Here is a 72089-nt window from a genome sequence, read left to right on the forward strand (position 1 = left end):
CGCCATGAGTGGATTTATTGTGTCTTAACTTGGCATCTTAACGACTTTGTGCTTTTAATATCATTACCCTGTAATTTATTCTTTTTCACGCACTCTCTCACACACACGCGCGCACGCGCACACACACACACACTGTCTCACCACAGTAGCCCAACACCCACGGTGCAGTCATAATCTTTTTAAGCAGAGAGCTTTACAGATCATCAGACTCCAGAGCTGTGACAGCTATTGATCCATAAACTCCTGCTTTAAGTCACACCATGCTTCTGCTGTATGACATCAAGGTGATATCGCTTATGCAGGCTTCATTTAGAAGCTAAAGTAACAATCCATCACTGAAGAATTCGCCCTGCCCTACATGCATGCACCAGGCAGGTTAATGTCTGTGTTAATCTGGTATTATCAATCCAGGAGGGAAAGATCCATCATCAAATACCTCAAAGTATCCAAGTCAAAAGATGGATTTTTTTTTTTTAGCTTAGTATTAGTGTTGTGTTCACATCTAATTTATCTAAACTGAGTGTCATCTTGACATGTTCCACTGTGAGTCATAATACTGTTGGATCCTAGTGCTCACTGACAGAAAAAAGGTCACATCTTCTATTTTTCCTGTAACAAAAATGTAGTCATTTATTTTTAAAAAATCCATCATTGTTTTGCCCCACGGATTCCAAAACGTTTCTGAGGAGCAGAGAGCAAAGCACCAGATCTACACAGATTATGACACCATAACGCTAAAGTTGCTGTCAAACGAGGTGCATTCAGGTGCCATCGGAAACTCAAGAATATGATGGCAGTTTACTTGTTGTATGGTTCAGGACAAGAGGTTATATAAAAAATAAAAAAACATATTACTATTTTAATAAGAGAAGCAGAATATGACCCCTTCAAATGAAAACAAAATGAAAAATGAAGACATTTCTTTCCCCTGCCTCCCTCCTTCTCACCCTAACTTTTTAGAAGCCCGTGTTACACATTAGCCTAGCCTGCTATTCATATGAGCCATTGGCTTAATGCAATCCCCTTAAAGCCTGTTGTATGGCCTCACTGACAGTGAAATATTTGTTTTGCAATCTGATATCTGCCACGAAAGTAAAGGTTTGATTAATGCTGCTGGCTTTCGAGCCCTGTAATTGGCTGCAACTGCGCTGGCAAACAATCACAAACTCTTTGTGAGCAAAGTGCTGGGAAACTAAAAGCAAAAAGCTTTTTTCATCTGCTCTCACCGCCGGTGACATTTGACAACAGACAACCATTCATTCAAACGGCCATTTGTCGCACATGTGGTTAATTGATTTGTTGAAGTGTCTGTGGCCTGGCCCTGTGATAAAAGTGTTCTCCAGGATCCAAAGAGCTGACTGTGCACATTTTATTATTTATTTATTCATATGCATGAAGTTAGTCATAAGACTGGGATTAGAACTGTTACTACTGAATGTTTGAAATCGAGCTAGAACTAATTGTGAATAACAAACGGGACCTACGAAGATACGTAAGAAACAGACGATCTCGTGGCAAATATCCACCTCTGACCATCAATCGCACTTAAATGTTAAATGTTTACATCGATTTTTGGGGCATTTTGTTTATGTGTAGTCTCTTGAAAACTTGTTAACAGGTTCACTGTGTTATGAATGTAACAACTGTGTTTAGTTATAACAGTATTTTGGCATTCCCATATTTTAATGTATCATTTTTCATCATCGTTGAAAAAGATGCCAAGGTTATTCTGTTGCACTGTACTGCTTTTTATATAAATTATATATATATACTGTATATAAAAACAAAAAATAGAATTTTAGGAAATTTGTTTATCTCAATTAATCATGATTAATCAACAGCTACCCCATGATGTTTTTTGCTAAAAGGTGAAGCTGGATAATCCCTCTAGGGTCACATGACCTTTTGCATGGGTTATTGAGGAGAGGTCAAGTAGGGAATTACTGACCCATATTTGAGTGAAGAAGGAAAAATTGTGACAAAGATCCCAATTTGTCCTCATTTAAAAACTTTGTATGCACCAAATCCAAAACGGTACAAGTAAAAATACTCTTGTGCTCGCGTGCAGTTGAAGAAGCGAAGATAAATCACATCCAACTGGATTTATGAGCTTCTATCTTGAGATCCGCAGGATTCTAATGGGATTTATGTGTTTTGTACAATTATGTTGTTTGTTCGTTGGTCTCTTGGGATGCTGCTTTTTTATTTTTAATCACAGACAAATATATCTTAGTTTCACAGCTTCTCCAACTCCTCAGCCCTGTGCATTTGTGGTCCTCGCCTGCACGCATACGCTCCACATGTGACCCGTGTACAATGTCCTCCATTGTTTGCGGCATCACTAATATAAGTCACATACATTCTCCTCACTTAAGTCTATAGAGTTAGGGTCACATACAGTGCGATCATTAATGCCATGTTTTTGCAGTGAACACAATGATTGAGAGGCACCGCGCCGCACGCATGAAGCCTGTGTCATATTTTAAATCATCAAAACACCAGCTGTTGCAGAGCCGTCTATAATCAATTCACATTGCAAAACCGTTCACATAAGCCTGTCAGAGTGTACTTGATCAACACACATGTACAGTCAGAGCGTCGACATATGTTGAAAATCACTGTGGGACGCCAACATGCATTTGCAGCTGAGGAGCTACAGTGGTTTTATCGAAGAGTGTTCGTTTGATATCATGAGATCATTTGAGTTGAGCTTGTGATTGTTTGATCTTTAAATATGTGCTATTATGATTAAGATTTCATCGCAGTTCTTTGGAGCTGTACAGCCACGAGGACCTCAGCCAGGACCTCACACATTCACTTTAGATTTCCCTCCTTTGATTACATGCTGGATCAGACCTGCCACTTCTAATCTACTGTCGACAATCACTGGTCCATTAAGCTAAAGCTTTGACTTCAGACATGGTTAAAGGGTCAGTGCCTGTACACCCTGGACAGTCCACCACTCCATGCCAGAGACAAACAACCATTCACACTAACAGTCATAGCAAAGGTCACTTTTGAGTAAACAGCCAACCTTAACTGGATGCTCGAGAAATAAACTCCAAACATACTGATAATGTACAATGTTTCCTTAGGGTCCTTAGGGTGTTCATTCGACTCAGTTGCCCGTTATCCCTCAGTTGACAAACTTTATCCAGCTTGCATCATTCCTGCATCGTCAATATGTCTCCTTATGTATTTAGTCTATAAATGTATGTCAATATATTTTACAATTGACTGTATGTAAAACTACAAATAAAAAAACACAAAAATAAAGAAAGAAAAGTAAAATTTTAATTTCTGAACAGAAAGTGAGTAGATTAGCAGTAGCATTTACACCATTGGTGAATTTCAATAAAACAATATAAAAATACACAAGTGTTTATGTATTTTCAGTAACAATCTCCAGGAACAAAACTTTCACACAACACTGGCTGAAGTGTGCAAAGCTGGTTGCAGTGAAAAGCCACTACAAAGTACTGGGTCACTGGATTGGCATATTTTCAAGTAGGGGTACTGTGCCTACAAAATACTTCCTGCAAATTCTACCAAAGAAGAGTTGGCTGGGAATGCCTGTACAACTGTAGATTTTTTTCTTTAATTTTACACTCCAGCAGTACAATGTAAAAAAAGGAAATTTCATCCTAAAATCTTTGATACCAAAATCACCAAACCCAGTCTCTCAAACACAAAAGTCAGGTCAGGTTTCTGTCACCATAGATTAACATCTGGGTAAATCCCATCCTCATTCCATGTAGCCCTGAGTTCCATAATGTCCTGGCCTTGACAAAACACTGAAACACCATTGAAAAACATCCTCCAGTAAAAAACACCAGTGCAGCGACTTCCCCCAACCTGCCCGACAGTCGTGGTCAGCGTGTGGCGCATTGTCAAAACACTCTCCGCATGTCAGCGCAGAGGTCAGGGCTAGGTGAAGAGGAACTGGCACTCTTCACCCGCTCTGGGCAGGGGAGGAAAGGGGGAGGTTTGTAACTGACAGAACCCACAGAGAGACAGTCCATCAGTCACAGAAGGACCAGCCCTGGCCACAGACAGACAGAGAGGAAGAGCAGCGCGGCCTCTGTGCTGCCAGCGAAGTATTACTGCACTATGGATGGAAAATCCAAAAGGTTACAGGGATATTTGCTCCGTCTTTTTCCTTGACCTCACACTAGTCTTTATAAATGATGGCGATGAATGAGAAGCCGCACGGTGCTTGAAATAGAAAGTTTATGAACTAGAAAAAAGTATAAAAAGTTCATGCAGGGTGTAGTGAGCTGCAGGAAATTAACTTTTTTTTTTGCCTAAATGGAGACATGTCAAATTATATACCAATTTAATTTGCTGAGCTATTGTAAGTATCATGGTTGACCTGTAGCTCATTTAAGAACATTTAGGAGCAATTTGTCAAGTCATTGGACTCAACTCTAGGCCTATTTTTGTACACCCCTTAATTTGGGTTTTTAACCATATACGTATGTGAAACAGATAATTTCACCTAATTCTAAATTAGCCTTAAAATTCTAAATTGTTTTTTTTTTCTTTTTTTTTGAAAATCTGTTCTCAGTCATCCAGGTCATCCTATCCAAAAATAGTTACATAAAGGGCAACTTGACGGAGTAGGTTTCTTGAAGACGTTTCACCGCTGAGATGAGAGGTGAAACTTCTTCAAGAAACCTACTCTGTCCAGTTGCCCTCGATGGAACTATTTTTGGATAATTCTGACAATGTATTTTTTTATTATTCCTAAGGAGTTCACTGTTCTTTAAATGTTCTACTTTCATTCGTATGTCATTACAGTGTAAAGCAGCCACAACTGTAAATCTTTCCACTTAAGTGATCATCTTGTAATTGACTACAGCAGTGGAGTAAGTGAACAAAGTTGCTTTTTCCACTAGAGAAAGAAGAAAACAGCTTCAGGTGACCAGTGTGAAACAAAAGACAGACCGGGTGGAAATAAGCTGTACAAGAGGTGTTTTTGTCCATATACAGGGTTTCAGTGTGTGTGTGTGTGTGTGTGTGTGGCCAAGTGTGGGTGTGTGCGACTCCAAATATGTGTGTGTGTGTGTGTGTATGTGTGTGTGTTGCCCAGTGATTTATGGGCCCTGTCTCCCTCTGCCAGCAGTTTGTCTCTTCTAGCATGGAGGATGAATGGCCCACTGTCAGCCCTGCCTCAACCTCTCCTACTGGCTCTCTCTCTCAAATTACCTTTCTTCTTCTCTGTCCCCCACTTCTCTTTATCTTATCTCCCCACATGCTCTTCTTCGGCATGCACCTTGTCATCCTCACTTCCTTTTGCCCTGACCCAGCCTATCTTCTTCTCACTTAACTGATTTGATCCTCATTTTCCTTGTTTTTTTTTTTTTTTTCAGCCCGCCTTTCCACTGATCTAGTGATCTTCATGTTCTCTGTGGATCTGGGATGTTCCTTAACCAAATCCTGACTATCTAATCTGATCGTAATAAAAGAAATGGTGCATCCATTTCAGCAAAGTAAAACGTATAACGAATTCACTGTCTCTGTGTGTGTGTATATATATATATACATATATATATAGTGTGTGTATATATATAGTGTATATATTGTGTTACTACAAATGGGCATTCAAACATAATAATATCAACATATATATCAAATATAATATATGAAACATATACATAATATATTTGTCAAGGTTATTGTTAACGCTGTAATGTTGATATTATTTATGTATATGTTTTATCTCCCTTTTTAAGTTACACAATATATACACATATATTGTATATATGATACATATTTATATATACAATACACATAGACAATGTATACATATATAATAAAAACCTTTGGGGAGATCATTGTTGTTGTTGTAATGTTGACATTGTTATGTTTGATTTCCACTTTTAAGTACCACAATGTCCTATTTAATATGGCAAGCATTTTCAGACATCAACATCAAATGTGCAAACAATATTTTTCCTAAATCACAACCTAGTGTGTCTATAACATGTGTTCATTAAATCCAATGAGGACAACTGTACGGCCAAAAAGTCCACTGTTACTTTTATTCCGGCCACTAAATCCTACAGAGAACTCAAATTACCCTCATATACTCCATGTCCCAGGGCAGCAAGACGTCAAAGATTTTGACATAAAATCAATGACAAAGTCAAGAGCAATGAAGGTCAGAAGATACTTCATCAGTTAGCAGACGACCTTAAGCAAAAACAAAAAAAAACAACAAAAAACAAAGGTGACCTCAGAACACAGAGCGAACACAGTGCGGAGGAACCACGATCACGAAGAGTGCGGCGTGTCTGCCATCAGCACTGAGTCAATGAGCCAATTAATAAACATCTGATCATCTTCACAGCGCTAATTCACTGCGCTCCCTGAGATCATTCAATCACTCTGATCATAGCACTGATAAACAGACGCAGCAGCATTTGAGCAGTAATTGCTTCCATGAAATTGCCCCCAATGGGGCGGTTGACAGTGCATCTCTATGTGACACAGGCTAAGTTCAGATTACTACGTTGTTTCCGACACTTCTGCTCTCGGGTTTATAACAACATGCATTTAGCAGGTAGCACTTTCATGCAAGTGTGATTAAAACATGTGATTTTGATATGACAGTCTCACTTGTGCCTCATGGCTACAAGTCAGATCTTGTTAGGGCAACGTTACCAATTAGACTGGAAAATCAATATATATATATATAATTAGTCTGTTGACGCCTGCAGAAGCCCTGAAATGTCAAATATGAGGAACGTCAACCAAAAGATTAAGTAAAAAATCTGCAGCCACACTCCCTAGACATAGAGATTATCTATGTTCTGTATAGGCTGACAGTCACATCTCAAATACATGTGTACACATATATGTATTTTACAATTGTCACAAAATGAATGTAACTCAAAGTACCTGGGGCTGTTTAGTTGCACACTACACTACAGTATACTCTCAGGAATTGAAGAAAGATATGCATGAACATCTTCTCTGACACTCGACTGCATTGTTTGTTTGTTTTTTTTGTTCAAAAAGCCATCTGCTGCCACCTAGTGAAGGGGTAATTTATCTTTCTGCCTGTCACAGTTACCCGAAAGAAGACAAATACTTAACATTTTTCAGCCCAATTAAGTGAATAATTGTCCACGACACACCTGATGACCTCTCACGCCACACTAATGTGCCACAACACACACACAGTGCGGCGTGACATTTTGTATATCTTTTCAGTCCTAAACACCATACCAGCAGGTGGCAGTGTGTAAAGAAAAACATCAGGTATAAACCATAAAAAACGGTAACCAATAGGATAAGAAAAAAAACAAAGTTGTTTGAATTCTTGTTTGTCACTGTTTCATTACACGTAAATGCAAAAAAAAAAACCTAGAGAAAAAAATGGTTGTAAATGAAATGTCTACATGAATCTTGAATTTACCACAGTGAGGATGTTGATGTTCTGTGAATAGACCCAGACTGATGAAGTTTTATGAGTTCCCTGTGGCTGTGTGGGTCTAATTCGTAAAAAGACGCTCTAGTTTAAGCTAACTTAGCTGAGAGTGCACTTTCGTCAATTACTTAATTTATGCGAGTACTGAGTTTGATTTCTCTTGGCCTGACTATTCTTTTTCTCTAAATCAGAGCCAGCTCAGGGAGCAAAGTTGGGTTCATGTTGTAAACAGCATAATTACACAGATTATAGAGAAAAGAAGGACAAATCATTCTTAAGTGAAAAAGGGAAAACTTAATGATGTGATGATTAACAGTGGTTGAAGAGGGCCTGGGAATTGGCGAAGGATGGGGAATATTCAGGTAGCGTGGAAAAGTTGAGCAATAATCGAATGGAAACGAGGGGAAAGAAGCCCAGTATTACACAAGGATCCTGAAGCTAATTCAAACTGTGTGGACTTTATAATGCCAGTCAGAGTGAAATTTAAGACCACAAATAATCAAAGTTTAAATAAATAAATTAGACCATGGTGCCAGGTCAATTTTGTAATAAATTGTGAATAAAATCCTCATTCTTCTATTGGTATTTCAGAAAACAACTGATTTTAGACATTTCAATATAAATGATCTCCGGAATCCTGATCAAAAGATAAAGTAGGTATTTTGTTTAAGATATTTCTTGGGGCTACATCTAACAAATATTTGGGAAATTGTGTATCATATATGATAGAAAGGCACAAAGTCACCCTTATATAAATTTGTAGTATGTATTATGTATCTCCTACAATTACTATAACCTCAAAGGTCACAAATATCAAAGAAAGGTAAAGGCATGTATGGAAACATTTCTGCTGTCTTTTTGTGGAAAAACAAAACATGGCAACAAAATTGTGTTTTTTTGTTTTTTTTTACAAACACCTAATGAATATATTTAATATATTTGGTGAATTCTTCATGCACAACATCCAAAAATGGACATTACAGTATCTGTAAGAGGGCATCCTTCAACTGCATTAGCGCCCTGTGCATGGTGAGTAACACTAGCAGCTGTTAGATGCCAAAAGGCTGAAGAATAATATCTTCCAGTGTCATTAATTGTGCTGTCATTATCATAATTTAACATCCTGCTCACCCCTCTCCATCTTTATCAGTGCTGCTGCTGTTAGGTCATTAATCAGGCTGGAGGGAGGAGGAGGGAGGCAGGCAGGCAGGCAGACAAATGAAATTAAAAAATGACCTCTCTATCAATCCTATCGCCGACACATTAGAAAGGGAACACTCTTCTCTCCTTCCCTTTAGCGCTCTGTCTTCCTGTGCTAATGGTAGATATACAGTGACATTGTAATGATCTGGCCACGGCTGCACAGCACGGCCAGTATTGATCAGCGGCTGATTTATTGCAGGTTACGGCTGATTATTGGGTCATTAATCAGTCTAGGATTACCCTATCAATAAAACTGCTTACGTTTGTTTGTAAAGTGCTCGCCAGGGTGCAACGAGGGGCAGTGTATGTCCGAGCTCCAGTGACACACAGCTACTATTTCACCTCAAAGATTAGCTATTTAAAGAGAGAAATTCTTCACCGTGTTCCCTGACTGCTGATACTGGCAGCAGAACGCCCAGTCGTAGAAACAGAGAGCTGGGTCAGTCGACTGATTAATCTCGTAAGCAGGCGGTGTAAAAGTGGTAAATAACACCGCAGCGTTTTGGAGAGTCACTTGGATGAAGTACACAGCTATGTCAAGAACACATACCTAACTGAGAGATTGAAGAATGAGCAGATTGTTGTTGTTAATTGACGGCACAGTTTTCATCAATTATTTTTAACCACTTTCTTCAACCACCACCAGAAACTGAAGAAAAGTGCTGTAAGTCCCACAAAGCCAACACCAGGCAAAAGACCAGAGAAAATCGAAACATCAAGAGTCTATTACTACATATGTATTTATATATATATATATCGTCAATTACTATATATGTATAAAAATATATATAAAGAATACAACTATATATTTCTGATTAATTATCTACACATCAACTTAAACCAGTCTTGCTGTAAGGCAGTGGTAATAAACTGCACTCCACCTGGCAACCCAACTATTTCCATTAATAAGCAGAGCAAAACAGAAAATTGCATTTGGGACCCTTGTCTGCATCTGTGAAAACATTTCTACTGAATCATTTATCTTTCTACAAGACCTGTCTAAAAATAAATACAAGGTTTTCGAGCATCCAGCTCTCCAGTCTGAATCTAACGTTTGCAATTTCGCAGACTTGTTTTAGGGGAAACTCATCTGCTTTAACATTTAAACAACACGTAAAATAATGTCGTCAGTTATCTGTACTGGTGTGTTACATAGTGGTTAAATACCTCAGTCTGGTAGACAAACATCTCGACGACTGTGTTATTTGTCGTTTTTACATCGTTTTAAAAAGGCAGCTGGTGTTGACTCATTAACTTCTAATTAAAGGCTAACGTAAAATAATAAGAACCATTCAAAGAAACAGGATGGTTAAACACAAACATTGACAAAACATGGAGAAAGAGCAGCTCATCATCAGCAAATACAAAAAAAAAACCGTCCAGTGCCATAAAAGTAATTCACAACCTTAATCTCCTTCCTTAAATTAGCAGCCAGATAAAAAGATACTGCCGCTGTCAGCCTGCCAACAGCTTTACAGCAGGCCATAAAGCATGAGGGTGGGGGATTTTGTGGTGTTGCTTAACCCCCGAACTCACAACCACTACCTGGAACACAACTTTTACAACAACTAGCAAATTGAGGATAGTGATTTCCCAATAAAAGCCCCGGAGAACAGGGGGAGCTTGGATCTGGCGAGCTTAATGAGAAGGTTTGATGGCTATCCTTGTCACGCCGACGGACTTCACTGCCAAACAGCGTTCTTTCTTTTTATTGTGAATGTGTTCAAGTAACTGATTAAACATCCCAGAACCTCACGGGCGCACAGCCAGCAGTCCCCTCTCTGCCTCTGAGTGCAATGGTCATAAAACCTGACTTGACAGTGGTCTCGTAAAGCAGACATAATGCTGTCATAAACATGTCACGACACCTGTCATAAACATTAATGACTGTTTATGAACGAGGATGATGGATTGGAGCGCTCTGGCTGCTTTCTGGAAGCGGCTGGAGAAACACAAAGCTGTGTTATGATCCCAACTTTGGCAGGAAACTCCAAACAACTCTGTGCAGGATGCAGCTTCCACAAAAAGTCAAAGCAAAGTCATAAAGTCCAGAGAGCTGAGCTCCAGTTTATTCCAGTCTGTGGCCAGTAATAAATAAAAGTGATAAATGGAGCTCAGGCTTAAAGTAAATGAAAAAATGCCACAAATTGTCATCATCATCATCGTCGTCTTTTTTATCTTTTGGCATTGCAATTCCACTGCTAGGACGTACAAGTTTGCATAACCGAGAGTCAGACAGCATGTGATGGAAGCGTGTAAGTGCAGACTCATACGCTCGGCGCCCAGCGTGCCACTGAGAAGCAAATAGCTATAATCCCATTTTCCCACCAGGCGGTCCGGCATGTCTTTCTGTGGTACTTGGAGATAAACATCACGGTGCACTCTGAATGACCCGGCACACACCTGCTGAGACAGGCTGTATCACACGCACACACAACCATGCAGGTGCAAAGACAGCAGAGTCTGCTTTATGCGCTTTGTCAGTGCATGAATTATGATACGTGGCGTGACAGTTTGCATTTAAGTGATGTCAGCAGATCCAATAAGGCTATGTGGAACAGATGTATGTAGGCTTTATATACTTTGTGTGCAGTACTGTCATGTGTCCCTGAGGGGACAGTCTAAGACAAATGTGTTGGTAATTTACAAGTGTGCTTAAATACCCATTATTCTTTCCTCGGTGAGCTCTCTCAGGATCTGCTGCGCTCATTTATCATCAGCTACACAGACGCAGACTCACACATGAATGCTAGAAGAAAAATGAGGAGTGGTGCCCGGGCTGTCTCTGTTTAGATGGCATGTGTGCAGAGATGGTAAAGGATCATTTCCTTTTATTACGAGGTTATTCATAAATAAGTTGAGTTGTAAAGATGCCGCGATACTCACCAAACAGATGAGGGAACACGGTGATGTCACTCTGACGGCTTGATGGTTCCTGGGACATGAAACAAAAAGAAAAATAGTGTGATCAAAAAACTGGTTGGATGAAAAGAATATGTGAAAGCAATAATACTTTAGAACTTTGATTTGGAATATTTCTGACATCCATAGTGTAAATCTTCAACAATAGACTGTGTCATGATACTATTTCTATGAAACTCCAGGGAACTCCTAAACCATATTTTTTGTCAAATTCTATTGTGCTGGAGATGGTTTTTTTTCCCCAAGGAAAAGATTTTAACCTCTACATGTTCAAGGTGTTTTTAACCCTTTAATGTGAATTTCACCAAAAAGTTTAAGCATCTGTAGCATTTTCAGATAAACAACATTCATAGCATGTATGCAAGACTCTAATATCCACAAAGGTTGTTCTCCCTTCTTGACAGTGTGCTGTTATTCTTGTTTGTACTGAATCGCATCTATTCTCATGTTATTCCTATTGTTTTGGTGCTGTACTGCCGCTAAAGCCTTAGTTTCCCAAAGGGAACTTCCGAGGGATTCATAGTTCTATGAAAAGTTCTATTTATTTTTCTTTCTATCAATCTAATAAGGTAAATAAATTGGCTCAGCTGCAGAACAGATCCTAACCGTCTTTGAAATTAATAAGGTTTAACCAAGTTCAAGCGAGCGAGGTCGGTATGCCACAGGCTGCGAAACATGTCAAAGGCATGAAACAGCTCTAGGCAACAGACCGATTCAAAATACAAACACTTATGTCAAATAAATCAAGATCTACAAGAGAAAAGTCTGGAAAAGAAGACAGATGGAAACAAAACATTTGGCTCAACGCACAAGAGACTCTCTACAGAAACAAGCAGCAAAAACAGGCAGGAATCGATGAGGTGAGTGGGATCAAAGTCAGGATCAAAGACAGATGTTACAATTTCAAGAAGTTGTCCACTTTTTAATAACTGATAGGTCTTCAGACAAGTCTCTCAGGCGTCGCTGTTAGCTGTGCTGAGTTTTGTTACGATTTATAGGATCAGTTATTAACCCTGAAACATTACATTTTTTAACTAAAATTGAACTAAATCTGGATTAGATATTTGAAGCTTTGCAGTACGTCTATCCATAATGGCACCTCCACTGTGGTAGCCTGTGAGTTGCGACCACATACTCAATGGTGCCTCTTGTGGCAGTCTGTGTCAGTTGTCAAACTCACACTGTAAATTTTCTCAATTATTACTATTATTATTAACATTATTTTTACAATTCTTGGAAGGGACAAAGAAGCAGGCTGTGACCTGGTTAGAAAGACTTCTCCAGGAATTCTACAATGAGAAAATCCCAAATGGGAAAATCTGTTGTAGTCTCTACCGGAAAGGCCAAATAAAGTCAAGATTCTATGACTAGTCTGAGTGCAAGTGTACCGATGGAAGAGGTAGGCTGAAGCATGGACAAGTATGTCACTGCTGTGTCTCCTCTTCGTATGCGTGCAGGGTAACAGATTGCGGAACGCCTCCTCACGCAGTCAATAAATCCAGATATTGCCATTGTTGCCACACTTGCTCCCCATCGCGCTGTTGTAACGGCATATAATCAACAGTCACTGATGTATATGTTGGAGGAAACTGGGCTTCAGTATGCTTGCCTTTGGGGTAACATGAGTGCGGGTCAGCGGGGACGGGGGCTGTATTCATGCTTCAGCATGATACAGGACAACTGACACTAGTGTGAGTGAACCCTTAAATCTGTTTGACCTCCCCTCGTATTATGTAAAACAAAGATTGCTGCCTTATGGTCATTGGTTATTATTGAGTCTTAGTGGATTATATAGATCATCTATGACTCCTGTGTGGACTGTCATACCAAGAAAGCTAAAATCAGTTGTCTGTTAATCACACATTTGGTCAAATTGAATAAAAAGATCAGTTTCCTCACTTGAGTTTTTGGAACCATAAATCTCTGACACAGTTTTTCATCCAAGAAAATAACCTTCATTGAATTCACTGCTGTTTTCATTGTGGTGTAAGCAAAATGAAATGTACTGTGTGATAGCGTGACAATGTGGCAACACAAAACAGTTGCTGGCGCATCAATCAGAGCTCCACGGAGGGATGCTGCTGTTTATAGCAAGGTTACAGTAAATCACGGAGTGACGGTTTAATCCCGCCGAGAGTTTTACAGGAAGAGAGGGAATTCAATTTCCCAGCAAGCTTGAGCAAAGGTATGCTAATACAATACAGGCAAAGATACATGCGGGGGTGGTGGCTGGGGTGTGTGTGGATGGGGGGGGTGGTTGTTTTCTCCGTGGTCTCACACCTCTCATGCTGTTCAGAGAGATTACATTTCAAAAATGCCACAGACACAGGATAATCAATCACGTGAGCTCCTAACGCACACACTGCACGAGTTGTCTGCTGGCTGTGTCTGTCGGCAGCAGTCATAAATCAACGCTGCGTTGTCAGAGGGTCCGACGTGAGCTGCAGAGAGAAAATAAAGCTTTGGTACAGTCCAGCTTCACTGCTCTGCTTCACTCTCTGTATGGCTGCCAGGCCGAATGACGGAGGACAGATAATGCAGCTTGATCTACTGCGTGTGTGTCCTTGTAGCTGGCCACGGTGGCAGACAGCAACCTCATTAATGTAACACAGTGGAGTTGGCTCACAGGTGACCTCATTATTCTCCTCCCCAATCTCACAGATAACAAAGGGTTGCCAGCATTTGCCCTCTGTAAGCGCGTGTGGATGTCGATGTGTGTGCGTGTGTGCGCATGTGTCTTGTTTCATAGTCATGAATCAGATCTACCAACCAACGTCAGAGCGTTTTAACAGGAGCTCTTTCCTGTTTGGTAATTACAACACCCAGGCTCATGTTGCTCCAGCAAGTATAAAAGTTCCTAGTAATAAGCATAACAGCTCCAGGACAACACACATACACAGGAGGAAGCTGTGGGAAGATGTTGCTAAAGATCGGGAGGATTATTACAAAAACTTCTGTCTATTTGTTGTTCGTTTCATCAAAACGTGTCCTTTCTCCCCTTGAAACGCTACATACTTTGTGTGTTTTGAGGTCTTCTACTTAAAGAAACAGTGTGCTGGATTCTCGATGACTAAGTACAAACATTATCTCCTAGTGTCCTTTGTATAAAGCTTTATATACATAGTAGGAACACCCTGATTTAAAGGTGAATCTGCTGCTACAATCATTTTTCATTTTGCCATCCCAGCAGTCTTGAGGTGAGGGTCAAGGTTCACCCGGCCACATGACATGTAAATACATTTATACACATATTCATACTCAGAGTTTGCTATGACAACTTTACAATAACTCAAATGTAATTGTTCTTTACGTCCCTCCAGCAGATGGCACCCTAGGCAACTGCCTATGTTGCCTTCGCCAATTGACAGCTAAATTGGTCCCAAATTATCTTTGTGGTTATTGGGTACTGTACATTCTGAAATTGTGTAGGGTCCATGGTAAGGCAATATTTTCTTTGTCTCAGATTAGGATAAATTTAAAATAATAATTTGTAATATTATTCGATCGATCCACTGGAATAGCAGTTTCGTAGAAATTACTGTGTTAAAAAGTTCAGTGGAGTTAGAATAGCTGTGAAAGTGTCAACCTGGGGGGTTGCACTGCAAAAGTTTGGAAACCACTGGGCTGTTGGAATGAAACGCCTCATCACACGTGCTATGGCTCAGGTTTTCAAAACACTGATGAAAAGAACACTTAAAAAACTTTTATAAAACTTGTGGAAAAGTGTCATTTTCGTTGCACTAGACCTTAAAAATGATACAGTGACAAAAGCAAATGCTTTAATGCAGGACATTGAAGTGCAGGGCTTTCTGGGTAAGTACATGTTTGTGCTGTCAGGGCTGGGATGTGGACAGCTGAGAGCTGTTGTAAGAGGATCTGCAGCTGATGACGGTGATGATAGTGTGGCTTATTGGCCTGTAACTTTGCTGTCTGCTGTAATAGCAGTGCTGACAGAAACAGACCACCCACACTCCAGTGGCCAGAACACATTCATCATACTCTAAACTTTTTTTCCCTCTTCTGTCCAACACAGTCTTTCACCCCGAGGCAAGAAAAAAATATATATTCAGGAACATGCAAAATGCATGTTCCACTTTTGAACCAAAGGGATGTCATAGATTTGCGGGATGGCCAGGATCTGGTTTATATTCAAGTGTGGACCACAGCACAGCAGGCTTGGATAGTGGTGTGGTATGAAATGTGGGCAAGTTAAAGGAGTTACTACCACGCTCAATCTTCTGTTTTTATTATCTTTTTATAATATAAAGTCCAGCTGCAAATGAATTGCATCTTTTTCCTGTTGTACTGTACCAACTGTACTGTCTCTGTATTTCTTATATGAACACAAAAGTCCAGATCACTTTGACCAACTTTACACTTTGTAAGTTTTCTAAAGCAATAATGATAATTTCAATATTTTATTTTGAGCTCTACAAAATAAACATAAGCAAAATGTACTTTCTAGGTTGAATACCATAAATGACCACTAGGGGCTTAAAAAGCTCTTCTTTTTTTTCCAGACTCAATTCCTTTCCGATGGATGACCTGACATAAAATTAAAATTTAATGACATATCAGTGATCAGAAAGTTTGTATTTATATGTGTGGTTATCTGTCAATCACATGTCTGAGAAATGACACTGAAATGGAGCTGGATACAAAAGACAGAGACAGCCACAATCGAACACGGCGGATTATTTTTCCAGAGATGTCGAGCAGCTTGATACATCAACTGAGTTGTGGTATAAATCATGTTTTGTTGTTGCTGATATCCAGGGACATGTTCACTGGCCTGGATCTAAAGTTACATAAGCCATCTCCAGAGAAGTCTACGTTTTATTTATTTTATTTCAATTTAAAAATAAACTGGTTTGTGGTTGGTAACCAGTTTGAATCAAAAGCTGAAGCTGAGAAAGGAGGAAAACAACTGCCATGTACAGTGTGCACGACCTTCCAGACTATAGGGGTAAAAGTGTTAGAATCTGTCAAAGTCCAATGACCAAACTCCACATGCAGATATTATTTTGTGACTAAACACATTTTCTACTCATTGTTTAACTGTGGGAGTGTTACTACTTTACTGAAATACCCTGCAGGCACAGAGTGAGGTTTTTCTCCTTTTTTTTTTTTTTTTGGCAAAAACAATACATATTAAAAGCCAAAAGGAATCTCTCCAGAGATCCTGAAAAAAAGTGACAGAGGTTTCTGTTCTATGTTGAGAACTTTATAAAGTCATCTGTAGTTTTTCCAATAACTAGGTCTGGATGTAAAACAGATCCTTTATCCACAGTAAGTCAAATCACATACTTCATGCATTGGTAGTTTTTTTACAGGCCAATAACAAACACTTTTTTTTTTTTTTAAGTCTAAGGCACGGCTGCATAAACCTCACAGCTCATCAACCGAACCAGGTCTATGGAGAGGGTCAGGGGGGGTCAAGAAGCTGCAGCTAGTTCAGCCACATGTCTCTAATATAAAAAATGTGTAAAATGACACTGGTAATGGAATATTGAGTTTAATGCATGTGGACAAGTGCAAGTTCATTTGTACCGACCGAGCTGCGTGGAAGTGTCATCCCGTCTACAGCTGTCTGTACAATGGTAAATGACCTTCTTTCAGCTGAGGGTGTCCATCAGTGTTACAGATGTCTGTGTTAGAGGCTAGGTTAGTCAATGGAGTAAACCTATAGAACAGAACACAGTCAGCTCAGCTGAGTGGCACCGCACACTGTGCCAAGCTCGGCATTGACGTCTCCACTTCCCTCTGACAGCCTGCCTTACACCGTGCTATCATTATGAAAGGCTACTTTTAGTTACTGACATGGTGGACAATAGTTGCACAAACCACATGTGTACTGGGGAATTCTGTTGTATGTCTCAGCTCATAATTTGGTTTTTGCCCTTTCTTGGTTTTGATTTTCTTAATGTCAAAACTGTGATGGAAGATCTGACTTTCCTGCTTGTCTTTTGGGAGTTGCTTGACTGGCAGTAATTCAATGCACAATCCATATTTGTTTAGCGGTCAGAGCGCAGTGCATTCACTTCTCCCTTCTGACGGGACGTTGCTGCCTCACTGACTAGGAGCCCTTCAGGATGTGATGTCGCAGCATCGTATCATCAACAAAGCGAGGGCCGCTGAATGGGCTGATTCATCTCATCTCTGCAGAGAGATTCCTGCCATGTCTGCTGCGCTCCATCTCGCATGTCTTTCATCTTCCGTTCCTCTCTGCCATGACAGTGATTAATGACCTTCAGCTGCCGTGTGCTTCCTCGCTGACACTCCCATCTTTCTTTCTCCCCTCTTTTCACTCCGTCTCACAAGAATAAGGATTAAAGTGGAAGAGTCTTGCCAAATACAAGATTGATGCCACATGTTCTCAGAGGCTGGAAAGGCAGTGGGAAAAACCCCTGGTATTGGTCAAGTTGGAAAGAGAAAAAATAAATCCAGCTTATTCTCAGTTATATACAGTACCTAAGTGTAGTGGCAGGACACGAAGAGGAATGAGGGACATTTCTGGGTTGTGTTAAGACTGATTAAAGATCAACAGGTCAGTCTGAGTTCTGCATCCATCCTGATTTAGTGTGTCACAGCATATCAGTATCAGAAGTGAGCAGAAGCACAAATCACCACCTATCCACTGCTGTAACTCTACAGTCTGCAGAATTTATGTTTTTTCTGTTTGTAAACAGAACGCCTACTGTAGCTCTACTTCATGCCATGTTAGGCTGTGCTATGAATTCCCTCGATAACTCTGCATTATTCATTAGGTGTGAAGATACACTATACTTATATATGTAACAAAAGCCCTGACCGAAGCCTGGTGACTGAACACTCAGAAAACGTATCGCCGATTATGCAGACGATTATTTTGTGCACGTAATTTGTCTCGTTGAACAGGCAGGCACGCTCACACTCACAGGGTGGGGCTACTATGTCATAACTTGGAACTACTTGACAATGAGCAGAGACAACTTGATAGCTTATAAATGAATGTAGGCTACAGTGGGGTTAACTGCAGGGGGAGCCACAACAGGGGTGTCCAGAAATACAGAAAAGAAGGGGCATGCATTTTTCTTTTTTTTTTTTTTTAAACGGCGGAAATTTTGTTTTTTTTTAAAAAAAAACAAAATTTCCGCCGTTTAAAAAAAAAAAAAAAAATGCATCCCCCTTTTTTTTTTTTTTTTTTATAAGCTGCAGATATTTTGTTTTGTTATAAAGAAATATTGCACAAGTTTTGTTGTTGAGGACCTTTATTAGGTGACTAATTTACAATGGCAATACCAAAGATGGGTAGGACGGTAGTTTTGGCCAAAAAAGAAGTAACAGTGTACATGAAAATCGTAAGTCAAGTATTAACATACCAGATGCTACACAGCGTTGAAACGGCTAACTCTTAAACATAAGGAACAGCAGGATGAAGCGACAGGTCCCCAACCCCCTTGTCACTTTCCTTTTCTTTCTCACTTATGTTTATCTATGCCTGTCCCTCCATGTGTCACACAGAAATGTCCATCCTGACTCAGCATCCTGACAGTTGACAGACAGCAGAGCAGGAGGGACGTGAAGGAAAATAGATGATGGGTTTTTGTCCTGCTATTCTTCTTCTCAACCGACTTCCCTGAAACCTAAAAAATGACAAAGTTGACGTCCTTTGTAGTCTGTAAATCTGGGACAAAGAAAAATCATCCTGAGATTTGGACTTCTACTGCTGCTATTTGTCTGCACCCTTCAGTGGTGACCAAACAGATCATCTCCATAGATCTCAGTGCATCACTTCCCTCCTCAACTGTTGCCAACCACTCAGTATGTCCATGAACTTTTCCCTCTCCATCTCTTCTTCCTGTCATCCTGTCCAGCTCCTCCACCTCTATTGTTTTTGTCTAATAAATCCACAGTTTCTTCTCAGCACATATAAAAAACATCTCAACCTTGCCTCTCTAACTTCATCTTCAAAATGTTCAACCTTCACTGTTCTTCTGAGCTGTCCATTTTTAATCCTGTCCATTCTGGTCCCTCCTAGTGAATGTGTTCAACTCAGCAACCTTGGATGTCATAGCACATCTCACTACTTCTTGCTATCTTCCTTAAATATCTCTTCTTTCCACGTGTTACATGTTAAATACCATATCCCCATCGATTCCACTGCCTGTACCTTCTAATCTCTCTTCGATCGGGTCAATCCCTGATCCATCCAAAGCCTTTTTAGTTCTTCCCAGTGTCTTGGTAGGCTCGAAAGAAACTGAATTCATTGTATTGTATTGTCTAGTCAGTACAACATGTTGTACAACAATTTTGCCTTAATCTTAACTGTTGTGAAACTTTTTGATGTTAATGTTACATATAAAAAGTCAAAGTCAAATTTAAGGAAAAAAGGTCTTTGCAAAAAGGTTTTGTTCAAGATCCCTGTCGAAATGTCACTTCATATTACTACTTATGACTTCCTGTCAGCATCACACCAATCCCCATGTCGTTCTACTCCACTCGCTCTTCCAGGCTCTTCACTTCCGCTCAGCTGTTCAAATACACAGCTCCTCTATTTATATGCATTAGCTAGAGAATATGTTTACTCATGTCCAGTCAAGCAGTTCAGTATGAAAGAGGATCAGTTTACCTTGTCAAATTACATCTGTGCATGTGCTGCTGTGCCTGCTAATGACAGAAAATTGAGCAGTTGGCAGCATCGCTTGTTGGACTTTAAGTCGAGATTTTATCCCTGGTCACATCACTATGACTGTTAGTTTGCATTGTCAAAACAAAAGCTGCGATGATAAATGACTGTTAGTAGTGGTGGTTTGTGCCTCACATGAATTTACATTTCATTTGATTCATAGAGCTAACATTTGTTTCTCCAGAAATAAGTGCTTAGTGATTTTTGGATGAAATTTCAAATTCCTCAGATACTCCCTAATTCATCTGGATAACAGTTGTGTTCCCACACAAATAAACTGTGCTCTCCGATTACATCCTTCTGAGGTGTGTTTTTTCTCCCACATTATGTTAGTTTTTGACATATTACCAATGGAGACAAAGGGGGGAAGAAAGCGATGCTGTGGAAGGAAATTGGGACTTTAAGAGATGTTGTCCATCAAACAGAAAAAAAAACTTCCTGCCACTATTTATTTTTATGTGTGCAACCCGTTCTTTTATATGTTTTTTTCATGTGTATCTGGTACAGGAAGAGATTTTATTTCACTTTTGTAAATAGTTTGTTTCAAAATTCATGCAGCCTCGATGTTTCGCACTGGTGCATTTCAATTCTATTAAAGTTTACTGAAATATCACAATAAATAAGACATAAAACAATCAAAATACATTTTAAGAATTTTGGGCAACTTTTTTATCTCACACAGCAAGTATTTAGAAAACAAAATATATATAAAATCTTCATGGTTTTATTTGCAAACTTTAGCAGTTTGTTAAGTTAGTATGCATTTTTTATATTGAGCTATATATGTAGTTATATTTATGGACGTATATGTATAACTACATATAAACACACACATATATACATATGTGTGAATGTATGTGTGTATATATATATATATATATACATATACAGTATGTATATATAGAGTGTGTCTTTGTGTGTTAAAATATATATTAGAACAATTCTGGATACAGTCGTATTTCTCCCACATCCCACTCTAATTACATTATAACATTTCACTATAAAAAATGTGTTTATTAATGCACAGTACTTAACCATAATTATGGCTTCTCTTACGGAGTCATGTGTGTTATTATCATTCATTATCTGTTCGTACAGCAGCCTCTACTGGAGCTGTTACAGAGATGGACAAAATCATTAATAATCTACCATGCTCTTATGTAAGGCACATAATGAACTATTTATTAAATGTCCTGTGTTGACCTGTAATTAATGATTAATGCAGGACTCAGCTTGTTACCGCATTAGGGTTTTTAATGCAGATCGAAGATCAGTCATTTTTCTTCCAGAGAGAGACAGATGTTTTCTGCAGCTCTGGGACTTGGATGTATTTCTAACAAATGTAAGGCACAAACTGAGGTGAGGTGATGAGTCTGTAATTGTAGCGTTTTTCCTGTTCCTTTTATACTTTGTACTGCAGCTGGAGCCTGTTATCTTGTGTATTCTCAGCTTTCCACCTCCAACGGTGTGGGCAGCAAAGGCCAATTTATGGTTAGTTTACTCAATACATCCAGTGTAATTTAATTCATTGCCAACAACCTGTGAAAAAGTTTAATGGTGGTATAGACCAAAAAGAATTAGCGATACCAAAGGAGATTAGAGAGGCATTAGGATGTAGGAGGCTCGGTCACTGTGCTTAACGACTCCTCTGTCCTGAACAAATCAGTTTTACAGAGCAAAGCTGCTCTCAGCAAAATTACAGCCACTGCTAGCCCACTCTTATTGCCTGGCCCCATTAACGGGGTCCTACCTGAAAAGTGATCTTTGAAATAACAACATTAATTCTGGCTGCCGCCTAACAAGTTAGTCCCTGCAATAAAAAATTGCTCCTCTGGCTTTTTCCCTCCTTGTAATTGCCATGGTTGACTCCTTAGCCACCTCCGTTTTTGCACAGTTAAGGTATAGTCCACACTGAAATATAGGTGTACAAACCAATTATATCATATAGAAAAGGTCAGAAAGTACAGGTGTACATGTAAAATGTGTTCCCTACTACCACTGTTTCATGAGTTAGAGTTATTCCTAGCATCTCCTAAAAAGTTTCCTGAAAATAAAATACCCTGTCAGTAACTGTATGTATGTAAAGAAACAGCCAGAGCAACCAGAAGACTCAATCATTAAGAAGAGATGTTTTTGACATAGAGCAACGGTTCGCAAACCTTTCTTGCAGCCATTTTGTAGAAAGGACTATTGTCAACCCCCCCCCCACACACACACACACACACCCCTCAGGTCAACACATCCACAGCTTTTGCTTCAAAAGTTCACAAGTGAACAAATCAGTGCAACTATCCCAATTTGGAACAATTAATTGAAATTTAAATTAATTGCCTTTCATGGCCCACTAAGGAGCCCTCGCCCCCTACATTGGAAAAGACTGATATTAAAGTCTAACCAAATTCCAATTCATACTTTACATTTGTAAACAAAGTAGTGTGAATTGTGGTACTTAAATACTCATTGAAGATAATTTACACTGTTACACATCAAATTTGTCATTTATAACTGCACTCTGTGTTTTATGGAGGAGGTCATGACCCTACAGCTCTACAGATATCGCTGATAAAGCAGTGAGAATGGAAACCTTTTCCAACTGATTTTTGAATTAAGTGTCTATAGTCATTTAGAATCAATTATGAAAATGTTCTTTGTTCATTTTCAATGTTCCATGTGTTCTCATGGTCTGGTTAAAGCTCTATAATTTTGAAGAGATTTTATTTTCCTAAACAACGCTTGGCAGCAAAGACGTGTTGACATACAGTACGGAGTAAAAGGGAAGAAAGATCAGGAGGAGGAGGAGGAGGTGGTAGTTGTAAGGGGAGGAGCGGCAAGAGAAAAGAGCAAGGGGTGAGGAGTGAGGCAGAAGGGGAAGGGTTTGTATTGATCATCCGCCAGGTGTGATGGATAGCGCAATAAGTGGCAGCGGCCAGCAGAGGAGAGGAGAGAGTGATTTCTGCTTTTCAAAGTCCTGATGAATGAGATCGTCAGGAGGGAGGCTGGAGTCCAGAGCCCGGCACATGATGGAGTGCTGTGTCAGAGAGAAAGGGAGAGAGAGAGAGAGGGAGAGAGAGAGAGAGAGGGAGGGAAAATGAAGGAGAGAAAGAAAGGAGGTGAGGAATGGAGTGAAGGGGAGGAGGGTAAAAAGGAAAATGCAAGGAGGAAGTTAAGTGAGATGGGGTGAGATTTTAGGAGGAGGGTCAATAAAATGCAAAGAGAAGGGAGATGACTGAGAGGCAGAGGGAGGGATGAGGGCAGGAGGAGACAGCAGAGTGAGTTCATCTTTATTAATGGCCAAAGAGCAGAGGGGGAGTTATTAAAAAGGAAAAAGATGAATGAAAGTATAAGTGTGAATGAGGGGAAGATGGGGTGACGAGGAGTGGAGTGATATATGCCTCCTCCCAGCTCTCTGAAATCCAATAATAATACTGAGGAATGGGCCGGCTGCTGGACTCAGACAGAGAGCTGGGTCGCTTAAAGGAAGCAGACAGGGAGGCCAGACAGGGGCAGCAGAGAGACAGAGAGAGAGAGAGGGAAGAGTACATTTTTACAACAGGTTCATTTGAAAATCTCCATAAACCTTGATAATGTGCTGCTGTCATCAGGACTCCCGCTGAGACCGTAGGATGGCACAACGCTGCCCCCACAATAAAAAGTTAACTGCACTCTTATTGTCGCACATAAACTCACAAGCACTGACTTCACCCAGATTAACAAGAGGCCCTGGACATTTTCTAAATGTGAAATCTTTTACGTATTTATTTTGATGCTGAGACTGCTCCTAAAGACTAAACAGGATAGTCCCAGACTTTCACTGACTTTCCTCTGTCCTGTCAGGACAACATGCATTAAAGAAACATGACTCAGCAATGTACACATTGTGAATGACCTCTATACTGTAGGTAGATATGAGTTCTTCGTAATTATTATTAATGAGTTATTTTTTATCTATTATCTGTTAACTATTAAATTCTGTTTGGTTATAACAATGTATGAGTGTAAAATAATGGTTTAGTCAAAAGTCTTTATTCTGAGAATCTATTCAACATTTTTTATTCCCATAACAAGAGGTGATGGAACTTTTCCCACAAACTGCACTCAGTCACAGGTTCACTATTAAAATTGAATTTCAAAATAAAGTGCAAAACACACTAAAGATCATGCTGTGCTTTATTTGAACTAACTTTATACTGATGAAAATGAAAGAATACATTTGTGATTGATTGTGTGTGGTTATTTTCGTCATCATTTTCAGACAAACCCATTTGAATTCTAGACAACCCCACCTGAGGGGTAAAGATTTGTAGAATCTGGATTTTGTGGCTAATTCTATCAACCAGCAAAGGTAATCCTTAGCTTCCTGTATATATTGTATTAAGTTTTATTATATATAAAGGTATAGGTATAAAAAAGAGTTATTTCACTGACTGATAATCTAAAATCTTGGTGACCCTTCTTCAGGAAAGAAATATTTATACAGTATTAAATGAAAACAGTATTCTGTATCTGCCTCGCACATATGACCTCAGTGTTAATGGAAGCTACTGTCAGAGGATAAAATAGTATCCACGTCTTCCACTGTATTATTGTTTTAAAACACCTTTCTAAAAAGACATCCTTGCTCTCCGACGCCAGGAAACTGATAAATGTAGATGTATTTAGGAGCTGAAAAAGTATCTCAGCGTGACATCACATTGATGCATGTTTGATGTTGTAATAGTGAAGACAAATGCAGCAATACTATCTAAATGGCTGCAGGGCAACAAGCTCCATCACCATCAGGCGACTTTTTAAAAAAGCATATTTTAAACAGTGTTTATAGGATAAATGTTCCCTCTAAGTCTCGCTCCTCTGCTCAGAGAGAGTTGCAGCCATCCTGCTCTGCAGGTCTTTTATGTTTCTCTATCCACAGGACATCATCCATCACGGCTGAGATTTTCAGCCTTCAGGAGTCTCCAAAGTCTCATATATCACTGTTGGGAACTTATTCTAGACTGAAATGACACCAAAGCATAAATACAACAACCAGTGTGGAGCACAACGCAGCTTTATGTTCAGTCTGACTGCTTTTCCAGCACTGAAGTGCTGCAATGTCAATGGTACGTCAGTGAGAGGTTCATATTTCATCAGCACAGTTCAACTATATTCAACCAGGAAGTGACCAGTTGCATGTTGTGTTTGCTTTTGACTTGACACCACTGTTGTCCGTGGTGACTCCATCTTTGCACAGCTGCCAACAGTTCACATCAAAGACGAACAGACTCAGTTGTCAACAATGTCATCAGCCGACATTTATTTACACAGCTTTGTACAATAGAGAATGTTAAACCTGTCATTAAAACAGACGTTAAATATACAATGTCAGACTAGGTGAGTACTAGGGATGGGAACTGAGAGTACAACAAGTCCAAATTCATTATCAATATATCACATCAATTTGATTCCTTGTCGATTATCTGATCAATTCTCATTGTGTTAAAAAATAAAATATAGTTTAGATAACATGGGGAAATATTACGTGATTTAGTTCCACTTGACCAAACTACAAAAGTAGACTGGAGAAAGGCCCTCATGGATGACTTCGACTCATTCTCTACAAGAACCGGTTCTTAATTCCCATCTTTAGTAAGTAGTTTCCAAATGAATTACAAACACAACTGGACCATGTTGAACTGCAAGCAAAGGAAACCACAGCATGGCTTGTTACTGGTTTCATTGTAACCAGTAACAAGCCACAAATAAATGCACTTTCTGCACAGGCACACAGACATTATTGGCCAATAAGCAACAAACTGTTTGTGTTCTTATTGCACTTTATTGATGACCATATATTTCTTCATCTTTTAGTTTATTAATTGGCAGAAGATAAAACTGTATGTGGTCTTTTTCTCATGAAAAGAGTTGTAAGATTACAGACAGTAGTGCAGAGTGCATAAATGTAAACAAATCAATCATAGGGACAAAACCAGTATGAAAAATAGTGAAAAGCAAATTATACATTTTATCAGCTGCCGCAGACCCACATTTTTAACTCCTTAGGACTTTCATCTCTGATTTAGTCGACTGGAAACTGTGTAACTGCAATCTCCACAAAACAAAATCCAGTGCAACATAAGTAGACCGACTACCTGCAGTGAGCAGTGTAAAAACAAACCACATGCACTCACGCGAGCACTGATACGCCTCTGCTCTGAGCTGAGCTGGGGAGCTGTTATGTTTGGAATCCTGGGGGCCATGCATCACCTTTGTGGGACAAGTAAGGTGACTCCTGGCAGCCCAACGACAAGTGGCACCACATATATCTCTTAATAGAGTCACTCACCTGCCCCCACCCTCCACACTTTATTTCCCTCTCTGTTTAGCACACACACACAAAGACACAAACAAACACACTCATTCATCTGGTCTACTTCAGACAGATTATCTGCCCTCAGACGGTGGCAGCCACTCATCTGCCATTTTTACCCAAACATGTTTTTACCACTGATGCATATTTACTGGTCGGGCAGCAGCACCACCAATCCAGACACTACTACGAAGACATAGCAGTATGACATACTAATGTGATGTACTTTTCTGCTACTTTGACTTTCACTGCAGCACATACTAACAGTCTTGTAGTTTTTTAGAACTAAAACACTTATTTGAGGTATAATATAATCGATATGATGTTACATTTGAATAACAAAACATTTTTAAACAGCCAAAAATCTATTTTGTTTATATTCTTTCTTTTTTCACTTTTTTTTTCATTATATGCACTTATAACATCAAACCTAATAACAATCAGTTCAGTTGAAGTTTAAAAAATTTAAAATTCAAGAGTTCAAAAAGAAAGTAAGGTTAGAGAGTTTTTCTTTTATAATGGTGTTGAATTTCATGATTTATTATTTCTGCTTTTAAACTCTGGAATAGAGTTTCATTTAAATTCAACAACACATTTCAACACAGATTGGCCAGATGTCAACTTGCTCTGGGAAAGAGGTTGTCAAACCTTTACAACAGAGACAAACCTCCAAAAATATTTATCTACCACCAGTATGACATTAACACAGCAGAAGACTGGACACAGAATTTGAAGAAGGGAAGTTATCATTTGCTTGTTTTCCTGCCAAAGCCACATTGAACACAGAAGAAACACCACAACTGGTGCTTAACTTCAACTTTAAAACTAAAACACAGCACACACAACTAACTAGTGACAATAAATAACAGCTGTATTTAACAACAAAGTGATTTAGTTCATATAAATAGGAATCAGAATCCCTCATGTCCACCAATGACAAACGCACCCCAGATTGAGAAACACTGCTGTAGGGCAAAAAGGCCATAGGCAGGAGGAAGGTGCGTGTCTTCTACAGATACATTTTCCAAACATAGTGAGTTTTCCCAGGTCATTGACTGCTACACATTTGCCTGATATAATGGAATTGTTCTGCACGTAAACCCACTATGCTACACATTCAGTGTCTCAAAATATCACCTGAAAGGAAGTGCATTCGCAGCTGGACATCAGGTGGAGACCAGCATGGTGGCAGCAGACTAATTGGCCTTAGCAAATGAGTCTGGAACAGACCCTCAAGGTGCATTGGAAAAGACCAAGTCAGCGCATTGAACAGGTGACACTGCATCAATACACACAGCGTGTGCAGCAGTTAGTCCTTGTTATGGAGTGGGTTTTCTAAATAGCTCCAAACAGATACTTGTAATTTAACACTGTGATCGTGTGTTTTGGGAGCTTTTAGTAACAGATCCGTGTACATCCTGCTCACAGGGGTGACTTCGGCTATTTCTAGCCACTATAAAGCACAGTGGTTGTGTCATTAGTTAAATAAAGAGAGAGAGAGAAAGGAGTCAGAGCTGGCTGACTGTGGGACAAGTGCAGAGAAAGGGGGGGGGGGCAAGGTGGATGTGCATGTTAAAAGATTGAAACAGTCAGCTGAACAAGGGATGAGAGGTGAAGAAGAGAAGGGGAGAATGAGAAAGAAGGAGCTGAAGCCAGACAAGCTCATTAAAGAGAGGGCAGTGGTGTGACAAATGATGCATGGAGATGGCAACACCCTGCCTCACACATCTATAGGGAGACTGTCTGGGTAGGGAGGTGCATGGAAAAGTGCGCGTGTGCAGCACTGAGAAATACTGTGGTGCCACAGCACTAATGGAGAGGGCCAGGGCCGCCAGGCTGCTGACAGATGACTTGTCAGTGGAGAAGGAGGAGAAAAGAAAGAGAGGAGAGAAGAAAAAGAGCAGAGGTAGTGATTAGATAGGTGTGCTAAAGCTTGACCTCCTGTACCCTGGTGTCTGTCCTTTACACTGGATGAAGTAGGGGTGGACAAGAGGAGAAAGGGAAATGACCAGGGAAAATATGACAAAAAAAAGAATGGAAGAGAAATGCTGAGACAGATAATACTGGAGAGAAGCCAAAAACTTTTGATCTGGTCTGGCATCAGCACACGGATGAAAGCTCTATTAATACATTATTCCCTTTAAAAATGTTCAGGAAGTACTGAACTGGGTGGTTCACTAGCAGAAACTGAATATACTGACAATGAAAATGTTTCTGTGTCACAGGCACAATTGTTCCAACAACTATTATCGGGGGCGCAGTAGGGACAGCTGCGCCATCTGTGAGACTGGTGACAACAATTTGGTTGCATTTAAAAGCACAATAACTATATTTACTGCTTTTGTGTAAGTTATAATGTCATTAAATGTGAGTTAGGGTTATGGTTTTGTACAGGCCAATTTTCAGTTTGCTACAATGCTACGAAAGGAGGAGAATGGTACGATAATAATAGATTAATTTTAGGCCAACAATGTGTCATTTTTTAATTGTTTCTATTGTATTACAAACCAAAAAATACTATGTTTAGATGCAGTAGACTTTGTCCATAGTTTCTTTCTGCACTACAGCAGAGCCATTAGCATAGGAGCTAAAAACAGCTAACAGAGCTAATGTAACATGTCTTAACTGTGTCGCCACTACAGTTTGCAGTACACGATCACCTAAAATTTTGAGGAGGAAAAAAGTCTACCTCTTTTAACAAAAAATACAAAAATTACCATCTTAAAGAAACAAAGAACTGCTCCAGTCGTTTTTATTCATGTCACATTGATTGATATATGTAGTCTACACCCATATACTGAATGACACAAATTGAATGTATTAATTCAAAAGTGTGGAATGAATTTGTGTCGACACACAGCCCAAAATAAAAACAGGATCTGGGTCACTTTAGCCCAGTAACCTAAATGTAGCTTTATTTACAAGCTAAGAAAAAGAGGGATAAGAAGATAGTTCCTTTCAAATAGTCTTTAGTTTTGCCCAAAAAAAGACTAAAGACTAGACCACAACCTGTTGCAATCCTCAATACTTTAAACTGGATTATTTTCCACTAATGGTAAAATATTCCTGATTCTCATCAGTGCCTGATAAAGATATAATGATAAATGTTGTCAAATTTGTTGGAGATGCCTGGGGGACGTGTTCTAACATGTTTTTGAATGGGAATCACTCATACTGTAACTCAGGATTCGACGTGTGTTCCTTACATGACAACATGATTGCCTGCCTTAATAACACACACGGGATGAAAGCTGAGGCGAAAAGCAATTCATTAGGCACTAATTTCAACCCATTAGCTTCAATTTGCGTCAAAACCCCGTTATACCTCAGCGCAAACAGTAGCAACAGATATATTTAGACTTTGTTTGACTTACTGTGGTTGTGGACACAATTTCCTTCTGTGTTCGTCTGAAAATAGTCCATAAATCTGTAAGAAAGAAAGGACGTTGCCTTTTACTGAAGAACCTCCTTCGGACTATACTCATTTTTAGGTTTATTTTAATATAAAGACTCCGTGGTGATAGTTTCTTGCTTATAAATACGTACGTTTTGAAGAGAACGTTCTGGCAGTTAATTCGGCATGATTATATTTGCATATAGTTAATATTAACATTTAAGATTTTGACAGTTAAGCCGAACTGCAGCAAACAGCGTTAACAGATGCTTCCTGTTTACAAGTGATTGTGGGAAGTGTAGTTTCAAAACTTTTAAACGATTTTTTTAGCGATAATATTATTATATCATTATATTATTACATATGGCCATTGTATAATAATACAAAATAGAATAGAAGTTATTTCTATATTTATTATAAGTTCTATATTACACCTAAATTAAAATATTTCATGGTCTAAATAATATGGGTATACTCAATGCACGTAATTCAGATGACGTTTTAGAGTTCATTTATATAGTATAACAATTCAAATTATTTATTATTTACTCAAGAATATGAACACTCCTGCATCAGATGGCGTACTCTGCTGTGTTGCATTATGATGCATACCTAAACTAGTGCCTAAAAATGTGTGAGATGTACCAGGCACAGAGCCACTGGGTTTGTGGTTGGCTCTGAGTGATGGGCAAAAGCAGTCTGGCTGCTGGCACCGTCAGAGAGGCAGATGCTGGGAGTAACATCCAATTTCTGTGAAGAATTCAAATGTTGTCAAAAATGTACTTTGTGCATTTGAGAAACAATAATGAGTTTAAATTTAAAATTGCACAATGAGCCAGGACGCCAGTGTCACAACCTCCTATTATCAATGGGAAACTCTCATTTATATTCCCACTGCAGTACAAGGAACTATAGAGCAGAACTGAAGTTTAAATTACTTTTTCTTTACTTTTTGTTTTTTTCTTTTTCTTTGGTCCATTTATTGTCACTAGCATTGTAATCTACAGGCAGTGGATGTTATTTTGTAAGAAATTAGCAAAATTGCAGGTAAACAAATGGTAAAAGTAAAAGTAAGTCCTTGATGTATGATAAGAATTACAATATTTTTTTAATTGTGGAAAATCTGTGTTTTACTGCTTTGTTATTTTCTGTAAGTAATACTGAAATTATAAATTGATAATATGTCTCCAAACATAATTAAATATTATATTGTTAGTCTGTAAAAAACCTTTTACATTTCAGTTCAAACTAATCAAAGAGTAGCTGTGGGCTAATCACAATTAAACATGGTTTACAGAGATCTAATAAATCACATTTTATCTTGATTCATCAAGATAAAACAACATTCCTAAATAGTATTTTAAAAACACTTGGAGGTGCCCATGCTTTTTTGGCTTGGAAGCTACTATTCAAACCACCAGCCTAAAGCCATCTACCTACAATAAGAAACTAAATAAATATATATATATACTAATATAAACATACTTATATACACATATGTTTAGGTACTGAATCCATGTAGCTGTATAATATCATTCATTCTTATAGTATATGCTCACTACTATACACTATAGAATTATATATGATATTTATGTAAATATGTTTAATACGTATGTTTTTTTAATTTTCATTGCTCGTCACCTACCAGCACTGCCTTTGTGATCTACCGCTTCATCCTGATCGACTCATTGGGCAGCCCTGATGTAGAGGATGAAGCTGTGGAAGATGAATGCATTTTAAATGGCAATTAATTAGTTGCACATTCTGTAATCTATTCTCCAGTAGAAGGCCTTTACTAAGAATTTAGAGTCATGCATTTGGCTGGGTGTATGTAAAAAAATACAAATGTGCAGGAAATGAGACAAGGCACCTGCAGACGAAACAAAAAGAAAACAGTTTGCAATTGAAAAGGTAGTCGTTAAGAAAAAAAAAGGACGAGGGGGGAGAGAGGAAAAAGAAGACGGCGACAGGAAAAAATGAGTGGGTTTGTTGCGATCCGACAGCCACACCGGGACTATCATTACCATATATCAGGACAATGAATGAGGCTTTCAGCGAGCGGTAATAAGAATTTGATAAATCATGAGCCAAGAATTAACTAGACGTCAAAACAATGAGAGCACCCTGATGGATGAAGAGAAGATTATGGCAAAGATTAGTCAGAGGCCAGTCAAGGAGAGGAGCTGAGGAGGAAGAGGAGAACTGGAGGTGAGGAGGAGAGAGTTGTTCACAAGGTCAGCTGAGGTCAGAGAAGGAGGGGGAGGGACAGAGTCACCCCATGAAGAATTTAGAGGAAAAATTTGTGGAAGAAGAAAAGACACGAGCTCCGAACTGGAGATGAGGTTGAATGAAGACGTGATGAAGAGGAAAATAGGTGATTAGTGGAGGTCAAGGAGAGGGGAGGACTATGAGTGATTCAATGACACCTGTTCATGGTTTTGTAGCCTGTAAAAGATTATAATTTTTGGAGGTAACTTTGAAAACTACAGTAAGAGCATCTGATGTAGGGATGTCAAACTCAAATCAAACTCAAATCATATGTTGCGGATGTAGGGATGTCAAACTCAAATCAAAGTCTATGTTGCAGACCAAGTCAGTTAGTCAAGTTTTTGGGGTGGATAAAATGGTGCTGCTTGTCCCCATGTCTTGCTGGTCCTCACTCTGAGGTCATAGGTCACCATCATTCACCCATTCTTCATGAACTGAAATTAGAGAATACAAACTGTAAATTACTCGACATGAGTGTACGGGAAATCTTACCTCTTTTTGGAACCCATCCAGTCAACATTAGTACGGACTCCACACTGTTGACTTATATTTTATGACAACCATAGGCATGTTAACCTCTAGTGGGCAACATAAGATGATGTGGCGTGCCTGATTTGGCCCACGCCCCTTGAGTTTGACATATGTCATCTAATGGGAGTATATTGACCATGGCTGACTGTAACAGTCAAACTGTACTTCAGCTCAGGACCATATACAGAAATGTGAGAAAGACAAAAACAAAAGGCAGTGTGTATATGTGTGTGAGTGTGTATGCCGAACAAAGCCAGAGGATAAAGCATTGGTAAAGACCCTGAGTGTTCACTTCCACAGAACTGTCAGCAGAAGCTCTGGTCCAGATGGATGTAAGTGATATCACTCGGCTCATGATCGATGTCTACTGTGTGTGAGGTGGTGGAGAAACCAGAGAAGCTGCTCCACTCCCTGAGCGTCACAATTAAAACACAATAAAAGTCAAAAGGTTCTGAGACAGTTTGGACTAAAGTTTTATTGTTCCATCTTTGCCAAGTGCTGAGCTGTTTGAGGTTTTATTTTAACAACTTTTTAAATATCTCTCAGTCATGAACAATTTTCAAATCTGATCTTTGCAAAACAGAATTCTCACCTGGAATTAAAAGAACATTCAAAAGAAAATCAATGTCATTTCTTAGACGAGACGGAGAAACAGATCGTGACCTGGAGCGACAGGTCGTTTAAATTCGTTTGTTGAAGAATGAATGAATGACGTAAAACATTGGAGTATTATATGTCCTAGAACGCTTTGAGTCATCGTTATACACATCATTATATACTTCTTTAACAATAAATCATATCTTGACATGCTCACAGTTGCACGCAGACTCCTAGTACTAGTTATACTAGCATAACTAGTATTCACCTGTCCATACGTATGCACTCTTTGGGCTCTACAATAGTTACTGAAAAGGTGAATTCAATTTTTTCCAATGAAGAAATTTGCCGTTTTTTCGAAGCCCCTACTGGTCAACACTGGTACTGCACATGCTACTAATGCTACTAATCTATAGTTCATCCATGGTGACTAATGAAAACTGCCCATACATTGGCAGAGATTGACAACTGCTGCCCACACAGTTTGTTGTGTTCTAACTCGTGGCCAAATCTGCACCAACGTAGCCCACGTAGACTCAAACGGAGCCCACACGAATGACCTGTGTACGATGTCTGGAGGACGTAAGCTTGGGAGTTCTGCCGTAATTGCCGAAAAGTAACCGCCATCCGAAAAATTTTAACAGCTTTGACTTTGACTGACAAGTTTTTTATTAACATTCTACATTATTGTCTGTCTCTCTCATAATTCCTCTTCCCTCACCCTCTGCTTCAGTGACTCTCAGGGTGAGGGATGTGACAGGAGGATGTTTATTTAATGAGAGTAGTCTGGAGGGGGTAATGAAATCTACCCTAACACCATTAACAACCAGGCTTATCAGCTCCCAGGACACACGTCAGCATGCTGCAGCCTTTTGTTCTCTGGCACAAGGCTGCCACAGACCCAAAGGACAGATGGAGTAATTGCGGAGCACCTCTGGCACAAATGTTTAGAAATTAAAAACTGACCACCAATCTGTGTTTTGAGCTATCGTTTTTCACCGGGCTCTTTATAAAATGGCGTGGAGGTGACGAGGAGGCACGTTAAGAGGACAGGTGTCTGACAGGCTCATGTAAAGTATCTGTACTGTGTGTGTTCGACTGTGGAAGCTGGCTGCTTTGTTACCTGACCACACAGACACAATCGATCTCCTTCCGTGTCACCGTAACCGATGCTGAAGGATGGATGGATGTGAACGTCTAGCACACGTGCTCAGACGAGCCGCCTGCACAAGAAGGCGCGGCAGCATGTAGTGGCATGGCAAATGAACTTTTTTTTTATTTTTTTAGTCTTTGTAAGTGCTGCACTGGTTTCAAGCCCCAAATTGTACGCCACTCTGTGAAGGGCTCATTTGCTGAGCATTACATTAGAGCGAACCTGCTGATGGCCGCACAAAAGCCATGTAAATGAGCTGTGAGAGAGAGCCATCAGTCATAATGCCAGATGCATGCCTCCATTATTATTTATAGCCATAATTGGCCTGCATTTCCTCAGGCTGCGACTCCGCTCTGATGGATCTGATGATAACTTTGCTCAGCCCAACAATCAGACAGCAGTCATTGTGAAGGAAGGGAGGAGAGGAGAAAAAGTTTACATTCAAACGGTGCACTAGCTAGCAGTGGGAAGCTGCGCTAATACTGTATAAGACAGAAAAATAGATCCACAGGCCACAGTTAGACTATGCAATGAGTGCAAATGTGACTTCCACCAAACCTGATTTAGCCGAGTCATGAAGGAATCTATTACCACCCATCCATTCATCTTCAGTCACTTTCCCTGTTCAGGGTCACAAAGAGAGTTGGAACCAGTCCCAGCAGACAACGAGCAAGGGTTTTATTGGGCTAAAAAGAGATGAGATGATTATGGGCTTAGGCCCAGGTACAGTTTAGCAGACGATTCAACGTGAGTCCTAGTTTTGAGCTCAACCCAAAGGTTGACTGGGACAGTGTGACATCACAGTGCCAACAGAGGCTTCTAATCAATCAACTCATGCTAGTGAGGATATCTTTTTAATCATATCGCTCCGAGACAACCTTAAACACTAAGATGTTATGGTACACATGTACTACTGCGTATACTAGTGACGTCCACTTGACGTCCACTTGACCTCCAAGTGACATCCAAGTGACATCCAAATGATGTCCATGTGACCTCCAAAAGGTGGAGTACCAAAAAAATTTTGTTTTTCTGAATTTTAACCACAAAAATGGACATAGCTATTTATATTATTTTAAGACAAATTAGTGTGTTTTTAGTAATTTTTGAGAAACTTTTTATTTTCTGAGATTTGTTCAGTCCACTTGACCGCCAAGTGACGTCCAAGTGACGTGTTGCAAATTTCACGCAAATCGTCAGCATCTGGGGAGAAGGAAATGCAAACGTGTGCATGCGTCTGTCCTCCACCGCTGCACACATCAAGATAAACAGTGGTGTCAGTTTCCCAGCCTGTACCAGGAAGATGGTGCAGTTCAATAAGCACCACTTAAAACCAACTCCAACTGTGGGAGGCTGCGGTGGAAATATGACAATTTCATGACGAAATATGACCTTTTCATCTCACTGAGGTCGGTGTCCTCCTCAGACCACGATGACTTGACGTTTTCATCCCCTGCAGCTGCAGCCACGTACATTAGTCAACATGAAGTGTTTCTGAGGCTCAAAACTCTGCTATAATTCCTTTTTAAATGCACTGTTGTGTGAATCTAACAGCATTTTCATGAAAAAGAAAAGTCAACCTTTAAAGCAATCAACAGCCAGGATTGGTCTGAACACCTGTTGTTACCAAGGGAGCCGCCGTCAGTCCCACGTTCAACCTGGATCAATTGGCTAGTCCCTCATTATTACATACAGAGACAAAATATCATTCACACTAAACATTCAAACCTATGGTTAATTAAGTGTGAATAATTAACCTGATCTGAATGTTTTTAGAGTGGGATGATTTAAAAACTACAGGGATACAGAGTGTGTTAGTTTCCACCGATTCATCGCACCAGTGACGTTTATCCCGTAAGGCAAGTGTACTAACCACATTTCCACCAAACCTCCCATATTCATGAATAATGGGAAACGCAGTTTTATAATATGACTCTGTTTGTGTGATCAATAAGATAAAATAAAAAATAGATAGAATTATATAAGTAAAATTGAATAAAATAAAATCGTCATTAATGTGATACCAAAACAGAGCAGTACAGTAAAATGAAGCTCCAGCACAGTTAGGTTTTTTTTCTAGTACAGTAAAATGAAGCTCCAGCACAGATTTTTTTCCTCAGAAAAGAACTGAAGATTAGAATAACAAATGTGCGATAACTAAGTAGAGTTTTTAAGATACAGTGGTGGAATTGAGATGTGCTTGTCAAGGAGCTGACACTGGATATGGTTGGGTGACCGTAAGATTGACAGACAAAGCTCAGAGGTTGCTGGCTAAGTAGTTCCATTGTGGCTCCTAGCCTCCGACATGAATCTGATCCAAGGCTCTGATCACATTCTCCGTCTGGCTCGATCTCAGCTGCACAAGTTAAGGCGTTTGTGTTTGTATCGAGACTGCAGAGATGTTGCGTGTTTCGGCACTCCCTACAAATGTGTCGACAAGCCTTGTCAGTCCGCCTCCCTCTCGTCCAGTTGGCAGGTAGACTCCTTGTTGGCACGTTTATTCCCCCCGTGGTCCAAAGGGCATCACAGCAGATTAGCACGTGTGTTGCAGCGTCCAGGTGCAGTGACGGTGCATGTCTAATGCCAGACCTGCTGTGATAGTGTTCTGTGCTGTGAAAATGCTGACCTCTGCTGAACTGATGATTGCTGTTTCCTCCTCCAAGTTTTTTTACTTTCCCACACTTCAGCTTTTTGCTCAGACAGAAACATAGTGAGCAGAGTATTTCCGTGACGATTGCGATCACCTCTACGACCTTTTTATGACGCAACTGGTGGAGACAGACATTTATGGCAACTCTGCGTCCAAGTGCAAAAAACAAAACAAAGTGAACATTAGAATAGTGGAGTCAGCTGGTGTTCATAAAAGGTGTCAGGATTTCATCAAGTGATCAATCACTAGTGAAATCTGCTATCATGACAAAAAAGAAAGGATATTTTACAACGGAAACTGAATTTTGATCAGTCTTTTATCAAAAGAAAATATAATAATTATAAAATATTGTTTGTTTTTAAGATTCCTACTACTGGTCTTCTGTGATGTCATCACAGGCGGTGTGTGGTTATGTACATTTCTGATGAGACAGAGAGACTGTCACTGTTTATGCACTTTATTGATCCTTCACCTTAATGTACCCTGTAGTCCGTTTCTCAATCGAAATCCAATACACGTTTAGATTTTATCCACACAGAGCAGAGCTGCAGTGGAGGTTTGAACCTCAGACTGGAGTGCTTCAACAGAGGTCCACAGCCCTTGGTGGTCCATGGGGCTACCAAAAGGGGCGGTCATTAATTCTGTGTTTAAAAGACATTTTAAAAAATATATATATTTGAATTGATAATGAAGGCAGATGATATAATCTCAGGTCACCACACTGGTCAAGGTGGGACTCTCTCTGTCTTCTCTGTTATCGTTCTCCTAATGCTGCCTCCTTTCAGGACCAGTAAAAGCTATAATTAGGAGCACCTCAGGCCCACGGTTGCACGTGTGCAGCATGTGTGGCACTGCTGCACCGTGGGTAAATATAGCATTACCACCTGCTTTCTGTAATGGGGTTTTATGGCTTTTAAACAGTTAGTTGGTGCATTTAAATAATTTAAAAATGACATTTAAGGACAAGTACAAAACAACAAAGATAATCATCAAAGAAAGAAAGCAGTTAAAGCAGTTTTATAGGGTAGAGAAAACGCCTGGGGCAAAACTCCCATGAAAGAGTGTATAATGGAGGTGGAGTAAAGGAAGCCAAGGTAAAGCTAAGTTACCCAATAAACTTAATAAAGTTAATAACAACAGTTATTCTAACTTAAGTTAGAACAAAACAAAATGAAATAACACAAAATAACATTTTTAACCACATCAAACATGTCAACAAGGAAAAGTGCTCGAAAAAAATAATCAAAATGAAACATTAGCACAAATGCAGTTCAAGGTTAGCCGATGAGACAGCTGACTAGACCAGATATTGCAAAGAAGTCAAAACACGTTAGCCATGAAATCTAAGTTCACCCAACATATTTTTAAGAAACTTAATGTAAACAATAAAATACATAAATACACAAATCTAAACCTAAAAACCTAAATAGCAGTTGTTTCTGTGCTAAGGACTAGCAAAAATGATTGTTTAGTAGATTAATAAGATAGTTTATATATATATATACTGTATGTTTGCCCAGTGTCCTTAAAATACACAAATCTAAACCTAAAAACCTAAATAGCAGTTGTTTCTGTGCTAAGGACTAGCAAAAATGATTGTTTAGTAGATTAATAAGATAGTTTATATATATATATACTGTATGTTTGCCCAGTGTCCTTAAATAGGATAAAAAATAAATTAAAGTTAGCCCTGCGCTAGCTACATTAGCAAAGCTCAACAGATAAGTAAACATTACACAACTGGAAGTTAGTCATCAACATACAGCCTAAAGAAAATAGAAAGAGATGGTAAGATAAGATTGTAAGATAGTAAGAAATTGATAAATTATCAAAATGATAAGTTTAGCTGAGAAATAGTTTAAGACTAGCTAACAGTGATCAACAAACTCTGACACATGTTGACTTAAATCGTATGGCTAAGAAAAGCTAGTTGACTTAAATCGTATGGCTAAGAAAAACTATAGTTCCAGAATTCAGTGACTCAAACTCACACAGTTAACATTTAGCAAATCAAAGGAAAAATAAACAGGAAACAACTACTAATTGAGTAGCACTTAAATAGCTGTGTATTTTAGCCAACAATAGCTTATAACTTCAGACAAAAATACAGCTAGCTTGTCGTTAGACAACGTGGCTAAAAGCTACAGCAGAAACATGTCAGCGGGACAAAAAAGTCCTGTTGATTTTCTGCCCCGGTGCCTGTGCAGCTTTAAAGGCAGCACGTACGTTGACTGGCAGAGACTAATGACGTTGTTGAAACTCCTCTATTTGTTTGTTCCTCGACTTTGTTGTACTGTTGTAATGTACATTAACATTAGCCCTAAAACCATTAGGACATTAGAGGATGATGAAAGGCACTGGAAATGTGAGTGCACAGGAGATTAATGAAGCCCGGCTGAGGCTCTGATGAATGGGAGGAAGTCCATACAGTAGTACTGTATGTGAAAATAAAACATCTGTGGCGGGTTGTTTCCAGATGATGTCATCCTCCCATTCCAACTTCGAACTCTCACAGCGAACTCAGCAACAGCTACAGTCACTCAGAACATGTGCGGCGGACGTTATGATTGTGCGGCCGTGAGCGAGGAACTTGGAGAACATTTGGTGTGTAGATAATGTGGAGTGACAGAGCTTGAAGAAAGCTGTTGGCTGGCTGCTCGTGTGTCGCCTGCTGCTGACAGACGTGCACTCTTAGTTGGCCGGACCTCGGCTGCTTTCACTTGATCGTATGAAAACAAAGGAAGACAGTGTTGGCCTCGGCCGTCGACTGTGTCGTATTCCATCTGACGCAAAAAATGCTCCCTGTGCGAAAACACCCTGCTATCAACAACATTGTGAGAGAAGTAATGTTTATATCAACTTAATTTCCCCAGGAAATGTTACACGAGATTATCCTATCAATGTTGTTTAGACACAATCAGTAGATATCGCTACGAAAACAAGTATCATTATCGGACCTGAAAAGTGATTAAAATACTCAAAAACCTGCCAATCCAAGGACCCGATAGTTGCGCTATGGCTTCACACAACAACCATGATGCATTTATGCCATACTTTTTATTTTATTTGACGATTTTGTGTGAGCTACATGGAAATTATGCTACACAGTTTAACAGTAGGGGGCAGTGTTTTCACTTGGAAGATGCCAGTGGTTTAAAGCTCTGCTCACTTTCTGTCCATCTGTTAAATGTTTTTTATCTTTATTTATTCATGAATTTTATCCTTGGTTCAATTGATATATTATCTAATGTGACTACAGTATCAGTTTAAAAAATGTGTTTAATTCAGAAATATCTGTTTACGTTTGGATTAAAATAATCATCTGTTAATGAGAAAACAGCAGCATTTTACAATTTCTTCTGGTGATGTTTGTTGTTTTTCCCCAACAGTTATCTATTGTATTTATCTATTTTATCTGTGTTGGAAGAGTGGGTGCCTTAGAGCAAGACGATCTCTAGTGGTGACTGATGGTCTTTTTATTAGGTTTTGCTCTTGTGTACATGGCTTTTATCCCAGTACTCTATTCAGAATCATCCAGGTTTAGATGAGTTAGACACTCGTTTGGTATGAGCGTAAGTACAATTCCCTGATTCCTAACATAATTCCAGTTCCAGCCCCCCCCACCTCCCTCCCTCACTCTGGCCTCTGCTGTCTGTGTCTGTAACACGTCTTTAAAGTGACGAGAGCTGTCTCCTTGTCAAAATGTGCTCGCGATTCCTTCCAGGAGGATTGATGTGCCTCCCGTCTCTGTGATTGACAGACCATATAAACGGCTAAGAGCTGGGTGTAGGGAGGTGTCTGGCAGCCACCGTGTTTGTGCAGGCTGAGGCTGAGCTCACACTGATGTCCTGGGGGCCTGTGAGGGAGGAACCAGGGCCGGGGGCCTGCACTGTTCTCATACGCCTACACCCCGTATGAAGAGACACAGTGTGGAAGCTGCTATTTTGTGGCGTGCATGTCATTCGGTGGGACGTTCTCCTGGTATTAAATTGGAATCTCAATTATTCATGAACATTTTGGACACTTTTTGGAAACATGCGTGATATTTTTAGTGTTTATGCCCAGAGGGATGAAAGACTGGTCCAGAAAAAAATGATGGAACGCTTTGACAAACTGCAGTTCACGTTGTACCAATGAAATCAGCAGAGAATATTCTAACCGTCAACTGGTTGAATAAAGTTTCTTTATAAACCATTTTCATGAATACTTGTTTGCCAGGGAACACGAGTAGGACCAGCTCTTTAAAGGCGGGGTTATGCCTCCATCTGCTGGTTGCCTTTAGTATAGCTAGGCCCATCTAATGACTGCTGGGTTTGGCTGCAGCCCCTCTGTGACCCTGGGAAGTGGTAGGACATTATGAATAAGTATTTAATGTAAGTTTTTTTTTAAAATCTTAGGACAAAATACAACGATCTCTGTTAAATATGAACCTTTGAGCTGCCTCTAACTAAACGACAGCTACACACCGATTAAACAAATGCTAATTCACTGCTGTTTTGGACAGAGCTGTAGATTGAGAATTTTTTTTCCATATTAGATATTAAGAAACAATAAATAGTACATTATGGGTGGAGATGGTTTTATATATTTTGGCCTATATTTGTGTGCCATTGGTTATAGGATATTATTCTGTACGTTATCTGGCTAAAAAAACAAAGTGAGGGTCCAGACTGGAGCATGTCTCAGACCACCACAGTCAGGATTTCAACAGTCTTCACGGGTTTGGACTGGTTGGAGTCCGACTTTTTACGACCCACTTTCTCAGTTCCATTCGTCTTCTCGCAGGGGTCCGACCGACCGCCCCTCTCGGTGGCCAAATTCAAAGGTAATCCTCAGCTCTCCCATCTGACAGCGAGGCAGCAGGTCAGGGATCCACTCAATCACAAAGGGACCGGCCTCATTCTGCTCAGCAGTGCCTGGTCCTGGTAGAGACACAGCACTTTGAACGTTTGCAGCTTTGAAAAAAAAAAAAAGGGTTGAGCGGCAAACACTTACCGACTTTGAGGAAAGTGCGGAGCTCCATGGGCCGAATGGCCTGAGGACGATCGCTTCTGTTTCCTTCTGGTTCAATCTGAGGCTCGGGACACTGAAAACGTGAATAAGAGCCATCAGTGTTTTTCACAAAACTCTGATGCAGCTCAAGCGGCACCTGGTGGGCAGACAGAGAAGTGGAGAGAAATATGAAAAAGCAGGAACGGCAGTGACTCTGAGGTCTGATTTAATATGGCCATTCATTACTGGATAACTTCAGGATAAAGCAGGTGTATGTGTTTAAAAGTAAAAATATTCATTTAAGTAAAATTAGGTTGGACGTTTATGACAATTTAAAAAAACAACCTTGGCAAAAATAACAACTTTGTACAAAATTTAATAGTAAAATGTTGATATAAAATATTTTACCTCTGGAGTGTCAAATATGCGTTTGACCTGCATGACATTAGTGATGTGCCAGGTGTACTTGGAGAACGTGCCCAGGGGAAGTCCATCTTTCCTTACAAACGCTGACGTCCAACGGAGACAACAAGGAAAGACATTATAACAAAGAGAGATCCAAATCACACTCAAAATTATTAAAAAATAAAAAACATTTTTATGACACCATGCAAATATTTACACTGATGCGACTAATGCAGTCTCTATTACTATTGCATGTCCTGTAATATCATATATTCAGATCAGTAGTTTGCTGTCAGTCTATCGGTTCTCTTTTAAAAGTTTAAAAGTAAAAGGTTTGTGGCAAAAACAGAAGAAAACAATATATAAATTTCAGCCTTTTTTAAAAATATTTTCACAACAGTCTGCTGAACAACATTCAGTCAGTGCATTTCAGTGCCTGTTGTGAAGTTCGGCAGCCTCCTCTTCTTCGATCCAAGGGACAGACGATGCTGCAGAGCGTTGAAGAACTCTTGAGGAATGTGGTACACCAGAGACTGGGGCTTCCCTGGAAACAGGGAGAGATGGAGACAACGATGACCAAGAGCCTCACTTACATATTAAACTCTCTCTTCTTCTGAGACACAGATATGTGAATATAAACACAGCTTCAAACTGAGTCTGATTTCCCGATGTCACTAAAGCGTGTAGCTAACCATGTGTTAATGTTACCGTCAGACTGATAGTGCATTGTCTGGTGAATCCTCTCTGTCACACCGGCCAACCACTGCTGGAAGTCTAACGTCACCGTACGCTCGTACATTGCCTGTGAACCGGCTGACAAATAAACACCCACATAAATGTTATTACACAGAATAAACAGCAGGAACAGTGGTAGAACAAGCCTATTTCACACCTGGGGCAAAAAAGAAACCCTACTCCCTGGGAGTTTTTAATTCCCTGGAACTACAGTCAACACATATGACAAAAGTTTGAAATAATTTCAGATCAAAATAAGTACATAGAAGCCATACATTAAAATCTATAGAATTTAATGTACATACTGTATGTATTTTATACCACAATTGTAAAAGTACCAGGGAGAGATTCGTCCAGTCGGAATTTCTTTCCTTTATGTAGAGAGCTGGACGCTTCAGTTTGCAGAAACTTCTCACTGGTAACAGTCAGCTGAACACCTGAAATACAAACAACCAGAGATACATTTTTCAAAAACAATGAACAAATCATAACAGTCTGTACTTCTATAAGACTTAAAACATAAGCTACAAGTATGATTTGCGGAATAATAATTAAAAGAAAACACTAAAATGCTGTAAGACAGGGAAACATATTATACATATATTATTATTATACATATTATTGTGTTTATTTAGATATTAGATTTATAACGAAGAAGCATAATTTATCAGCCCAGTCAGAACGTCATGGCTTTTCATATGCTTCCACACCACCCCCTACAGAAAAGAGAGGGGAACTGCATGCTGTCTGTTTACAAAAACTGGACAAAAATGTGGTCTACATCTTCAACATACCACTGGGTGTGTAGCTGATGAAAGGAGCGAACTCAGCAGCCAACTTCTCATCACTTGCGAAGGCACACACACAGGCGTAGAAGTGGAGACATGGTTGCAGTGAGGTGGAGGCAGACTGAAGGGCGGTGGCTCCGCCTGCTCCATCAGCACCTGCTTTGCTTCTTTTGTTGCTGCTGTTGGTCTGGCAGGCACAGTGGAAAACACTCTGCTGCTGCTTCTCTTTGCCCTTTTTCTCACTCTGTGAAACTTCACACAGTCCACCTGCGCCCACAGTGAGATGAAGCAGGCCCAGAGGATGCTGGGAATCCGTGTGGCACTTCACCACCAGCGTGTTGTTTGAAATGCGCTGCACCAGAGGCCCTGGAGACTCTGTGGCCAGCCTCCACAGCTCCTCCCTGGCCTGGATGGAGATCTGCAGACCCTCCAGGACGGAGCTCTTCAGGGTGAGTGGTGTTGCGCTGTTTTCACACTCTATAGCTTGTCTAATGTGAACACACAGGCTGTCAGAAGACTGTTTGGAGCTGTTCACCGCTGATTCGGGCTCCCCTTGATTCGACCTCTGACCCTGTCTGCAGGAGGGCAAAAAACAGCGTCCGAGGTTGATGCGTGTGAGAAGGGTAGCACCATCGCCAGTAGCGATAGCAGTGTCCGTTGGAACCAGTTCCACGAAGCCCATCTGTGTACCTGTGGACCCTCTCCCTCTGTGACAAACTGAAAACACCTGAATTCCTCCACCTGGGCCACCTTCCAGAACTCCTCCCTCTCCTCCTCCACCTTCCTCCTCCTGCTCTTTCTCCCCAATGTCCTCACTGTCTATTATTACTTTTACCACCTCCACGGCACATTTTTTTCTTTTTCCACCTGCTGCTGAGGCATTTCTGAGGGACACTCCACAGGCCTTGTTCTTGCAGCTGAGACCACGGGTGCCATTATAGACACCGCACTGAGGACACTTACGAATGCCACGAAGTGTCGCTCTCCCAAGGTTGGAGAGGAAAGCAGGGGTGGCGGAAGAAATCTTCCTGTTGTCTCGCTGTGTCTTTGCCACTAGATTAGCTGGACCGGTCAGGGACTGTGGCGTTGGAGACGGGACCAAACTGGTTGACAAAGTCCCAGTGACTTCAGTCTTCATTGTAGAGCTTACAGTCTAGCAGAGACTGAATGAGACAACAACCTCGAGGAAAATGCAAAGTGGGGCATTACAGAGACTGAAGGAGACAACAACCTCGAGAAGAGGAAAATGCAAAGTGGGGCATTATAAGAAGAAACTAAGTGTTGCTAACTGTTTTATGGATTACATAAAAAAAAAATTTTTTTTCAGCAGTCAAAAATTAACTTAGTTATTAATATTACTTGGTTGGTACTTTCATAATGATTCACCTGTCAATATGAGGTTTGGCCATCCATACATTGCATAAAAGTAAAATCTAAAGGCTCTGTCATTGAAAGCAAAAACTGTTGTCTGTTTGTCACGCCTGTATTCTATGATACAAGGCAGCATAGAAGCAAAAACAAATTATTCTTGGCTCAAGCTCATCTGGCATAGTTGTGACGACAAACAAAAATACTTTTTTTGGAGTGTAGTACATTAAGAAGCAAGCATTTCCACAAACGTACAACGAATTTTAAATATTCTATATCATACTTAATTATATAGTATAGGTTAGTATATAATATTTTTAAAAACATATCTCAGTACATTGGCGCTATGTGTCAAAACGACATTAACAAATTAGAATAAAAGTGGGGAGGGGGAAAAAAAGTTTGAAAATTTAAAATCACTGTGATAATACTGTAATTAAATCCACACCGTCTTCCTAAGTTTTACCGTGTATGTGATTAAAATTACAAGCCTATTCCCATGCAGCAGCTACAGGTGCCGGTTACGTGAGGTATAGGGGTGTGTGGGGAACAGCAACGTTCAAACTCACTGTGCTCGGCTTCTGTTTGCCTCTAAAACTGTCTCAACCGTCGCCATTCCTCCTTACATCCAGACAACCGCATTGCGCCTGTAACGACACTCCTCATTGGCCAGAGTCTGTCACGTGAACAACACAGCGTAGACATAGCGTAGCGTGTAGTGGGCGAGGCCTGAGTGAACGTTATGTTCCAATGGCTCATGGGATTTGAGGTTTATATCTATTGACGTCCATAGATAAATGTAAAAAGTTTATAAACTATCGTCTGCTGTTTATAACGGTAGTTTCTGGCGTTAGACGATATAAAGGTGATTATGATATATATTTTTTCTACGTGTAGACATTTATTGCTTAACCCGACTGCGAAGCTACTGTTTCGCCACAATCATCGTTGCTTAAGAGGCTTCACTAACAGAGATCCTGGTTAAATAAAAACAAACAAACAAAAAACAAACAGTTGTTTGGTCATGCACTACAATGATGAACAGACGAAGGACTGTGTTATGTGTGCCTCTTCTGAGAAACTTAATTGTAGGACTGTGTTATGTGTGCCTCTTCTGAAAAACTTAATTGTGAAGTCAGTTGGGAACTGTTTAAAACTACGTATATAGACACAGTCTACTGCTGGTCAAGGACGTTAAAACTACTAGCATCTACTGCAGAGAGAAAACCAAGTTATTAGCTGTTTACAAACACCTCATAGAAAGTCCTTTAGTCAGCCAAATAAGGCTAATACATCATCGAAGAAAAGTTGGCATTGTTAATAAAATTGCCTATGAAATAACAAAAAAAAAATAGAGAAAAGGCCCAATTTTTTAACCTGTCCAGATACTTTGGATCTCAACAGTTAACCCATTTCCAGAAAATATGCTTTACTTTGGTCTGAAAGTGTGCCGCAAAATCTATAAACAAAACTATTGTTTGGACAAAACAGAAAAATGTGTCTCACAATACACTAGTCCTTCAAACAAACCAAACTAAATATTTGCAGTTAACCCATTTCCAGAAAATATGCTGCTAAATATTTGAAAAATAAAATAAATTTAAAAAAAAACATCTCAAAAACTATGCCAAATGTCCTATATCGCTATTGATGAAGTTCCTCCTTTAGCAATTATTCTAACCATCTTGTACAGGTAAGGGGATGGGGAATACAAAGTATTGCAAATTCACCTGGTTCACGTCATATAAAAAAGTGTGAATATGTGCTCTTTGAAGCATCAGCATTTTAATAGGACAAAACAAAAACACAAACCATGTGACTGAAGCATTAACACAAACCAACCTGAACAAAACCTAGGTTGAAAACATTTGTAGGCACCGCCTCCCCTCACACGTTTTTGGTTAAATTAAAAGTAATTCTTTGATGATAAGGCAACACAACAGATTCCTCGACTACATTAAAAAATAACGGCGGCCTCAGTGCAAAAATCTAATCCTTGTGAGGTTGTTTGTCTATTAAACAATCTTTTTTTAAGTTTAAAGGAGAATAACTTAAATGAAGAATTACTCATCAGCCTAAAGGCCTTTACATTGCATGGCAATGCTGCTTGTCCGGAAGAATCAGATGCTGCACCGTCTCTACTGTACACAGACCAGCACTGGACAGGGAGGCTACTGTCAAACAGCCATTTCTGAACTCTATGACCACAACAAGAAGCGAGCGTGCTTCTGTCTATACAGGCTGTCTTTATACAGATTCAGTACAATTGAACAGAAGGTCTTGGTATTTACATAAAAACAGACGTCCAAATGAAATTACAAAAGGTGGAATGCAAAAACATAAAAACCTATTATTTCAAATTAATGCGAAAAAATACCGTTAGTATTTGTGCAATAGTTGTCTGCCTAAAGTAAGAGTGGCAGTAGTCCCTGCAATTTGAGATATTGAAATTCTAATTTTAAAAACACGGTCAACAGCCACTAGTGTCTTAGAAACAAACGGAATAGGGTTCATCACGTCACATGGTGTCACGGCGACATTTCTTTAGAAGACAGTCCTGAAATGAAACAACAGAAAGACAGGAGCTCTTTCTACAACACCATTATTTTAAATTCGTTCAAAACAAATAGGGCAACTGAAGATTTGTATCTGTAACAAAAGAGGAGGGGAAAAATGGTGGTGAAGTCCTTTCCTGTCTCAGGGTAAAGATGAACTGGACATCGTATTGTGTGTAAAATCAGTTCATGCACACACACGTAAGCACACACACATTTCTTATCTTCAGACTGGATTGCCAGTCGTTCCAGTCCACTCAGGGAGACAAAGTCAGATCAAATCTACTTGATTTTTTTTTTCTTCCCTGGAGCCTGTCTACTTCTACTGAGCGATTTCCTACGTTTCACAGAATGACTTTACAACACCCTGAGGACTTACTTGACTTCTGTTTCACGTTAGTAGCAGGAGGATGAACCATGATTTTCCAATTAAGCTTAAATACAAAAAGGTTACACTCGACTAGACGTTCGTCTTGTGGCTGTGATGTATCACGATAGACTGTTGTATTTTTTTTTTTTTGTGGCAAAGTTTGTTCACGGCTCTCCTTCCTCTTTGATTGTTGAAAACTGTTCTCACTCTGCCCTTGCTCACTGGCTCTGACGGGGCTGAAAAACAAAGTAGATCCGCTGTCTTTGAACTTGATTACTGCAGATTTCATTTAAACTGATAAGGATTACGATCACAATGTTTACACTTGTGCCAAATAATAAAATGGGCCCAGGAATAAACAGTGGATTAGCAGTAGTTGTTCTTATAGTGTACAAGTGTTCTGGAGTAGCAGATTTGGGCAGTGGGTGGACTGACTGGCTGGTCAGGTGGATTAAAAAGAAATGGCACACCGGGCCAGCCGAACAGAATACTTTGAGTAGTAGCAGAGACAGCACATCTAATGCACTTCCTCCCCAGCAGAGTATCATCCTTGTGACCTCAGAGGCTCAGAGTGAGGGCTACTGTGATTGGAGATCAGTGGGTGTGGTAGCTGGCGGCACTCATTCCAGCCTGGTTGGTTAGCATTGTTCCGTTGACCCCCTGACCAGGCTCCACCATGCCACAGTTACTCATCGTGCCCACACCTGTCCATCCAGCACCAGCATGTAAATGACTGAGAAAGAGGTGAAAAAAAAACAATCCTTAAGGTCAAAAACACAAGAAAGGTAGCCCCAGCTAAGGAGATGATCGCAAATATATTAGTTAGGGTTATATATTCATTTTAACACCAAAGAAAAAGGCTGTTCATCAGGAGCTGTGAACTCCAAGTTTCATCATTAATTTTCTTTTCATTGTCTTTTGCACTTCTTGTATGTTTCAAACGACTGTTGGAACAATTTGAGACCATAGTGTACTTTGCTAAAATTAAACAAAATTTGTGTCTATGAGTAAATCAGTTAAATATAATAATAATGATATTTTCACAGATTTCTCTTTTGTTGTGATTTTATGCCTTCTCTGGTACTTACTTGTAGCCCTGCTGATCCCAGGTCTGTCCATACACTCCATAGCTTGGCACCTGCCACCCATTGGGCACGTACTGGCCAATCTGTTGCGTGTTACTGTACCACTGGCCCCATTGGTTGTAGGGCTGTGGTGTGAAGCTCACCGTGTTCTGCTGACATACGGAATAGTATTTTTAGGAGACAGAATATCGAGTGACCGAAGCTGCAGAATCACACAGCTCTAACTGTAGGGCGTCACACGCAAATGAACGTGAACTGTTACACCAGCGCCACCCACAGGTCAACTACGGTGTGTTCAAGAAGATCCTTGTCCATACCTGTGGCACGTGCACCTGCTGAATGGGGCTGACCATGTCTGCCGTTTCTTTGCCCCAGTAACACTTTACGATGTAACCCTCTATGGACGTGCCATTGACGGACACGATGGCGTGAGCGGCCGCTTCATGGGAGTTGAACCTACATGTGCGAGGCGATACATTTAAATGTTTAAATTGCACCTTAGAGATCTGAGGTGTGAAAGTTCTACATGTCCATCAGACAAAAGTACCTTATGAAGGAGTAGCCTTTGTCTGGGAAAACTCGGATTTCCATTATAGGACCAAAGGGTGAAAAGGTCTCTCTCATAATTTGTTCTGTGAATGAAAATGAGTCGTTAGTTCACTGGTGAGCAAGGCTTCTTTATCCACATTCTTCATCTGAATGACTGACCTGTTAGACCTGTTGTGACTCCTCCGCAGTAGACGGTGCAGTTGCTGGGGCTGGACTGACCCACCACCTCATCGAAACACAGCTGCTTGGTGCTAGTTGCTACAAAGAAAGGTAGCAGGATTTAGTCTATTGTTCAAACCCAAGTTTTTTTTCAGGAAAAACATCATCATTATCAAACTCTATATATTTTTATTTGTAGATAATGTTCCCCTATCCCCTGTAAAATAATGTCTAATGACATTAGAGATCCAGCCCATTAACACATCTTCATTCTTTCACTGTGAACTTACGCTCATTTGAGGTTTTGGGAGCAGGCTTTCTTGTGGCCCAGTTGGTTCTGATCTGCCTGCCTCCCAGCCACTGCCCTCCCATCTGCTGTATGGCATTCTCTGCATCCTGAACAATCAAACACAGCCTGATGTAAATGTTACACAAGACATATTTCACATTACTAATAAGACTAATTCCATTTGTGACAGGAATGTACAGACGTGCCACAGCACAAAAGACGGATCAATAAAACCATAAAGTAAAAAAAAAAAAACTGTTCAGGTATAAAACAGGAACAGGTCATAAAGAAACACAGTTAACCTTCATTTTTATCTCTGCAGCGCAGCGTTCATTATTTTTATTCCTCATGTCAAACGTGAGCAGCACACAGGACAGCAGCCAAAAACAGAACTCAGAGCCAAAAAGCGCAGCACCCTTTCAAAATAAAACCCCCGCAGCGTCTCCACCAGATTATCACTGAGTCACATTACATATCCTATTCACACAGGAGACGCATTCTTATATTGGGTGCTGGAACACCACTGCACGTTGGAAAAACATTTAAACTAGCTAACTGACACGAGAAAGACTGGATGGAAGTGATATACAGTATATGCAATGAGAAAGACTCCACTATTTTGACCGAAACATAGGAAGTACAACAATAATATTTTTTTAAAGAGAATCTGCTGAAGCACAGAAGCATTGATGACACACTCACCCATTTGTTAAAGAAAGAGACAAAACCGTAGCCTTTAGATTTTCCTGTGGCCATGTCCTTCACCACTCGACAATCCCTGCAGACAAACATATGAACAAATACATACATTACATTCAAATAATCACATTTCACCAAATCGTAAATGAAACGCCGATCGAGCCTTTCACACATTTACAGTTTCAGTATCCAATCTGTATGGCGTATGGAGTCTCTATGAGAGCAGTTCCCAGAATGGGGGGTGTGGAATTATATTTAGTTTTTTTTTTAAATTTGTACCACAGTAGGAAAAAATTACTGATCTGGAATATTATTTTCCTTTTTACAGTGAGATTATGCAGAACTACTGAGATGTGTATTGTATTAAATAAAGTTCAGTGGAATGAGGACGTGAGGACTTGGGCTGGTGTTGTGAAGATGTTGGAAACTTAATGGTTCACATTTCTCATCACATAATTTAAAAAGATTGCAGCGAAAGACAGACTATTAACATAAATGAACTCATTGAACTTACGATATTTTGCCAAAGGGAGCGAACGCTGATTTGATATCATCTGTTGTGATTTCAGGACTTAGATCCCCAACAAAAACATGGAAATGACCTAGAACACAAAAACATTAACCCTGTAGTTCAGCTGATTGGAGGTCCATGACTTACGCTGGTGTTGGGTTTTTATCCGAGGACCCCCTTAATGTTTTCCACAGTAATATTTTTTTCTTTAGAATGTTCTATTATTTAGAAGACAGACTCACTGCTTGTGTCTTTCTTCTGACTGGTTGGTGTTGTGGCCCAGTTGACCTTCACCTCCTGAAAAAAGAAAATGAGCAGAGAGTGGGGAAGGAGACAAATGTTAAACAACGTAGAGCTGTTGATGACAGGAAGGTGCTTTTTTGTCATAAGATCTTCTCACACCACTTTCATTTAATGAGAACTAGTTTTTCAGAACTACACATTGATCATTAGCCTAATTTTACAAACCGCTGCATTCATGAATTTAAAAAAAAGAAAAAAAAAAAGAAAGAAAAAAACACAAGTGGAGAAAGTCAAGGGGTATCAAAAATTCCACCCTGATAATCAGGGACATTTCACTCTCAGTCTAATACAAATTTGGAGTAACACTGAAGGAAGGAAGGTCCAAATAACAAGGGACTTACAAACAAGTGATTTATACGAACTTGTTATACTCCTCAAATGGTCCTTCAATACCTGTTGAGGATAAAATATTTTCAACTGAATGTATTCTTCTTGAAGTTGCTCTTATGTGGAATCTAACTTTGCATAAAGAACACACAGCAGTAAAGATGTAAGTGGGAGAAAGGAGTATCAGGAAAATAGATCAATGAATCTCACAGGTAGCATGGTTACACAGCCGGGCAACGTAAAATATCAGGTCAAACACTCTATGTCAGAGGAAACTTTACACACACACACGCACAGCATAGAGAAGGGAGTAATGACAGAGTAAAACTAACAATCTGTTCAGACCTTTGTAAATCTGCATTGAAAAAACTTTAAACTTTAAATCCTGATAAGTTGAGCTTACCTTATTTAATGGAAATTATTGTGTTAATAAATGATGCTAACATTTTTTTCCCCCAAGAAAATCTGTAACTGCCCGAAAAATAAAGACTATTAAACTTAGAAACTTGTTCTATTTTTGTTGCAAGAAAGCATCTATCACGGATCAGGCAAAAACAGCAACTTTTTTTGCTAGTTAAGATGTGACAGGATGAATAAGCAATTTAATTGGAGGGAAATTGTCAGCACAGTAAATACACATTTCTGTTACATCCTTAACATCTGGTTACTAAAACTGGAACAGAGGGATCTACATTTGTAATCACTAGAGAAGAAATAAAAGGAAAATAAAAGGAAACAATGCCATGAATATTTACATGTTAATTGTTAACAGAAAAAAAATTCAATAGTGCTGCAGAATATCGATACAATATCTTGGAACAAAATATCACAACATATTGGCCTATTGATATTTCCTCACACCCCTAAAGAAAAAAACAAAATCAAAAATAAAATGAAGGGTTCTGAAAGGAAGAGTACATACAAACTAAGAGATTAATAAAGGAGTCGTTTTGCTAACAACTGCAACGCAAGATATTCAAGCATCTAAGAAAAGCTGAGGTCCTCAGTGTTTGCTTATCAGACAAGATATTCAAGCATCTAAGAAAAGCTTTGTAACAGCCCGAGGTCCTCAGTGTTTGCTAAGAACTGTGACATTAACAATTAAAATGTAAGCACCACGTCAGCACAACCAAACAAATAAATACAGCTCTAACCATGTGTGTTTTTTCTTCCACATTGATAAAGATATTTTTAATTTTTTCAGGATCATGTTGGAAAAGAAAATCTTGTTGAGGCCATGATTTATTTTTGCTTCGAGAAAAGGTTTCCCTAGAGACCACAGTCAGATAATTGTGTTGTTGTTTCCACCCGGGGTCACTACACTGCATGCACATGAGTCTAATGTGTACAGAGGAAAAACATTAAATGAAGCAGAAACTGTAAATAACATTAGTAAGACAAGGTTCAATAACATTAAAGTTTTTCCAGATGCTGTATGTATGACTGTACCAGTACCCAGCCCCGACTCACCCTGGAGTTACGATAGCTTACCTTACCAAGTATTTTCCGACCATTCATGGCTGCAATTGTGGCAGTGGCATGTCTGTGTTCACAGAACTCCACAAAGCAGTATGGATCGTGACCTGCTGTCTGCAGAGCAAAGAAAAGACTGGAGTAAGATTCTAGTGCTCTTTAGGATATTGGATTACTTTGGAACACTGATATAAAGCCGCTGCTTATGTTCAGATTTTACAAACCATGTGCTTTTTTTTCTGTGGTAGGTAAACAAAGACAACAGAACTTACATCTACTATCATTTTACAGCTCTTGCACGGTCCAATTTGGCCAAATACCTCCAGAATCAGAGCCTCTGTCACGTCTCGGGACAGATTCCCCACATACCTAAATACAAAGAAGAAATATGAGAAAACCAAACAAGTCTCTGCTTTTTCAAATCCCAGGTGAAATACAAGAGCAGGTAACTAGATACACAACAAGGTGGCAGGAGACAAAAATTGCAATACAAAAAAAACAAAATATAAATGCCCCTACTACTAACGTCTTCTCCTGCTGTCCTAAAAATATTTCTTTGATACATGAGACCACATTAGTTTTGTTAATAGCTAACAGGATAAACAAGTAGTCCACATGTCCACAGTGCACACTTCCAATCCACATATTACAGAAGAGTAAACCATAACAATTATTCAAACCTTTGAAACTTTCGTAATCACAAATACCTCTCAAAAATATAATTAGCCATAAATGTCTTGCTAAATGCTCCATTCATTTTGAAAGTTTGGACATCGAAGGATTATATTGTTTTGTTTTTAGCATTTTAAGAACCTTATGTCCGTGTACTTTACTTTAAAGATATCAATATTAATAATAACTTGATTTCTGAATAAATGTGATTACAATGTGTCAATGTGCCAGTATTGGGACTAATATGAAAGTACGACAATCCAACATGGGAACAAAAAGAAGACCTACTTTTACTACCTACATTTTTTCTTTTTTTTAATTTTAGTTCAGTGTCCACTACACATCACGTCATATTAGATTAAGACTATACAACCAGTATAATAATTATAACAAGAGCAGTTCACATATTGTGCAGATGCGATCAACACATTGTCGCTAATACAGTACATATAGTTTTAGCTACTTCCCTAGCTACCCGTTTTCCTAGGTTCTAAAAATGCTAAAGAAACTGAATTAATTCCATCCTTTTATTAGGAGTTCTTGTAACAAGCCAAATAACAATACCTATCTATCGGTAACGTTTAAGCTGCGCCAAACACAATTTGAACGGTTGTTTGTTTAATGTTCTTCGGAGAATCGTTAGGCGGATATTTTGGCTATTTGTTGCAAATTGTCATTTTTTTTATTTACAAAACGCGGCAGAAGGCCAGCTAACATGTGATTTACTTTGAGTAAGTAAAACATTCTGTTGTAGTACACTAAACGTGTGAACAGCAGCGTTTATCATCTTGGGATTTTTCTAGAATTAGCCAGGTACCGTTAGTCGCTGCTGGGGTAAACATTTACACACAGCCGTATGTTTATTGTGTGTTAAATATGTGTGTTATTTTGCTTTTACGCAAATCCAAAGTGTTTATAATTTTTAAGTGTTTATGCCGAAGGAAAATTTCGTGGGTTGACTGAGTTCGTTGTGTGAGATTAGCTTCCACTGCCCGTTAGGTGACGAACACAAGCAGTTAGCTGGCGCTAATACTAAACCAGGCCCAGGCACACTTACAGGGTTTTGGGCTGGTCATCGTCCATTCTGTTACACTTGCCGGCCGAGAACAAGTCGCAACTCTAAGAACAAATCCACGACTGTCAGGGGCAGCTGCCTGTGACACCGTCGAGTTGTTTTATTGCGCAGCACGAAGCGATTTTCCGCCGTTGATGTCTCCACAGTGAACAATGGGTTAGCCGACAAAGATAACGGACTAACCGGGCCGGGGCAGTACGCGCACGCGCAGTAGTTCTCTGAACGTCTGTTTATGGATTAAGGACACTGACTGGTGGTACCAGCTCTTCCTTTCTATTTAAGTAAACATGATAAGCACTGCGGTTTTAAAGAGTTTTTCCACATTTTTCAGTTATTGTTTAATTGTTTATAAAACAAAAACACAACCTTATCATCAGTTGCTTAGCACCTGTACTTTAATACAGTATATTTCGTGTTTTATTGATCAGCTAGGTTGGTGACTGAGTGGCCCTATGGCATCACAGAAGAGTTAACTTTTTGTTCATTTCAGAGTTAACAATTGCAACAGTCTTTTTGAACCTACGATCTGACATGGGTCAAGGACACAACTCTAATGTCCCAGTCTGTGATTATTCATAAAAGGACACATTTGTCTGTGATCTGGTTGTTTACACACAGAACACTCCAGAATCATTGGCTCTACATTTTTTATGTACACTGCAATCTCCACTGCAAACTACAGTAGACACAGGAATCACAGGACAACAAACCAGAGTAAAAATTATATCCATGAAAGTTTATTTAATTAATTTATCTTTTTAACAGCTTTACCCTGTTAAAAAGCCTCTCCTCCAGTTAACAAATGTAACAATTTGTACATTTATGTGTTGAAATCAGCAAACACAAAAATAGATAAATAAAACAATAAACTATTTTAAGACCTGAAAAGTGAAGGTCTGGGATTTTATACAACATATTTCTAAAACAACAGTTTTCTTTAAGTTCAGTAAAAAGCAAAAAATATCTATATACAGTTAAATCAGCCCTTTTTGTTTGACCAGCTTTAAACAGTTAATCATAATATAATTACAAAAAGACAAAGTGAAACTTTACATTTTACACATTACAAAAACAAACGTTCAAACTCAAACACTGTCATTACATTGTTGACAGATACATAAATTACATTCAATTGTGGGGAATTAAAAACACTAAGAATCCAGATGTTACTATGTCTATATGCTGACAATGCCACAGATTTATAATACAGTTCTGTGCCTTTTGTACAGAGATGAGTTCTGCCTCTTCTCTGCTCAGTCCTTTCGTCATCTCGGGCAGATGTTGTAATCAGTGACAAACTTCTCCAACCTCTTGATTTTGCGTTTGTTTTTGGGCATGGGTTTGTCATACAATCCATTTTTCAGTAGATGCTCCTTGCTGTGATGAACCTGAGCGCCATGCTGCAGCTGGAAGGAGCAGAGGGCTGTCAGCGGTCTCAGCAGAACCTGGACAAAAACAAAAACACTTGCATTGAAGCTACAATCATTCTGAACATTTGTACTTTGGAATTTGATACAATAAATTAATGCTTATACCTCTTGGATGTCATTGTTCTGTTCAAGTATAGACAGTGCTACGGCGGCGCTTTCCAGCGTTGACAGACAAATGTTGGTGGGCTGCGTGCGAATGACGTACTGACTCGTCAGAGTCCTATTGAGCTGCACCTGAAGCAATGCAGATGTACAAGAGTACAACTCAACCACCAACTCTTACAGTGATCTTTTGATTTTTCATTAAAGCTCAGGTCTACAAGTCAGAAAACAAGCTATAACAGGCCACACCAGAGTTAGATAAGTGTACAAATCTCAAATTTTGAAGGAAATAACACCTTCCTGGGTCACACATGTAAAGGAATAAAAGCATGTGAATATATATATATATATATATATACATACACATACTTGTTTAGGCAGGTGGAGCAGTTTGTTATGAAGGAACATCTTCTTCGCCTGTCTCCAGGTGCCGTCGATGATGATGATATTATGTTCTACAGTCCCTGCTTCTTTGGGTTTAACCAATTCCTCCAGGTTCTGCGACTTTGGACCTGGAAACAGAATTACTGTCCTGCTGTCCCGGCACACAGCAGCCAGCTCTGGATGCCTGAGTAGAAAAAAGTATATTTGAGAATTTGTGTTGCAATAGGTTGTTTTTTTTTTTTGGAGTGAGACAAAGGGCAAATGTTTAAATTGTATCTCTTCATATACAAAATACAAATGGTCTATGAAAAAGGGTAGTTGTTAATTGAAACTTTTTATACATTTTACTTCGAAGAGGCACACGCTACTTTTTTTTTTTCCTCCCACCAAAACAACTCTTACCTTTCTTCACTAAACCTCCTTCCAACAATCACATTGCATTTCCCTTCAGGCAAACAAGCAGCAAGCAGTGGTACTGTACGGAGTACTCTGCTCTCCTGACAACATAGGAGATATTTGACATTTTAGTCACAACCACAAAGGAAACAGGACATTGACATTTTCTAAAAACTCCTCACATTAATGACATTGGTCTCCTGGAGACCTTTAGGTACTCACCTCTGCTGGATGCTGCACTACATACACACACGTGGAGACCTCCAAGGATTGTTGGGGGAGAAAAGGGCACAAGCACACTTTCTCGGGGCGACTACAAGAGAGACAGAGAGAACGTCACAGTCACTTTCCCATTCATTCATTCATTCATTCATTAAATATACCAGCTACTGGTACAGCCAACAGGTCACTTCCCTTGCATGCTTGCACAGCTAGCTACATAGTACGAGCCGCACATTCACATTTAGCTCACCAGCAGCGTAAACACGTCGGTCTCCTCTCGTCTACCTCACAAGGGAGGGCGGCCAGGTCTCCAAAAACACCAACCAGTTCGTTTTCTTCCGAGGACTCGTCGCAGGATTCAGGTTCACTCTCTTCGGAAACGACCGAGGAACACGGACTGGGCTCACATTCCATAATGACGTGTCCAAAATTAAAACTTATTTAAGAACTTTAAAACACTGACTTTATTTTCCCTTCCACACTTCACCCCGGAGGTCGGTGTAGACCCGGCCCTCCTACCTATCTGATTGGCCAATGAAGACGATCGGGGTTAGTGATAGGATAAGGCATAAAGAAAGATGATTGGTTTTTGCTACGGAACACTATCACGCTCACCGTATCACACAAAACCAGAGGCGGGACCTTGTTCACTTTCATTTCCAGGTCAAGAATGGTCGAGGAATGGAAAAAATAACTCGAAAGAAAACTTTATTATATGGGAAATAAATAATTTTAAAAACTTCCAGAAAAGTTAGTAAACATTTCATAAATGTCCAAAATATTTTATTTTTTATTTATTCTATTATTATTATAATATTTATTATTTATTTTATTTTATTATTAAAATAGCTCATGTTGTCAGACAAAATGCCAAAGACGTTTAAAATATTATTACCGACGTAAAAACACAAATCACAGTAAAACATAATCAATACAGTTCAATAAGTGGGGGCAGACAAGTACACCACTAGGTCACAGTCCACCGTGTTAAGTGTTTTTTTTTTTTTTTGTCTGCAACAGTAACACTTGCCTTATACCTAATACTTCCTCAAGATGGCGGTGCAGGATAAAAGAGCAACAACTTCTAGGAGGCCAAAAATGATGCGGACACATTTCATGAAACATGTATACCACAGCTCTATCTATGGGTTGGACAGGCCTGGCCAAATAACCTGCAGGTTATACTCTCAGAGGTATGACCTTCAGCCTGAAAATCTGACCTATCACCTGTCTGAAAAGAAGTATTTTACTGCTACATGGTCATGGTGCGGTGAAGAGACGTTAAGGTTTGTAAGTCATCAATTATGGTTTATGAAATATAAATTTAAGTTCTCTTGTAGAAACAGACAGACAGCTTTTTAGCATCATGTATTGTAAAACTACAAACACAGAGGTCAGCATTAAAATCTGGACTCTAGGAACAGGAAGTTAGAGTGAGTTCACCAAACATGTATTTTTGATCTCTACACATTAGTAACAGAGAAGACCTTTGCTTTTGATTCTTTTTTTTAATGTTGCAACCTGAAGACCGATGCAGGAAGACAGATATCTCAGCATGCCACTGGACAATGCAGAAGAACAAAGGCCTGACTGAAGCTGTGGTTTGAGACGGGAAGAGATTGGAAAACACTTTAATGATACAATGCTTGCTCTCATCCAACAAACATGTACAGAACTGGTTCTATTGTGTCAGGAGCCCCAGTAGACCACTGTGTAAACATCCCCTCTACCCCACCACGACTATATTCAGAACCTGAACAGGAAGTGATTTCACAGCCAGTCTTTTCCTCAGTCTTCCTCTCTCAAGTGTTGAACATTCCCAGCAGCAGACCTCCCACAGCAAGGAAGTGGATGATGGAGAGAGGGGCTCTGCTGAGCCTGTGCTTCATAAAACACACCTTTACTGAACACAATACATCCATAAGTCAGATTACAGTGTCGTATAGCATAAATACCATGAAATAAAACACGTGAGTTTTTGTTTTGCTTTTCACAATGATTACATATATTAGAAAGTTTGAACATCTGTCTTCATGAAAACAATATAATACTTTAACCTGACTTGCACGGACCCCTACTGGAACACGAGGGTATTACAGGATGTACCTGAAAATGCTTGTTTAAAGTGAAACCAATTGATTTTTATTCGTGGTAATATTTGTTTTGAGTTTCATATAACGAATGTAGAATAATATTCATTTTTATTGAGTTCATTCGGGACACATGACACCTGCTGTAATTTTTATTGAGTTCATTCGGGACACATGCTGTATATAGGCGCATTTCTAATAACGCTCATTTTTCTTTCTGTGAAAGAGTATGTTTTTTTTATACTAAATGCAGATACATTGACTTGAATACACTTATTTACCTTTTGAAAATAAATAACACTGAGCCAGTGACATGGCAGAAATGTCATGCATATGGGCATTTAACATGATCAAGACAACTGGCTAAATTTCAAACTGGACATCAGAATGGCATAAAGACAATTTAGGGAACGCAGGCCTTTGGTTGTTTGTGTGCAAAAAAATATATACAACTACATATACTTAAAGAGGATAAAAATGTTGCAGCTGTAAAATGCCACATTATTGGGGAGAGCGTCTTTACATTTGAAAGAAATAGACTCTATCCCACATTTCAACCAAACCTATAAACCAGAACATTAATGAACACTAAAGTTAAGGTGATTAATAACTGGATCAGATTCAGGATTGAATATTAACCACGTTTTTCATCTGCCATCTGTTAAATCCCGACTGGCAGGGGAATTAGAGACCAACCTGCCGCTGACTGAGAAGTAAAGGATGAAAAGAGGAAACTCTAAATAAATAAAAGGAGGAAAGCAGTCAGTGGGGGTGAGAAACAAACAAACACGGGGCTATAGTTTTACACCCACCTGCTCCGCCGGCTGTCTTGCATCAGCTCCTGACGGGCTACCAATCACTGGCCCCAAATTTTTACTAGGCTGGGAGTTGGGAGGTTGGGGGTGGGGAGGCTGTATCTTCAAATCAAGGACCCACATGGCAGTAAAATTTCATGTTGGGTACTGAGTACAAGATTAGTTATAATTATTATCAGTTACTAAATGACAAGAAAGCAACTGACATTACAATATTTAACAATATAATAAATACATGATTAATTATCACTATAATATAAATATATATAAATGAATGGATAAATAAATAAAAAATAGTAAATTAAAAAACAATAATATTTCACATTATTTCAATTAACTACAAATTATTAAGCTCTTGAGGCATACAAAACACACACACACATACACACACACATCACGTTTCTAGAAGCCGTGACATAAAACAAAGAGATTCAGTGACGACACCAAAGGCCCAGCTGTGAGATAAGCAGTAGACGTTTTTCTCTGACGAAGATGGAGAGTGTGAGGGTCACGTGCGACCTTTACGCCCGGTATCTCTGAGAATCCTTTTCATTTACCCTCTCACTCCTTTATTTCCCTGATCACCCCCTCCTCTCTTCCCTTCGTCTCTCTCACACAAAACATACAAACAGAGATAAGAAGTGGAGAGGACTCACAGGTTCGAGTCACGGTGCAGCGATTGCTTCGTGAAAGTGCAGACGGCAAACAGAACCAAACGACAAGATGGACTTGAAGATAAGAGCTGCTGATCAATGACTGGAAGCACCATCTGTACGACTGTGTGACTGGAGGGTGGCTGACGTCCACCCATACAGTGTCCCACTGATGTAGTACAACATAGTATAATGTACTGTATACACGTGTGCCTGAAAGGTGGTGGCTACTACAAATTCTGTAAAAACAAAAAAAAAACTGTATTAAATAATCAGGTAAAACCAGTGTTTACTGTGTACAAGTATTTTCTCTAAATTGGAAGTTAATGGCTACTACAAATTCTGTAAAAACAAAAACAAAAACATTATGTTCCAAATGAAAAGGCTATATAGTCTATAGTTAGATTACTTTTTTATTTTGAAAATGAACATGTGATTTTCTGGAAAATATTTTTCTAAATCTACATTATGCCTGATACCGGGAGTCCTCGGTTTACGATGCTCTCGAAATGTAGCCTGTTGTGGTCACATCGCCATCTCTCATAAAAAATAAAACAAAATCATTTTTAAAAAAAAATATTTTGATAAAATCTTAATTTTGCATCATGTGGTCAGATGGTGAAAACTTTTGATGATCATTTTTTGGGGGAAAAAAAATTATAAATTGTATCTTTTTTCCACGTTTCTCATCAAATTAGAGCATTTTGAGAAATTTTTCAGAATTTTTTTTTTTTAATTTTTTGGTAAAATCCAAATTTTGCTTGTCATGTTGTCAGATGGTGAAAAAGTTTGATGAAAATTTTTGGAAAAGAAAATTCTAAATTTTGTTCAAAATCACGTGACATACTGTAGGTACCCCGTCTTACAGTATTACGTCGCACCATAAGAATGGAATTCTGCCATAAGTCGAGGACCCACTTTAGATACAGTTACATACAAGTAAAGTAGTAGGTGTCTGAGCAGATAACTGGACCACATCCAAACACACATATATACTAAACTCCCTGTCCTCTGTAGCCTCTGATGGGGCCTTCTCATGTGAGACCTGTTTCAGTTTTCAGCCTGATAAATCCCTGAGCGCAGACTGACAGGCTCTCTGGAAGACGGATGGGCCTGGAGGAATGAGCTAAAAGGGGGGACTTCACTGCACTCCTCAGGGCAGGAGCAGAAGGAGGGAGTCACAGCAGGGGTCATCGTCACCGCCTTTAAATCTTTACAGAAAAGTTACCAAATGCACCCCAGTCGTACAGGCTAGTATTCTGGAGGGAAACCTGAACTCCTTCTCCGTGTGTGTGCTCATGTGATCGAACCGTGGGGGTTTTCTCCTGTATGGGATGTCAGCACTTCATCATGGCTTTCATTCAGACATTTCTTTTTAGGAGAACTGTTTTCCCGTGTATACATTACATGTTGGGTAACGGTGCAGATGGTGCCAATGACAGAGACCCCGGAGAATGATTAAGAGGTGCAGGGACAGAAACATGGACGTCTGCATCTGCAGAGCAGGAAACCTTCTCGTCAGGCTTGTTGTTCCGTGTCCTTGAAAAGCGTCAGCGCCCTGTGTGAGTCGTTGAAGGACAGATTGTGTTTCCTGTAGGAAAGTAGAATGTATACTCAGTACTGGGCCACATTCCTGTACTTGTAAACATTTATTAGATACCCTTCCTTTGGAAACTCTTCTCAGGTATTTAAAGCCAATGTGATGAGCTGTTACAGGAGGTCTGCCTCCCCATGACTGGGAAACAAGCTCAGTCTCTCGGCCCTGCTGCAGTCTCCCGACGGTCCCTCCTATGGTCTTCGACCCATAGGTTTTCTTTAGGACAGTATCCCATGCCGTATGTGGTTACCAATAAAAAAAACGAGAAAAAGTACAAACCTGTCTAGAAATATTGCCCAAGAACAGTGAATACCATGGAAGGATCACATGGCCCTAAAGCCCCTTACTCATGTAATCACCCGTGGGTTTGGATACCAGTTCTAAAGTGGTCGGATCATCATCATCCACCTCTTTTGTATACATTAGTTCGTACGCCAGGGCCAAAAAACAAATCAACAACAGAATCCACACCACCAGGATCTACCGCTGTGATCCTGGAATGTCATTCAGCCTGGATAAGATCAGACCCTCAATCAGAGGGTATCCAACGGAAGGAAACCGTTCTCACCAGAACGGACCAAAGTAGTAGTTGACAACATTTGGATGTTTGGGAAAGCTAAATATACAGCTAAAGCTATTCAGGAAAGCTAAATATATTTGACCATGTACAAGACCAGAGTTAACCCTTTAAAGCCTGAGCCCAGAAAATTCAAAACTAAGATGCCCATATCTGCCTTAGATCCAAAAGGTCATGGGTTCGAGTCCCAGAAGAACCACATACTTGGTGTCTCTGTAGGGCTGTACAATGGGTTAAACCTTCGCGACCCAAGTCAGTAGACATTATTAGTAAACTCCTTGTAAACATGACGTGAGATGACCCAAAAATCTCTTGCGACCCACCTGAGGGTCGTGACCCAGGTTTTGGGAAACAATGTTTTATAGTCTTATATTATGAGATATTTTTGTAAATCATTTTTATCATTGTTCTTTTGCTCAGAACAATTTGAATGTTGATATAATATTACGATCAACAACAACAGTTGTAGTTTTGAAGGCTTAACTTTTCTTTTTCTGTTGTTCTATGTACTTTGCTGGTGCATAAAACACAACACAATAAGGCTGTCAAAACCAGCAGGTCGTCCGGCCCCGCCCTCACAGACCACAGCCTCCGCCTATACATCATCCTATATGTTGAATGGTTTAGCACAGCTCTGTCCCTGTCTTCCCTTCAACCTTAAACCTCCTGTTTATTTCCTCATCTATCAGCCGGTGATGTGACTCATATATTATTGTAGCGTTAACACAGGGAAGCACCCGTGGACCGGAAGATCTGCTACTGGAGATTGAGCCAGTACCTAAATGACACGTCCTGTCCCCCCTCTCTCTCCCCCGACCCGCACCACCCGTTGCCCTTCTAAGGTTGCCTTTAGAACCCATTACATCAACCTTGAAAAAGTCACATGCTACAGCTAATCTGAACAGTGTGTTTGGGAAGTTAGCAGTGAAAGCAAAATTTCTTGCATGATGTGGCAAATACAACTGGAGAACAAGTGAGATTTTCCATTAGGGCAGTAGTTCTAAATGAGTGGGGGGGAGGGGGGGCAGTACTGAACTACTGTGTGACAACGCACAAATCATTTTTTTATTTTACGCCCCCCAGTGGGGAAATCGCACCGATTTGTTATTGCATTTCCTTTTTAGCAGTTTTAGGAATTACACTTTTTTTTTACAGATTTTTTTTTTTTTTTAGACATAAGGAGATTAACAACAGTCCTATCTCCAAACGGGGGCCAGTGCAAAGAAAGTTTGGGAACCATTGTAAAAAGAGATTTGCAAATGTTCTGATTTTGTTTGTTTGTTTTATGTTCGTTTGTCACATTCCAATGAATCGTGACCAAATAAACACGGGAAGGAACAGTACAGCTGTTTTGCAAAGCAAATCCAACGTGGGCCACGCTCCGTCAACACCGACCATGTCCGCAACAGCATAGTGTGGCATATGAATGAGAGGTCAGAGGTCACAGCAGGTTTGCATTGCATCTAGCGCAAAATAAACCCCGACACATGTTACGGATGTATCCTCCACTTTTCACCGCCAATACATCTACATTTACGTCAAAGGGTCGAGACAAAACTCAAGTTAGCGCTGAAAAGGGTGGATAATCACAACCAGGCTGAAGGAAAGAGCGCGAGCTTAGAGTGAGCTTAAAAAAAGGGGGCGGGGGGGGGGCAAAGATTACAAGGTGCAGCTCTGCTCAGGGTTAAACAGCAGGGTTAACTGGATTGATATGTGTGGATTAAAGGTCAGAGCGGCAAATATGTACAATCTTTGTTGCGTTTGTCTGGGCGTGGCCCGGGGCAGGTCTGCAGGATTGAGATAAATTCAGAGGGAGTCGATGGGAAGTGCTCTCACATCACTTCCTGCTTTTGTTTGAGCCGCTATTTTCAATGCTTGGAATTTGGTTCCTGCGAGAGGTGAAGGAATTCAAAACAAGTTCATTAACTTAGCGTTGGGGGGGGGGCAGGAGGGGGGGGGGGCATCCTGTCAGAAGACTTTAAGGACCAGTAACGACCTTCGCTTCTTCTAGTGTCATTTTTGGAAGGTTTTTCATCATCGGGGTAAAATGAACCCCGTAGAGATGAGCTGGTGTAGGCTGGACGTCGTGTGTGTGTCCAAGGGTCTGGGAGAATGAGACCGTAGGAACCACACCCTCGACACATCCTGTTGCAGGCCTTTTCTTTGTGTGTGTGTGTGTGTGTGTGTGTGTGTCTGCTGGACACAGCACACACATTGTTGTGTCCTTGAGAGTGTGTTGGGGACAGAGCAGTGTCCCACAGTCTGACACATTGACATAAACAAAGGAAGCCAGAGTGCACTGGTACTTGGGTGAGTCAAAAAGTTCCAAGACAGAGGTAATAGTTTTACACTGAGTCAACATTAATTTCATCATTAGGTTTTTTTTTTTAAACAAAACCTGAATTGAAACATGTTAAAAATGTTGACTTAACAATAGAGTCTGATTGAACTTCTTTTGAATTTTGAATTTGTTTTAGCACTTTTTGAATTTTTTGAATCATGTACAAATAATATATACTGCATATTTGTACAAAACAAGTTTGTTTGAACAGTTCCTAATTCAAATACCTCCTAACATGAAAGTAATCCTGTGTCTTTCCACTGCCCCCCCCCACACACACACACACACCTGACAATTCCACTCTGGTGCATTGTTACAGACAGGATGTCAGTCAGTCGTGTTCTCACCGCCACCGCGTCCTGAGGCTTTTAATAGAAAAGTGGGTGGCGTTGTGAAATGCATCACTTTTCTCCCAAAAAAGTCAGATCTCTTTTTATAAATCTTCAGGAACATGCACTGAGCAGCTGAGGGATTTGGAGTCGAGGTCAGCAAATACAGTTTGACCCACGGCTCAGGAATGACGGAGACATGAATTTCCCTGTGAAAACATAGTGATGCAATGTATTTGCAAACCCTCCGCACAACAAGTCTGAGAGTTTTCATCCCCCAAGGACTTGAATTTTGATTTCTAAACGAAAAAAAAAGAAAAGAAAAATAGAACGAACACACGGGTCTCGAACTCAAATGAACTGGGGGCCACTGTTGCCCGTACCGTCTCATTGAAGAGCCAATATTGACAGGAAGAGGTCAGATTACATTATACTGACATCTAGTTGTGGGCCGCACAAGGGTGGTTAAATTTATTAAGTTATTAATTTTCATGAGTGACATACAGATGTGTCATAGCCCACCACTCCAAACCTACCTGCTATAGCATCCCCCGATCCCCCGAACACACCAGGACTTACACTTGCACTCACGCTAGCCTTAGAATCCGCACTCTGGAGAGCAGTCGTATTTGGGTGTGGTTTATGTCGACAAGTGTTTAATGGCAGACAAACCAATCTGGGTAAAAAATATAAATGTTTTAATGCTGACGGCCTGTTTATCGGTCACGTGATCTGAGCCCCCTCCCCATTTTATCACCTCATTTGTCAGTGTTTATTTCTTTACACCACGCCGCTCCGACTTTTTCTTCATGACTGTCCGACTCGTGTTAGGGGCCAATGCTAATGTGTTTGACATAAATATGTAGCCTTGAACGCCTGGTTGCACCAGCAGCAGCAGCAGCAGCAGCAGCAGCAGCAGCAGCAGCAGTGTGCAGCAGTTGGTCTGATTGGTCAGGTCTGTTTACTGCCGTAGTTGTCAACGTCAGTCCAAATGTTGCAAGACAACAATATCAACGTTTCGTCTCTGACTAAATCAACTGACATGGTTTCAAAAGGCGATGCAAAACTAAAGCTCTTGTGTAATTTGGTGAATGTTTTCAATGTTTTTAATGCGTTCCGATGACCCTGATGTTTCCCCCCCCCCCATTCCACCAGACGAGTTTCTACAATTGCTGCACAAACTGTCACTCTTCATTTTTTTATAGCTCCAGTGAATGATCACAATTAAAGCGCAGAGATGTCAAGAAGCTCGGAGCTCTGGGTCTGGTCTGCAGCCTGACAGGCAGGAGATCGAGTTGCTGTAACGTTGAGACTGTTGCAGCGTTCAAGGGCTTGACATGGAGCACCTCCACAGCCAGATATAGTATAACAGCTTCTCAGCCATCTGTGCTTAGTTAGTGAGAGCTAGATACTGTTTTAATGAACCCATCATTACAACCTCAGGAGAAAGTGACGGCTCTGGGCCCGGGTTCTGTCTCTGTGGTCTGCACTCGTGGCTCTGCTCTAACGCAGCCATTCAGACAGGATTCTACTGGATTTGGAAGCAGCTCTGCCAAAGAGGGGCCTCCCACACACACTCTGCTGTTCCACAGTCGGAAAAAAAAATCAATTCACCACATCAGTGAGAATCAAGCTAAAACCTGACAGAGAGGGCAGAGGAGCAGAGAGGAGCAGAGAGGAGCAGAGACTCACATAAACACCTTGTCAGAGCCAGGAGTCACGCTGCTCCTCCTCTGGCAGCAAATCAGTCTAAGCTTACACTCTCCGTGTCATCCATCAACTCGGTCTTCTGACACTGGAGGACATTAACCCACTTCTCGGACATGATGCAAGTGAAAAGGGTGAGGAGAGGGTGAGAAGCAGCTGCTGTCTGCTGAAGACAAAGAAAAGCTCAAAGAAACATGAAGACTTCTGGAATTACAATGTTTTTAGCCAACGGAGAATAAAAAAAGACATTTTCTGTAATGAAAGAACATTGTAATGAAATTGAACCAAATAAAAATCACAGAAAAATCACCAAAATGTCTTTCTTTATTTTTTAGTTTGCTGCTAAAACTATATTTATAAAGTAAAGCAACAAAGTGCAATTCTACTGCAATATTACCATCCATCTTCCATCATCCATCATCCATCATCCATCATCCATCATCCATCATCCATCATCCATCATCCATCATCCATCATCCATCATCCATCATCCATCATCCATCATCCATCATCCATCATCCATCATCCATCATCCATCATCCATCATCCATCATCCATCATCCATCATCCATCATCCATCATCCATCATCCATCATCCATCATCCATCATCCATCATCCATCATCCATCATCCATCATCCATCATCCATCATCCATCATCCATCATCCATCATCCATCATCCATCCATCCATTTCTTGACTTATTTCTTTACATATCTTTAAGTCTAAACACTTCTATAAGAGGTGTTGAAAAATTAAATTAAATTAAAAAGCCCTGCAGTACCTCTGTGTGCCAGTAGGGTTGCTGTTGCTGAAGACTTAGCTTTAAAAAATGTCCAATATAAACACCAATCAGACCAATCAGACGAGATTAACAACTAAGGACTTTCGAAGTTCGAACTGAAGGACTTTGATTTCAACAACTGAAGTAATATTTTTAAATAATGAACAACATTGTTGTCAATCATTGATGACATAAAAACCAACAATGACACCAGAGAGAGGTGGCTGCTAAAATGTTAAACTGCTAAATACCCCTGCCTCCCTAAAGCAGCGCTGTGTTATAAGATTTCGAACTCTGGGTGGATGTGTTGGGTGGTCTGGGTCCTGATGGATCGGTACCCTGACCCTGTCCCCGAGGACCTCTCCGAAACAGATGGTGGTCCAGCTCCAGAGGAACCTTCCGGCTCTCGGCTCCACCCTGATGTCACTCAGCACCTCTTTGATGTAGTATCCCCTTTATTCAGAAGAGTGGACATGATATTTGTGGCTGTCATCAAAGCTGCAACGGACCAGCATGCATCAGCAATCTGAGGAATGGACTGGGCATGCTCAGACACTGCAGTTAATAATAATGATTAAAAAAAAGTTTAAGGTGAGGGTGGTGATAAAATCAGATCAAACAGACGTTGTTAGGGATGAAGATGGAAGATAAGTAAACAGGAAGTTATTTAGCGACTAGAAATATATATAGAAACAATAAACAAAACTGTTCTACAGATTCAACAGCACTTCTTTAAAAAAAAAACAAACAAAAAAAAACAAACAATGTAGGACATTATGGAGGACTAAATTTGTCAACGGTTTAAAAAGGATACAAAAAAATCTGTCAAGGATGAAGTCCAGTTAGAGCTGAGCATCATACAAACAGGAGGAACAAAAAAGAGCAAGAGTCAATTGGAGGTTGGTTTGTTGTTTGGAAGGCGGGACGTGTAAACAGATTAAACACAGTGAATGTTTGATCTGCTGGAGAACAGAACATTGAAACATTTCTGACCTCTCTCTCCCTCTTTTCCTTTTCCTCCCTCCCTTCCCCTCTCTCTCCCTTCTTTCTCTCCATCTCGCTCACTCACTTCCTCACATTCTAGCCACGGTCATGAACCACAGTAATGACTATAATCCACCAACTCTGAAATTAATAATTCCATCATTTGGATCAGTAAAAAAAACATAGTTTTTGTCATATTTAGAAACATTGGTTTTATTACATTTGATCATGACTAATTGTGATAGTTTACGATCATGATTAATCATGACTAATTGATTAATCTACAGCTACCCTGTGATGTTAAACTTGATTGATTGACATCCATATATATATATATAGAGAGAGAAATAAATAGATTTATCAACTGTACATACAGTAATATAAGATGAATTCCCCTTTGTTTTCATGAAATGAAGTATATTCGATATTTATTTATATTTAATTAAATACAATTTTACAAAAAATTGCAGAATTCATCAAGAGGGCCGGATTGAACACCAGGGCGGACCGGTTTTGGCCCGCGGGCCGTATGTTTGACACCCCTGATTTAGCTGATGTAGAAACATTACATGAACCAACATCAACCTCTGTAAAGCTTTGCCTTCACCCCAGGTATTTAATCCAGCTACACAATACTATGTGTTATTAAGATGCAGCGTTAGAATACTGCAAAACTACTGCGATTATGTGTAGTTTACTCAGTTTCCACCTCCAAAACCCTTCAATTTCAATTGACATCGGACAACGCCGAGTCTCACCCTAATGGCTTTGAGTTGACATGTTGAACTTTTATGAAAACATATATACTGTATAGAAGCTATTCCGTTTCAAATCAATTTCATTTCACGTTAACAGACATGATTTGTCCAAACACTGCGTGTTCTTCTTAACCATTCGTGAAGTCATTAATTTCCCCCATGCTGGTGTCAGTCTCCTGTTTCGTCTACTCTTGCCTGAGTTGAATAATTACCCTCAGAGGAAATCGAGGGATAACTTGGGCTGAAACAGTACGACAGACGAAAAAAAAAAACCCAACAGAATTCGACATACTGTACAGCACAGCCGTAGACATTACCGCCATAACACTTGGCAACACGGCGGTGAAGTTTACTGCCAAGAAGTATCATGTTCCTTCTTATAACAACACTTTCCTGAAACAAAGTCCTGTAAAAATTTGACTACTCCAGATTTGGCTGTAGAAAATATTTTTGGATTATTGAGGCAGCGAGTAGAGAGCTTCCACACTTAACACCCTCGCGCCCTCGAAGAGTAAACCCTGGGAGACCTTGGACCAGAACTGACACGAAGGCTATTTCAAACATCAGCCGCGCTGCAGGAGAATTTATCTGCTGTGCTAAATCAGACCCGCGTGTTTGTGGAATGTAATTTACTCCTTAATCTGTCCTCACGGACGAGGAGCGCTGGCAGCAGACGGCCGGAAACACGGCACGATGGGGAGGATGCTGCAAGGAGGGCATCGGAGCGTGGGTTTGTCCCGAGCCGATGTGGACAGGTCACGTGACAGGGACAACAGACGGCAGAATTTGAACAACAGGACGTCCTGTTTGGCCTGTGTGAATCCCACCCAGCAGACATGGGTGACTGCAGTACACACTACTGCAGTACTGGTCACTGCTGATGTAATCGGTCACGGCAGGAGTCGACTGTTGATGAATTAACGGCGCAGTGTTTAACTAAATGAAACATATGGAGAGAGTGAAGTGGAGCTGCAGCAGCAGCAGCAGCAGCAGCAGCAGTCACAGCAGCAGCAGCAGCAGCAGCAGCAGCAACAGTCACAGCAACAGTCACAGCAGCAGCAGCAGCAGTAACAGCAGCAGCAGCCGCACCACCCACAGCAGCAGCAGCAGCAGCAGCAGTAACAGCAGCAGCAGCAGCAACAGTCACAGCAGCAGCAGCGGCAGCAGCAGCAGCAGCAGCAGCAACAGTCACAGCAACAGTCACAGCAGCAGCAGCAGCAGCAGCAACAGTCACAGCAACAGTCACAGCAGCAGCAGCGGCAGCAGCAGCAGCAGCAGCAGCAACAGCAGCAGCAGCCCACGGCCTCCATTCGTCATCCATGTCTGTTTCTACAGCAGCAGCAGCAACAGTCACAGCAGCAGCAGCAGCAGCAGCAGTCACAGCAGCAACAGCAGCAGCAGC

The 72089-nt window shown here is 40.1% G+C and overlaps 3 protein-coding genes across 4 annotated transcripts; all 3 read right to left on the reverse strand.

The window, feature by feature from the left end:
• Window positions 1-40202: 40202 nt before the first annotated feature.
• Window positions 40203-46511, reverse strand: c14h2orf42 (chromosome 14 C2orf42 homolog). The gene is given in 9 exon segments (XM_008325769.3): window positions 40203-41972; window positions 41974-42086; window positions 42160-42313; window positions 42565-42665; window positions 42998-43105; window positions 43270-43374; window positions 43635-43733; window positions 44091-45264; window positions 46022-46511. Coding segments are annotated over 8 exon segments (1938 nt in total). The 5' UTR covers window positions 45223-45264; window positions 46022-46511; the 3' UTR covers window positions 40203-41846.
• Window positions 46512-47217: 706 nt separating this feature from the next.
• LOC103390060 (nucleolysin TIA-1) lies at window positions 47218-55731 on the reverse strand. Of its 2 annotated transcripts, none has more exons than XM_008325767.3 (12): window positions 55502-55731; window positions 54045-54141; window positions 53791-53889; window positions 51912-51966; window positions 51673-51760; window positions 51162-51237; window positions 50461-50566; window positions 50171-50269; window positions 50010-50094; window positions 49780-49918; window positions 49466-49611; window positions 47218-49110 (listed from the first exon to the last, which is right to left on the reverse strand). In XM_008325767.3, the coding sequence occupies exons 1-12, from the start codon at window positions 55525-55527 to the stop codon at window positions 48972-48974; spliced, it is 1155 nt and encodes a 384-aa protein (XP_008323989.1). In that variant the 5' UTR covers window positions 55528-55731; the 3' UTR covers window positions 47218-48971. The 2 variants fall into 2 exon arrangements, with proteins under 2 accessions (XP_008323989.1, XP_008323988.1); XM_008325766.3 differs by having other exon boundaries at window positions 49466-49614; window positions 55502-55730.
• A 1020-nt stretch (window positions 55732-56751) lies between these two features.
• dtwd2 (DTW domain containing 2) lies at window positions 56752-58581 on the reverse strand. The gene is made up of 6 exons (XM_008325765.3): window positions 58304-58581; window positions 58054-58144; window positions 57838-57932; window positions 57421-57619; window positions 57055-57183; window positions 56752-56964 (listed from the first exon to the last, which is right to left on the reverse strand). The coding sequence occupies exons 1-6, from the start codon at window positions 58465-58467 to the stop codon at window positions 56785-56787; spliced, it is 858 nt and encodes a 285-aa protein (XP_008323987.1). The 5' UTR covers window positions 58468-58581; the 3' UTR covers window positions 56752-56784.
• Between the last annotated feature and the right edge of the window lie 13508 nt (window positions 58582-72089).

Source organism: Cynoglossus semilaevis, chromosome 14 (assembly GCF_000523025.1).
Source record: "Cynoglossus semilaevis isolate Cse_v1.0 chromosome 14, Cse_v1.0, whole genome shotgun sequence".
Classification (NCBI taxonomy): Eukaryota; Metazoa; Chordata; class Actinopteri; order Pleuronectiformes; family Cynoglossidae; genus Cynoglossus; species Cynoglossus semilaevis.

What these genes read in the sequence shown, in the direction of transcription:
- dtwd2 (XM_008325765.3), bottom strand. Translation starts at nt 58,467, where the DNA reads ATGGAATGTGAGCCCAGTCCGTGTTCCTCGGTCGTTTCCGAAGAGAGT. An exon ending in CCGACGTGTTTACGCTGCTG is followed by an intron (nt 58,145 to 58,303) that starts GTGAGCTAAATG and finishes TCTCTCTTGTAG; the next exon opens with TCGCCCCGAGAAAGTGTGCT. An exon ending in AGGAGGTTTAGTGAAGAAAG is followed by an intron (nt 57,620 to 57,837) that starts GTAAGAGTTGTT and finishes TTTTCTACTCAG; the next exon opens with GCATCCAGAGCTGGCTGCTG.
- LOC103390060 (XM_008325766.3), bottom strand. Translation starts at nt 55,527, where the DNA reads ATGGACGATGACCAGCCCAAAACCCT. An exon ending in GTCGGAAAATACTTGGTAAG is followed by an intron (nt 51,967 to 53,790) that starts GTAAGCTATCGT and finishes TTCTTTTTTCAG; the next exon opens with GAGGTGAAGGTCAACTGGGC. An exon ending in TGGGATCAGCAGGGCTACAA is followed by an intron (nt 49,111 to 49,465) that starts GTAAGTACCAGA and finishes CCTCTTTCTCAG; the next exon opens with TCATTTACATGCTGGTGCTG.